This window comes from Solanum dulcamara, chromosome 7 (assembly GCF_947179165.1).
Source record: "Solanum dulcamara chromosome 7, daSolDulc1.2, whole genome shotgun sequence".
NCBI lineage: Eukaryota > Viridiplantae > Streptophyta > Magnoliopsida > Solanales > Solanaceae > Solanum > Solanum dulcamara.
The window spans coordinates 51,764,631-51,836,719 of NC_077243.1; the positions used below are offsets into that span (position 1 = coordinate 51,764,631).

At 37.8% G+C, this 72,089-nt stretch overlaps 1 protein-coding gene across 1 annotated transcript; it reads right to left on the reverse strand.

The window, feature by feature from the left end:
- Positions 1–6,113: 6,113 nt before the first annotated feature.
- LOC129894214 (mediator of RNA polymerase II transcription subunit 25) lies at positions 6,114–47,776 on the reverse strand. Its single transcript, XM_055969782.1, has 15 exons — positions 47,570–47,776; positions 44,401–44,431; positions 44,078–44,141; positions 43,102–43,232; positions 38,190–38,396; positions 38,029–38,094; positions 36,524–36,734; positions 28,930–28,997; positions 28,028–28,849; positions 26,025–26,078; positions 25,772–25,800; positions 14,579–14,647; positions 14,367–14,451; positions 6,771–6,857; positions 6,114–6,653 (listed from the first exon to the last, which is right to left on the reverse strand). The coding sequence occupies exons 1-15, from the start codon at positions 47,662–47,664 to the stop codon at positions 6,228–6,230; spliced, it is 2,445 nt and encodes an 814-aa protein (XP_055825757.1). The 5' UTR covers positions 47,665–47,776; the 3' UTR covers positions 6,114–6,227.
- Positions 47,777–72,089: the final 24,313 nt, after the last annotated feature.

Here is a 72,089-nt window from a genome sequence, read left to right on the forward strand (position 1 = left end):
GGTCATGGTTCATCCGGTGTTCCATGTGTCTATGTTGAGAAAATGTATGGGCTATCCTAGTTCCATTGTTCCTTTGAGAGTAGTGAATGTTGAAGAAAACTTGACCTATGAAGAAGTTCTGATTGAAATTTTGGACCGGCAAGTTAAGTGATTGAGGAACAAAGAAATTGCATATGCTAAAGTCCTATGGAGGAATCAGCAAATTGAAAGTGCTACATGGGAAGCCGAAGCGGATATGGTTAAGTGATACCCTCATCTTTTTCCCTCTACCCAAATCTAAGGTATTAAGTTGTCTTTGCTTTTCATTTCAACTTTTCTTGACATATGCTTGCAAAATTATGAAATATGTTTCGAACGATGTTTTAAATTGCATTATCACTTTAGTGATCGATTGTTGGTTTACACTCTACTCTACTAAAGCTAAGTCTTTCCTCATTCTAGGATGAATATTCCCAAGGGGGATATAATGTAACACCCCCTAAAAATATTGTATATGATATTCCAATTCTCAATAAAAATGATATCGCTTTTATATTTTGGGCATAACTTTTAATAGGATATTTCAAATTAGGTGATTCAAATTTTTGAATAACCCGAACATCATTACCTACAACTTTTGTGAATACCATATTTTAAGTTTTGGAGGTTAAGTAGGTTAAATAAATTAATTGTTGCAAGACATGGTGCTGTGATAAAATGGAGTATTTGTAGAAGAAAAATCATATCTCACTATAGAATGCTCCAAATCAGTTGATTCTTGAACGACATGAAATTAGACTTCTAGAGAAATAATTCATATGTAGACACCAAATTCTAATGAGGAATTTATCTTTTTCAAACGCATCTCCAAAGAAGGGTATTTCGTTAAAAGAAGGTTTATCTCACCAACCATGGAAAGATTTAGATCTATTTGACATCACCCATGACATCAATAGTCCTCCATTTGACATCACCCATGACATCACATGTATTCCATTAAATTTTCAGATTTTTCTTTATAATTATTTTAATTATTGTTAGGTCCCTCCTTCACACCTATAAATACCCACCTTATTTCATCATTTTGTTTATCAAGTTTTCTCAAGCAACTCTTCTCTCTATACACTCCTTTACTCATTCTCAAAATATAGTTTTAGTTCTTAGTAGTGTAGAAATAATATTTCGGCGATTCATATACTTCGAGCAGTACACAAAACGCTCTGGCGAGGAGAAAATGCTAGGATTCAAGAGTGTTTATTAAGTCCTCCGACTTTGAGTAACGCTTCAGATTCCAGGTATGTAAGGCTTTAATGAGAGTATTTCTTCCACTCTCATGCCTAAAGTATTTTGATTATATGATAAATTATGTGTATTTTCTTTAAGATTTACTCTAAGTTATGTGGGTGTTTATCCGTGGGTTCTTCCACCCATGTAGTCCAAAAACCTTTCAACTAAATCTCTTGATTTCAAATAAGATTTTCTTATGGATAATTCTTATTTCTACTTAATAGCATGAATCATGGTTAAATAAATTATTATTGATCTATTTTGATACAAAATAATTTTATATGTATGAATTGAAGGTTTGCAAGTAATTTCTCTATTTATCTCTTTAAAGGTTCTTGAAATTCACGGTTGGTTGTTTAAAGCATGATTTTTAATTAATGGATTTCAAAGTATTTATGCATAATTTCAGTTACATACATGCTTGAAAGTTGAAGTGATTTGAACCCACTTAGTTTTACTATATTTTTCAATAAAGTTTGACTCAAAAGTTTTGACTCCAAATGAATATTTATGAAAGCAATGTCTATAATCAAAAGGGAGTCTTATGAAATAAAAGAATGATGAAATGATATGAATGATGGATTCTTTATGCAATAAGGACAATTCTTGCATATTTGAATAATCAAATATTTTAATGAGTTATTCCACCGAATATGATGTTTTGAATTCTCAAGCTATATGCTATGAATATTTTGAAGTATTAAACTATTCCATGGGATTGACTTAGCACCGAATGGGGCATTAAGGTGGGATTCGGTGAGGGAATCCTAATAGCAACCCCTTGTCTCATTAATTATGTGCCAATATAGGAACCCTTGTAAACTTAGGCTAATGGATCCATGAAAGCCCTTAAAGTTAAAGTTAAATAAATGAATGAAGTTGACGGAGTTCTACTCGGCAAGTAGTCTCCCCGACCAACATAGGGGGTTATGTTGGATTTCATGTAATAGCTCGCATAGTCTTAAATGTCGATTATGATCATTTTCCCACAAAATAAATATTTTAAAGGATATATATATGATTGATTATGCATGCATTGCATTATGTTTCATATTACATAAAGGCGGAACCCATTGGTGGCCCCTCAAAGTTGGCACCAACTTTCACTTAGACACTTCAACTAAGATTTGTTCATTTTAGACACCTCAAGTAAGGTTCCGATGTGTCATTTTGATACTTTTTTTTACAATCACCCAAATATCTAAAGTATGTGTAATACACTTGCCGCTGATGTGTCAAAGTGATCAATTAAATGAAGTTAATGACCACTTTTTTCTAATCAAAAGTCATTATTTTAAAATTATTTTTGATATATCAGTCACGTTTCTTCATTTAATTGATCACTTTGACACATCAGCATCAAGTATATTACACACACTTTAGATATTTGGGTGATTGTAAAAAAAAGTACCAAAATGACACATCAGAACCTTACTTGAGGTGTCTAAAATGATAAAAGCTTAGTTGAGGTGTTTAAGTGAAAGTTGGTGCCAACTTTGAGGGGCCACCGATGGCTTAGGCCTTACATAAATGTTTTAATGTTTCCTCAATGTTCATGCATGCTTACATACTTAGTACATTCAAAGTACTAACGCATACTCTTTTGCGTACATGATATCATCATGTAGGGACCAGTGCTCCTCCTCGTTCTCCTCCACGTGGATAGTTGAGATTTCTTTTGAAGACTACTTTTGGTGAGTTCCCATGTTCCGAGAATAATACTCCTTTATCTTTCTAGCTTATGATATGTTGACATCTTTAGGCACTTACTATGATAATTCTTTCTATTATGATTGAGGGTGAGCTAGGAACTTGTCTTAGCCCCGTTAAATCTAAAAGTTAGAGGTATTGTTGGATATATGTAAGTTGAAGATTTACTATTATGATTTCTTCTTATTTATTTATTGTCATTACCTATGAAAGTCTAAAAGAATGTTTAGATATTCATGGAGTCTATGTCATCTTTTTCTTTGCAGGTTGAGTTTGATCCTCATTTATCGAGAAATTCATGTTTAGACCTTTATTCCACATTTATGATTTAGTCTTCTTTTCTTATTTACCTTATGTATGTTTATGTATGATATGCTAAGAGGCTTGGTTGGAGTCCTTCGGGATTCAATTATCGTGTAACACCTAGTGCCTAGCTTGGATCGTGACAAATTGATATTAGAGCACAAGGTTTAAGGTTTCCTAGGGAGTCTCACATGTCGCATCAAGTAGAGTCTTGTTCATGGGTCTGAAGCGCTCCACATCTATGAATAGGAGGCTATGAGGTAGAGATGATGGTCCCGTTGATAGGGAAGAGTTCAAAATTACTTTCCTTGACCAGTTCTTTTAATTTTGGAGTTGAGGGAAGCTAAGATGCAAAATTCATCAACTTGCATCAAGGTAATATGAGTGTGAGGAAGTATGCCCTCAATTTCAGTAAATTGTCAAAATATGCTCGTTCCATGGTTGTAGATCCAAGAGCTCGTATGAGCAAGTTTGTTTTGGGTGTGTTGGACTTGGTGGTCAAGAAATCAAGGATATGGACATTTCAAGGATCATGACACATGCCGAGCAAATCGAGGAGGAGAAGTTGAAACAGATGTCTAGAAGAGAGTCAAAGAGGGTTCGTACCGATAGTGGAGATTTCTCCTATGGAAAGTCGAGTAATGGTGGTAGTCCTTAATTTCACCAAAGGTACTCCGGCTAACATTCTTCAAACACTCTGGCTCCAAAGTTCAACAAAGATAGGGTGTCTAACCCTAAGCCTCAAGGAGGAGCTTCGAGTGGTCAACCCATTCCCCCCATGCAAGAAGTATGGGAAGAAGCATGGAGAATGTCTAGCGGGTTAGGGTGCTTGCTCTCATTGTTGTAAGACGAGTGTAATATCCCAATCATTTGAAGGATGAAATATGACATAATAAGGTTAAACATTGCAAAATTGGCCTCGGTAGATTTTTTGGTCAAGTATCTCAGAAAAATAAAATTTTCAAGAAATTGCATCTCTAGTTGGGTGTGCGATAGGTCCGCGATGCGGATCTTCTCCCCCACAGTGAAATTTTTTCTTCAAGTCAAAATTTGGCCAAAATCTCATTTGCTCAAAATTAGCTTAATTGGGAACAAGTCCGCGTCGCGGACTTAGGTTAATTTTTTCGTATAATTTCAGTTTTTAAGTAAGAGCACATCAGACTTTTCTTTACTATTAGTTAACGAATTTGGACATATGTAGGACTTAATTCAACCCTATAAATTACCCTAAACCCCTATTCTCCATCATTGTTTCACAATTCATCTATTTCAAATAATTCTCTCTACAAAAGCTCTCAAATCACCATTGAAGACATTCTAGAAATTCCCTCAACCATCAAAAGTCCAAATTTCTTCAAGTTTCTTTCATCTTGTCATTCAAGGCATGTGGGCATTCGTCTTAGGGTACCTTTCACCCATGGAGACCAACAAATTCTATATTTTTCAATCAAATCAAGCATGTATTTTTAAGGAATTTGTGATCTCAATTCCAGTAACATGAATTATGATTTAAATTATGATTATGAATTTATTTTAATATGAATTGAGGATTATTGCATGGAATTGAAGAGTTTTCTGTGAAATTCCTACATTACTCTCTTTAGGGTTCATAGCATGCATGATGGGTATTTGCAATTATACTTCAAATTGCTATTATTTTCATGAATTATGTATGGGTTGATATAAAGTATATGATTGTGCATGTTTTCAATCCAATTTCATGATTCTAAGTCAATTAATTATGAACCTATGTTTTCTCTTAAATTTCAAGTATGAATCACGGTCATGAAATTTAAAGTGTTCAAGCAAGTTGTATGAAGAAGGGTGACTTAAGACTCTAATGATACTTTTTATGAAAAAGGATTCATAATGATGGAAGACCTATACCCACATTACATGAATCACATACTTATGAGTTATTCCTATAAACAAGTTTTATGAATTGGATTGGTTAGTTTGATTACCTTTCCCGTGATAAGTTAATGTTTCAATACAAGTATGAATTATGATTTATGACAAGTATGATTTATGATAATAATATGTATTCCATGGGATGTTGACTTTGTACCGAGAGGACTTTGAGGTTAAGGCTCGACCTAAGGGGTCCTTAGTAGCAATCTCTAGTCCTATAACTCGTTGCCACCATAGGTTGCTTTTATAGCCTAGCCAATGGATCCATATATAGAACATGATGATGATACAGAGTCTACCTTTGCAAGTAACCTCTCTCTTCTCAATGTGGGAGTTACATCAGATTCCATGTTATAGCTCGCATATTCTTAAATGTCGGTTATGGTTATCTCCCACATATTTATGATCTTTATGATGCTTCAAATAACTAATTCTATCCTTTACTTTTACATGATCCTCTTATGATTTATTGTGCAATGACTCTTCTCATGTCTACTTATGATTTTACTATCTCTATATCATGCAATTTGAAATGGTCATTTGCACAACATTGTTTTATTATGCATTACATTGCCTACATACTTAGTACATTCAAACGTACTAATGCATCCTCCATTGCCTTCATTATATCACAACGTAGGAACGGATGCTCCATCCTCTTCTCGTGGCTAGTTGGTGATCTATTGAAGATTGTGGTGAGTCCTCATGCTTCGAGGGCAAACCGAGTCTATCTTTCCTCTTATTATCATTTTTAGACTATGATTCTGTTTTGAGACTATTTCATGTCGTTTCATTACTCTCTGTGAGGGTGAGTTAGGAACATGTCCTAGTTCCCGACTTTGTAGTCATGTAGAGGCATATTGGATATGTGTATGGAGTTTCTATGTTGCACATGTACTTTCTATGCTAGAGCCTACCACGAATTTGAATACTTAAAATTTCATTTGCAAGATATGCACCAAATGCTTGGTTACAATTTAGGAATCAACTGCCTGGTCTCACAGTTTGTACAACGGCTGTCTAGTTCAATGACATTTTCAATTCATAAAGCCACCTCCTGGTATGGTTGGCAGTCCTTGTGATGAAACTTGACCCTGAGTCATTAGTTGTGACCTTGCAGGACCTTGCATGTAGGCTTGGTTCATCCCTGTCCCAACCATTGGTTGCTGCTGCTGTGGCTGCTGCATTTGCGGAATCTGCTGCTGCTGCATTTGGTGAATCTGTTGTTGCGGCATTTGGGGAACCTGTGATTGTTGCAGTGGAATCTGCTGTTGTTGCTGCAGCTGCATGAGAGGTGGTTGTTGCTGTTGCTGTTGCTGCAGCTGCTGAAGGGGCTGCTGTTGTAGCTGTGTAAGATGCTGCTGTTGCTGCTGCAGCTGTGGATGTTGTGCTTGAAGCTGCTGCTGCTGCTGCTGTTGTTGTTGCTGCTGACTTGGTATCTGTGGCTTAAACACTACCATATCCTGAAGACACAAAAGTGGCATTACACTGAAGGTTCATGTGCAGTGAAATCATTGCTAAAACATCTTATTAAATTGATCATCAATGAAGTGATGTTAACAGTGCAAAACATTTCTTACCCCAGGAAAAAGCATTCCAATCAAGCGGCAGGCTTTATCAGAAACAGAGAGAAGCAGTGTCTGTGATGGAAGTTGTATTACTGCACACTTGACAATTTATAGAAAACCACAAGTTTAGTTCATCAGACCAGTTATAGAAAGAGAGGATTTTGGAACAATTAACAAAAAAAAGAAGAAGATTGATGTAGATCTACAGAGCTATATTCCTAGATATAGCCTGCTCCCCTACAGATATACACAACAACAACAACAACAAAAAACCCAGTATAGTCCCACCATGTGAGGTCTGGGGAGGGTAGAATGTACGCAGACCTAACCCCCACCTTAAAAGGTAGGGCAGCTGTTTCCAAAAGACCCTCGGCTTAAGAGAGAAGAACAAGGGAGGAGAAACAAGGAAAACAAGGCATAGGTCAGTAGAGCCAGGCATATAACAAACGATATAAAAATATGAATAATGAGAGCGATAAAGTCAGGGTAGAAAAGATCGGGGATAAAGGAGCATTAACTACTATAGATAAAATAGGATACCCAAAGTAAACTGGGCCAACTAATATAAGCAGTAATCCCATGCAAAAATCATATGTTAATAAACAAATGAGCGCGACTACGACTACTATGGAGAAAAGATAGGCCACCTAGCCCACTATCTTAGTCTGAGTCCTCCGTAGCCTCCTATCTAAGGTCATGTCCTCAGTGAGCTGTAACTGTGTCATATCATGTCTAATCACCTCTTCCCAATACTTCTTTGGCCTCCCTTTGCCCCTCCTGAAACCGTCCATAGCCAACCTCTCGCACCTCCGCACTGGAGCATCTGTGTCTCTCCTCTTCACATGCCAAAACCATCTAAGTCTCGCTTCCCGCATCTTGTCCTCCACCGATGTCACTCTCACCTTGTCTCGGATATCTTCATTCCTAATTCTATCCATCCTAGTGTGCCCACACATCCACCGCAGCATTCGCATTTCCGCGACTTTCATCTTCTGAACATGAAGTTTCTTGATTGGCCAACACTCCACCCCGTACAATAGAGTCGGTCTAACCACCACTTTGTAGAACTAGCCTTTGAGCTTTGGTGGCACTTTCTTGTCACACAGCACTCCGGAGGTGAGCCTCCATTTCATCCACCCTGCACCGATACGATGAGAAACATCGTCGTCGATATCCTCATCTTCCTGTATAATAGACCCAAGGTACTTGAAGCTTCTTTTCTTTTGAATGGCCTGGGTACCAAGCCTCACTTCCCCGTCAGCCTCACGCGGCAGGCCACTGAAACTGCACTCCAAGTATTCTGTCTTGGTCCTACTCAATTTAAATCCTTTAGACTCCAACGTCTGTCTCCATCCCTCCAGCTTGTCGTTAACTGCGTTGTAAGTCTCGTAAATTAGGACTATGTCATCCGCGAACAACATACACCAAGGCACCTCACCTTGTATTTGTCTTGTCAATTGATCCATCACCAGGGCGAATAGAAACGGGCTAAGAGTCGATCCCTGGTGCAACCCCATGTAACAGGAAAGTGCTCTGAGTCCCCTCCTACCGTCCTTACCCTGGTCTTAGATCCATCATATATGTCTTTAATCGCTCTAATGTACGCCACAGGTATACATTTCGCCTCCAAGCATCTCCATAGGACCTCTCTTGGAACTTTGTCATAGGCCTTTTCTAGGTCAATGAATATCATGTGTAAGTCCCTTTTTCGCTCCCTATACTGCTCCACCAACCTCCTTAAAATATGAATGGCTTCTGTAGTCGAGCGCCCCGGCATGAATCCAAACTGGTTCTCTGAAATAGACACACTACTCCTCACCCTCATTTCTATCACCCTTTCCCACAATTTCATAGTGTGACTTAGCAGCTTGATACCTCTATAGTTGGTGCAGCTTTGAATGTCTCCCTTGTTCTTGTACACGGGAATGATTGTACTCCACCTCCATTTTTCTGGCATCTTCGATGTCCTGAAAATGACATTAAACAGCGCAGTCAGCCACACCAATCCTACCCTACCTGCATTCTTCCAAAATTCCCCAGGGATCTCGTCAGGTTCGATCGCTTTTCCCCTGCTTATCCTACGAACAGCTCCCTTAACCTCCTCAACCTTTATTCTCCTACAATACCCAAAGTCGCGATGCCTATCCAAGTGCTCCAAGTCTCCCAACACAAAGTCTCTGTCCCCTCCTTCGTTCAAGAGTTCGTGAAAGTATGACTGCCATCTCTGTCTAATGCGGGATTCCTGTACCAGTACTTGACCATCCTTGTCCTTGATGTACTTCACTTGATCCAAGTCGCGTGCCTTCCTCTCTCTCGCCTTGGCAAGCTTAAATAGCTTCTTATCCCTGCCTTTTTCCTCTAGTTCTGCATAAAGGCATTCAAAGGCTGCCGTTTTAGCCGCCGAAACTGCCATCTTTGCCTCCTTATTCGCCATCTTATACTTTTTCCTGTTCCTTCGCTTCTCTTCATCATCCTTGCTATCTACCAACTTTACATATGCCTGCTTCTTTGCTTCTACCTTTCCCTGGACTTCTCCATTCCACCACCAATCCCCTCGGTGCCCACCATGGCGGCCTCGTGAGACCCCCAGCACCTCTCTAGCTGTTTCCCTAATGCAGCTGGCCGTCCTATCCCAAATACTGCTCGCCTCCCCCCTACTATCCCAAATACACACAAAGAAAGTAAATAAATAAATCAAGAAACTGGGGAGTGAAATTGCACAATGCATTTTTGTCAACAGAAGGGTCAGAAAAGAACATGCAAGCTTCCTGTGTAGATAGGTCTTCATGAGAACAATACAATTTCACTAAAAAAATTCCTGAGATGCATGTTAGTTCTGGTACAGATTTCAATAGTAAAATGAATTCAGTTCACATAGTGAATCTTCAATAAATTTGAAGTTGCAGAGATAGATGTTTTAAGCCTCTAAATCTGTATGTTTAGCTTAAAGATGCGGAATTACCAACAGATAGGAATGTCAGATTTTTTCCCCAAATAAAAAAGAGATTAAGTGGGCATAGGAATGTCATCTGAATCATCATTACTCATAATGATGCAAAAACAAGACTGACTTGGCAAGATCTTCAGCAAGGTTATCACGTGTTCAGCAAAAAAAATTCAACCATCAACCAAGCAGAAAGGGAAAAGTAGTTTTAACTTGTGTTGTAACTTGAGTTCATCTAACGTTTGCAGTAGACTCTCAAATTCTGTAGACAATACAAAATACCCGCATGACACTCTAATCATCTGCTGCTTGCTGAATGCTGATGCATCAAAACTCAAACAGTTCGCTATTGATGCACTAGAATAAGCCTCATTCTTAAGTCCACAGGAAAGGAAAAAAGAAAAACTGTGATTCATATACTCCAAATAATGATTAATAACAGCACAGTCGATGACAGACCTAAACATAATTCACATTCAAATGCCAACTTCCACATGATTTAATACCACAAGGTTACCCTATTTCAGTGTCTGAAAGACCAATTAGTCAAAACAGCTACATTTACCTCAAAGAGCTATTCAAAATATCATATTGTTACTTCATATGCCTCAAACGGCAACTTTTAACTTGAGAACTCTCATACATTGGTCGAGAGAATGGCATGGTGTCTCCTTACATGGTTGTTAATGTATGTGATCATCTCATGCTCACTTTTTTTGCTTAATTTTCTCTTCGACCCCTCCTCACATGCAGGAGTGATCATTTTCATGGGCCAAATACGTGAAAATTCTTATTGGCAGTGGGTGGCAGTGAGACTCTATTCAAGAACCTCTGCCTTCTCATATAATATGTTGAAATGTGTTTTTATGAGGTAAAATATTTAGGGGGGGGGGGTTGCTAGCTAGTTAGAGTTATGCAGGGATTATTAGTTTATGTTTAAAATTTTACTTGATACTTCTTACTTAGTACTTAATGGAATAACTTATAAATAATGACTGTCGACATAACACTTTTTACAGTTGAATGGTGGAATTTATATGGTAATTCAGCTCCTCATCTCAAAAAATTAGCCATTAGAATTTTGGGTTTAACGCCTAGTTCTGCTGGATGTGAGTGTAACTAGTGTGTGTTTGAGCATATAAGTACTCATAGTGGTATACATCATATTTACTCATTTTTCTTTGCATAGTTAATCAATTAGACTAATTTACTGACATTAAAATTGAATGATCTAGTGTATTTTAAGAACAATAGTTCTATAAAAGTTCGTTATGACTTGCGGAGTGTCATTGATCCAATCTTATTGGGTAACACTGATCATAGTAATGAGTGGTTGGTTGGGAAGATGGGTGTTAATGTGGAAGCAGAAGATGAATTGGTGTTTGGAGATAACTTGATTTGGGTCATGTTTCAAGAGCGTCGGACACTGAGGACGTGTTCACACACACACACACACAATATATATCAAAAGAATCTCCAGAGTGCGCTTTTATTTAGTGAAGCCCACATTTTTAGTGCGCTTTATACTGCAACGTGTTCTCACTCACACACACATATATATATCAAAAAGAATCTCCATAGTGCGCTTTTATTTAGTGAAGCCCACATTTTTAGTGTGCTTTATACTGCAACATGGCTTTAGCGCTTTTGACAATACTGCCGAGGACATGAGAAAATTATTGGATATTCAGGGCAGTGAAACCCTCTGACAGACAATCTAAATCTGGATATTATGTTCAAGTTGGGGGAAATTTGGTGTCTTGGAAAAGTAAAAAACAAAAATGTGGTTAGTAGATCTAGTGTAGAAACATAATATCAGGCTCGGGCAGTGACAACGTGTTAACTCATCTGGATCAAGCAACTACTGAAGGAATTGAAATTTGGAGATACTAAAGGAATGGAATTTGTGTGCAATAATGAAGCTACAGTTCACATTGTATCGAATTTAGTGTTTCACAAGAGGGCCAAACACACAGAGATTGATTGTCATTTTGTCTGAGAAAAAGTACCCTCAGGAACACATCGTCACAAGGTTTGTGCGATCAAATGATCAGCTTGCAGATATATTCACCAAGTCCATAGCTGGTCCCAGAACGAGTTATATATCTAACAAGTTTGGTACATATAATTTGTATGCACCAGCTTGAGGGGGAGTGATAGAATCCAGGGAATATTCTATAGCATGTGTAAATATAGTAGGTAGCTTGATTTACTCCTATTATAATTAGGTATTAATTTGTACTGATTAGGTATTGATTTTCTTTCCTTTTTTGGACGCATAAACTTAGCTATTTAAACCCCAATAGCTTGTGGGAATAATCAAGTTGAGTTCTCTCTCAAACTCTTGTTTTCTCACAACATTCTATGATACTTTGCTAGCTCATGAAAAAATCATGTTTCTATCCAAGTTTCAGCCACATGCACCTTGATTTTTGTCTCTAAAACATCTCTTCAAGATTAACAATCTCCTTCAAGCCCTTCATAAGTATTGAGTTTTCTACATTTAAGTCGGCACTGGTAGAGAGAAGATACAATCTGTGACTATATGTCCCATTCTGGTCAAAATTTATTATTCTCATCTTACAATCCACCAAAGACCTCTTTTGCACTTTTAATATATTCCTTAAACCTTTTTAATATGATACCATGTCGAAGTGTGTGACTATCTCATTTAAAAGCTTAAGCTTGTAGAGAGAGCACATTTTTTATTTGCTTAATTATGTCTTCAGCAATGGTCTTGGACAAGCTTCACCTCATGAGTTGAGCACTGGGAATGACTTAGGTCCAAAATCCACAATTTTAATGGTATCAGAGACAAAGCCAATCCTATTCTTGGTTACCTAATGTTAAATCCCCACTGTATATTGTCCACACTTTAAATGTTCAATCCTAGGTACACGGGATGTTAGGTCTCGATTTCTTAAGAAGATTATTGTCTCTTTTATGGTGGTCTTGACAAGCCTTACCTCATGAGTTAGGTTTAAGCAGGGGCAGATTAAAGAAGGCTCAAGGGGTGTCACGTGACACTGCTTCGTCAGAAAAATTTACTAATTATGTATACAACAACAACCCAGTGAAATCCTACAACGTGGGGTCTGGGGAGGGTAAAGTGTACGCAGACCTTACTCCTACCAAGGTAGAACGGCTATTTCTGAGAGACTCTCGGCTCAATAGAAGCATAAAAAGAGGTTGGATACTGCTAAGAAGTACAAGAAGTTCAAAGCGTTATGTGAAAGCAAATAACGAAAGCGACACAGATAAAATAGAGTAATCAAAGTACAGAGAGTAGTATATACTAACAAAAAACAGAGCACAAGAAATTATAGTGCGCTAATGCGCCTGCTAATAAGGAGAAATAACGAGACTTTGTACTAGCCTTCTACCCTAATATGGGTCCTCCACACCCTTCTATCTAAGGTCATGTCCTCGGTAAGCTGTAACTGCGCCATGTCCTGCCTAATCACCTCTCCCCAATATTTCTTCGGCCTACCCCTACCTCTTCTGAAACCATCTATGGCCAACCTCTCACACCTCCGTACTGGGGCATCTGTGTCTCTCCTCTTCAATGCCCAAACCATCTCAGTCGCACTTCCCACATCTTGTCTTCCACCGAGGATTTACTAAATATATATATATATAGTGAAAAGGGAAAAAATAAGATATAAAGGATATATAATGTAGGATGACACTCCTTAAATCAAAGTTGTGCGCAGTTCAATTGGTTTGGTGCTGAAATTCCACAGGTCGGGTTGTGTGTTAAAACCTACCTAGCCTCATTTTGATACATTTTTTATGTTTTTTTCATTGACCTTCTTTGTCACCAATCTTATTGATTAAGAATAATTTATGAAATTCAATGAATAAAAGTTGTTTAGTGATCATTTGGTGCTTTATATAAGAAAATATTTGGTACTATTTTTAATGAGGTTATTTTGAATACATTTCAGAAACAAAAAAAATTGAGAAAAAGTTGTAAAAAAAAATTAATTTAATTTTTTTAAAAGGTATAGTACTATACGTGAATTATATTTTATTTATATTTTGTTCTTTTTTTTAGTATGGTGTTACATTATTTTTTCATGTTTCTCATTTTAAAAGGTGACATCGCTGAAAAATCCTGCGTACGACACTGGGTTTTAGGATGAGTTAGGTCAAGTCCATTGTCTCTATGGAATCAATTATTCAAATTTGGAATTACTTGAAGTGGCTATTTAATCTATTATATTGTTATTTCAAGATACACGCCCATACACGGTGGAGATACATATGTGTATGAGAGTAAGAGTATCCACCTCAAATCATTGACCATAATCAAGAACAATAAACTATTGTCAACTTACATGTGTGCAGTTGACATTTCTGCAAGATCGATGCAGTAAACCAATAAAAGAACTATGATGAAATCTGGTTTTCCTCTAGCTGCAGAAACTCAGTCTTTTAACTAGAGAACACTACCATAAACGAGAATAGGGCAGTTCAAATGGATGCAAAAAAGATGCAGGCAACCTATAAGCACTAGTTTGAGGTGAACTAGCACTAGCTTGATGTCAACCTTTAGGAGTAATTCATCAAATTGGTTAAATCTAAAATAATTACATACTCTTTATTTAATATGATTATTCTCTAGCTGTAGAAACTCAATCTTTAAAGGTAAGAACACTTACAAGCTTCTTTTCTTGCAGCTGACTAAGGAATCCATGCTGGTTCATTGCCCGAAAAACTAGAAAATCCGCCTTCCCAACATATTGTCTGATCCAAAACAAAGATGTAATTTTCAGAAAGGTGTAAATTGCACTGTGTACGACTTAAGAAGAATCAGTTTCTAACGTGAAAAAGATCCACCAAGCAAAACTTTAATTGATCTAAAATGAATTACTTGTTATTCATATGATCCTGGGAAATAAGGCGAACAATTTGCATTGTTGGAGGCCAATTTGCAGCAAGCCTGACAAAAACACAAAGGACAAATCAATTCTAGATGTTAATACAGTTAAATAAACACTGCATTATGAAAGTGAAAAGAAGACTATAGATGCATAGCAGAAGAACTAAAAGATGACTTTCCAGAGTTGACATCATCTGCTTCAAATACATAAAAGTGCATCCTGGATATCACTCCTAAGTAGCTTCCACAAATCAAAAGCGGAAATTACATTTTCTTTAGGAACTTTTACATCAACTAAAGCCTCTTATACTGAAAACTAATATAATGAGTTAGATTCCTTCCACATTTATAGGCTACATAATGCGGAATTAGTAACCGTGGAGAATCAGATTCCTTCCACACATTAATCCAACATAATGCAATCTGGAGAACAGTGTTCGGGAAAGCGAGTGCTTCATCGCTTTAAGCGGTGAAGCGAAGCGAGGGTTCAGCGCTTCAGCTAGAGGCACATGAAAAGAAGCAGCTGCTTCTGGGCTTGAAGCGCAATGCAATCAGAAGCAGCGAAGAGAGAAGAGCAGCGCTTTTATTTTTTTTAATTAATAAGTGATCGATTTTAAAGAATAAAAAGAGTCGCGACTCACCTTGTCCTTAAGAAATCAAAATAGTAAGGTTTCAGTGTTTTTTCTTTTCTTTCTTCTTCTTTGTGGTGCAGTGGCACTGCTAACCTAGGATTTTTCTTCTTTTTTCTACTCTGTTTGTTACTTTGTTTTCATTTGCCCTGTTTAGCTTTGATTATTTAAATTATATATTTCTGATTTTTTTTCCTCACGGTGATCAAAATATATATTGCTGAATTGTTTTGTTTCTTAGCAATGACCAAAATGTTGTTGAATTTTTTCTTAATAATAGTCATAAAAATATAATGTTGATTATTTTTCCTAAATCTTATCCGCGATTAAAAATGGCTGACCCGGCATGAAAATACGGAAAAAAAAGTTAGTGAGACCAATATGACAACAATTGTACGTCTGTTTTGTGACAAGACAACTAAAGGGGACCCTTTTTTTAGTTTTTAATATGAATTTTTGCTTATATCTTTTGTCTCTATTTATTTTGGTCTTTTTTCTTTTAAATTGGGCTTCACTTAAACGAAGCGAGCGCTTCGCTTAAAGCGTGAAGCGACCTTGTAGCTTTTTTCCGCTTTGCGCTCCCCTAAACACTGCTGGAGAAAGTACAGCTTTCATCAAAGGAGTCACAAGCATCTAACTAATGCTGTCAGCACACCCCAAAAGTTTGCAATCTAGCTTAATCCTATTTTTCAAACACTTAAAGATAGGCTAGATCTCATGTGTCTATCCAATACTAGAGTACATCTGGAAAGGAACTCTATTTCTCTGCTACTTACATTCTTAAGTCTACCGATGAAGCAATTTCTCATATGGGATGGTTGCACGCAATGATTGACGAGATGTCCACTTTACATACAAGTAGTATTTGGGAACTTGCCCCTCTTTCTTCAGGAAATCTATTGTTGGTTATCGTTGGGTTTATGTAGTCAAAGTTGGTCCAGACAGCTAAATTGATCAGCTTAAGTCCCGCTTTTTTGCCAAAGGATATCATCAGATATTTGGCTTTATTGCAGTGATACTTTCTCTCATGTGGCTAAAATAGCATATGTCCGCCTCTTTCTATCCATGGTTGTTGTTCGCCATTGGCCTATTTATCAATTGGACATTAAGAATGTTTTTCTCTATGGCGACATTGATGATGAGGTTTATATAGAGCAAACTCTTGGTTTTGTTATTGAGGGGATGTCTAGTGGTAGTGTATGTCGATTGCACTAGTCACTATATGGTTCGAAAAAATATCCTCAAGCCTAATTTGGTAAGTACAACACAGTTATGTAGGAATTAAGCGTGACTCGTAGTGAAGATGATTATTGTGTTTTATCAACATTCAACTTCAAGCTTGTGTATTTATTTAGTGGTTTATGGATTGGCAATGATTGTCATGGTAACACTAGTCTAAACATCTCTTTCAGCACTTCCAGACAAATAATTTGGGTAGATTGAAGTTATTTTCTAGGCATTGAGGTCGCTCAGTCTAGATTACGTATTGTTATTTCACAACAAAAATATGCTTTAGACAATCTTGAGGAGACAGAAATGATGGGTTGTATACCCATTGACAATCCTATGGATCTGAATGTTAAGCTTATGCTAGGACCCATTGACACTCGAGGCTCGAGGCCATAAGCAGATCATTGGATACACAAACGTTGATTGGTGGATCACCTTCTGATAGACATTCTATGTTTGGTTATTGTATTTTAGTAGCAAGTAATTTAGTGCCTTGTTAAGACAAGAAATAGAGTGTGGTTTCTCAATCTAGTCTGGAAACATAATATCGAGCAATGGCTATGGCAACATGTGAGATAGATTGTCACTTCATCGGAGAAAAAAACTCTCAGGAGATACTGTTACAAAGTTTGTAAAGTCAAATGATCAGCTTGCATATATTTTCACCAAGTCCCTGGCCCTCGTATTAGTTAAATCTGTAACAAGATCGGTGTACATAACTTATATGCACCAACTTGAGGAGGGTGTTACACAATCACTGTATAAAATAGTGTGTTGTGTCTCACATTTATAGGGATATGGATTGTGTAAAGTATGCATATAAGTGGGCTCTGTGTAAGACAATTAATTACAAGAACAACAACATACCAAGTGAAATCCCACCCAGTGGGGTCTAAGGAGGGTAGAGTGTATGCAAACCTTACCACTACCTCAAGGAGGAAGAGAGGTTGTTCCGAAAGACCCTCGGCTCAAGTGCTTCAAACCCAAGTAAAAAAGAAGAAGAAACAATGAAGAAAGCATAGCAGTAAATAAGAAAGGCAAATGTAAAGTCTAAAAGAAAGAAACAATACAACTGGAGGGCAGATGTGTATTGTTTACAAGAATCAAAGATTAATGGAGATATAAGAGGGGTTATTAAAGAGAGATGGGCAAATAGAAGGGTCAGACATGCACAATTAGAGGCTGGTGGAACAAAAGGGGGTAATCATTATTCTATGGGATAGCAGTATTTGGGAGGGAGAAGTTTGTGAATTAGGGGCTTACTATATCACATGTAAGTTCACTGGGAAAGTGCAAGTTTTTGAATGGCATCTATCTAGTGTATATGCTCTTAATGATAGAGATGAAAGGGAGGAAGTGTGGGGTGAACTGGGGGCAGTAAGGAGTCTGTTTAGTGGACCTTGGGTGGTGGTTGGGGATTTCAATGTAGTAAAGTACCCAACAGAAAAGAAGAACTGCAAAAGATTCAATAAGGCGATGGAAGATTTCTCTGATTTTATAAAAGATATAGAATTACAAGATTTACCAATGACAGGTGGTAGATTCACATGGAGGAAAGGGGACAGACATGATATTGCAGCAAGACTAGACAGATTTTTGATATCTGAGGAATGGGAAGTTTCCTTTAGGAAGATTAAGCAATCAATCTTACCTAGAGTAACATCTGACCAAAATCCTTTGTTATTGGAATATGGCAACTGGAAGAAACCAACCTCTTACTTCAAGTTTGAGAACTGGTGGCTACAGACTCAAGATTTCAAGGAAAGAATTAAAGAAGGGTGGCGTTTTGTAACTTATGTTGGAAGACCAGATTATATACTAGGTTGCAAGCTGAAACTACTAAAAGTCAAGCTGATAGAATGGAGAAAAACACTTCATGGCAACCTTGGTTTGCAAAAACAGTGTACTCTCAACCAACTAGTTGACTAGATTTGATTCAAGATCACAGAGCACTTTCTGATGATGAGTCCTACTTGAGAGCAGTACTGACAGTGGAGTTGGAGGAAATTGCCAAGAGGGAGGAAGTGGCTTGGAGGCAAAGATCTAGGTCCCTTTGGCTCAAGGGGACAGGAATTCAAAATATTTCCACAGGATTGCTAACTGTCACAAGAGGTACAACAACATTGACAAAGTAATCATAAATGGAGCCAATGTTACTGAACCAGATGGGATCCACGATGAAATAATTAGTTTCTACCTGAAACTATAGACTGAAACAGAAGTATGGAGACCTCAGTTCAATTCTAGATTCCAACTTATGGTCAGTGAAGAGGATAATATAGCTTTGCAATGTCAATTTGAAGAACAGGAAATCAAAGACAGTGTGTTCTCATATGCACGGGACAAGGCCCCAGGCCTTGATGGTTTCTCAATGGCCTTTTACATACAGTGCTGGGATGTGATTAAGGAGGAAGCGGTAGCTGCCATCCAGAATTTCCATGATCAGGGCTATTTTGGAAAAAGTTTCAATGCTACTTTCATAGCTCTGATCCCCAAGAAGGTGAGATGCAGTGAAAGATTTCAGGCCAGTTAGCCTGATTGGGAGCTTCTACAAAATCATATCAAAGATCCTAACAGAAAGACTCAAGAGGGTTATGCCAAAGTTAGTTGATGACCAACAAATGGCCTTCATAAAGTGTAGGCAAATTATGGATGCCATTCTGGTGGCCAATGAATGTGTAGATGTGAGAAACAGATCCAATGTTCCAGGAATTCTTTGTAAGTTAGACATAAAGAAAGCTTATGATCATTTGAACTAGGAATATTTGTGGAGTACACTCCGGAGGATGGGGTTTGGAAATACCTGGATAAAATGGATGAGGTTTTGCATGACCACAGTGAAGTTTTCTGTTTTGATCAATGGTACACCATCTGGTTTCTTTTCCTCGGAGAGAGGATTGAGACAAGGAGATCCCCTTTCTCCTCTTCTGTTTATCCTAGCTATGGGAGGTCTAAGTGATATGTTGAAGACTGCTCAAACAAACAACAGAATTAGGGGCTTCAAGGTGCGTGAGGGGGATGCATTGGGAGTGTCTATATCCCATTTACAATATGTTGATGACTCATTAGTGCTCTGTAATGCAGAGAGTGAACAACTGACACCTAAGGGTTATTTTTATTTTGTTTGAAGCAATATTTGAACTTCATATAAATTGGGGAAAGAGTTTTATTTACCCTGTGAATGAAGCCCCAGAGATCAGTTCACTGGCAAACATTCTAGGTGGCAAGATAGGTGAGCTTCCCACCACCTATCTTGGCATGCCTTTGGGAGCAAAGAGTAAATCTTTGAGCATCTGGAACTCAGTGGTGGAAAAGTGTGAAAAGAAATTGGTTAATTGGAAAAGTCAATACTTATCCTTGGGTGGTAGAGTCACACTGATCAACAGTGTTCTTGAGGCCATGCCAACTTATATGATGTCCCTTTTCCCTATGCCTAGGAAGATCATTGAAAAGTTGGATGCCATGAGAAGGAATTTTCTATGGCAAGGTAATGGAGAAGGGGGAAAGAAATTTCACTTGGTCAAATGGGATGCTTGCATAACAAACCAAAAATAGGGAGGTTTAGGAATTAAGAACCTAAAAGCTCACAATAAGAGCCTTCTGTTAAAATGGTTTTGGAGACTAGCAACATATGAACATGGCTTGTGGAAGGAAATCATCATTGCAAGATATGGTAAGGAAGGATTTTGGACTACTGAGGAGGTCAATATTCCTTATGGTGTGGGTTTATGGAGAACTATCAGAAATCAGTGGCCAAGAATGTGGAGTAATTCTACTATCAGTGTGGGAAATGGGTTGAAAACCTTGTTCTGGAATGATATATGGGTGGGACAAACACCTCTGAGACAACACTTTCCAGACATCTACATTCCCAATCAACAGAAAATGGCTACAATTCTAGAAGTCAGAAATGAACAAGGCTAGAACCTGACCTTTAGAAGGTTCCTCATTGACTGGGAAGTGGAGAGAATGATTCAATTCTACATCATCTTGGAACAAACCAAGAACCTCACAGATGAGGAAGACAAATTGAAATGGAAGCTGGATAAAGATGGCAGGTTCAAGGTGAAATCAGCCTACAAACTACTAGGCATTTCAACCAAAACCAAGGAGATGTGGCCTTGGAAGATGATCTGGAAAGGGAAGATACCACATAAGGTGGTCTGTTTCACATGGCTTGTTGCAAGACAAGCTGTTTTGACTCAGTACAACTTAATGAAAAGGGGAAGACAGTTATGCTCCAAACGTTCTTTTTGTGAATCTGAGACAGAGACAATAAACCATCTTTTTTTGCACTGTAGAGTGACTGAGAAACAATGGAATCTTTTCATTAACCTGAGGGGTATTAGATGGACCATGCCTAGGAATACTGCAGAAGTTCTAGCATGTTGGAATAGAGATGGAAATTAGTCAGGAAAGGAGAGATGGAAGATTGTCCCTGCCTGCATCTGGTGGACTATATGGAAGGAAAGAAATCAGAGGTTGTACGAGAACAAGAGCATCCCATTCCAAAGCATTAAATTGAACTGCCTAGTGACCTTTTATTTTTGGTGTATCCACAATGTACCTAAGGATCCGGGGGACATCACTCTATTTTTTTAGATAGTTTATGAGGGAGACAGGTGTTTAAATTCTTTTGACTTTCCCTTTATACTTATGATGTAATTACTACAGGAGTTCACTATTGGTGTACTTCTTTGTTTATAATACTAGTTAACTTCATCAAAAAAAAAACAATAATAGCAGCAAAATAGTGTGCTAATAGAAACATGATACACAACATAATACGCTAAGCCTCCACTAACCTTCACCCCTATTAACCTTTAACCCTAATACGCATCCTCCACTCCTTCCTATTCAGGGTCATGTCTTCGGTAATATCCAGTTGCGTCAAATCCTGTCTAATCACCTCTCTCCAATATTTCTTCGGCCTACCTCTACCCCTCCAATTATCCCCTACAACCAGCCTCTCGCACCATCTCACTAGGGCATCAACACACCTCCTTTGCACATGTCCAAACCATCTCAGCCCCGCTTCCCTCATCTTGTCCGCCACGAAGGGTACTCCTACCTTTCTCCCTAATAAACTCATTCCTAATCTTGTCACTCCTAATATGTCCACACATCCATCTCTACATCCTTATTTCCGCAACATTCATCTTCTGAACATGAGAGTTCTTGACTAGCCAACACTCCATACAACAAGGACGGTCAAACCACCACTCTATAAAACTTCCCTATAAGTTTGGGTGGTACCTTCTTATCACACAATACTTTAGAAGCAAGCCTCCATTACATCCATGCCGCCCCAATGCGATGTGTGACATCATTGTCGATGTCCCCACTATCCTGGAGTACGGACCCAAAATACTTAAAAACTCTCTCTTGAGAATAGGTTGTGTGGCAAGCCTCACTTCCACCTCCGATTCATCTAACACAACACCAAATTTGCACTTCAAATACTCTGCCCTGCTCAACCTGAACCCTTTGGACTCTAGAGTCTGTCTCCAAACCTTCAACCAAGCATTAACTTTGTCTCGTGTCTCATCAACCAATACTATGCAGTCTGCAAATAACATACACCAAGGAACCTCCTCCTGAATAGTCCGCGTCAACTTATTCATCACCAAGGCGAACAGGAAAGGACTAAGAACTGATCCCTGATGTAACCCCATACTGGAAAGTGTTCCGAGCCTCCACCTACCATTCTAACCCGAGTCTTAACTCCATCATACATGTCATCTATCGCTTTAATATACACCATTGGGACACCTTTAGCCTCCAAAAACCTCCAGAGAACATCCTCGGGACTTTTTTATAAGTCTTTTCAAGGTCAATGAACACCATATGAAGGACACTCTTCCTTTCCCTATACTTCTCCATCAGTGCATAAGATTGATGGCTCCAGTAGTCGAACGTCCTGGCATGAATCCAAATTGATTCTCAAAAATTGACACCCCTTTCCTCACCCTCATCTCCACCACTCTTTCTCAAACCTTCATAGTATGGCTTAGCAATTTGATACCCCTGTAATTATTATAGTTTTGGATATTACCCTTGTTCCTGTACAATGGAACCATTGTACTCCACCTCCATTCGTCAGGCATTCTTGCCGTCTTAAGAATGGCATTGAATAACCTAGTCGACCACTCCACGCCTGCCTTGTCTGTGCTCTTCCAAAATTCCACCGGAATCTCATCGGATCGGATCGCTCTTCCCTTTCTCATCCTGCTAATAGCGCGTCTAACCTCTTCAACCCTAACACACCTACAATACCCAAAGTCTCGTAGTCTATCAGAGTGCACCAAATTACCCAACACAATGTTTCTGTCCCCTTCTTCGTTTAAGAGTTTGTGCAAGTATGTTTGCCATCTTTGCTTAATAGAGGTCTCTTTCACCAACACCTTGCCTTCCTCATCCTTGATGCACTTCACTTGATCCAAATCGCGAGCCTTTCTCTTTCTCTCGCTTTTGTGAGCCTATACAATTTCTTATCCCCACCTTTGTCTTCTAGATAGACATACAAGCGTTCAAAATTGTCGTCTTAACAGCCGTGACAACTACCTTAGCTTCTGTCTTTGTCGTCTTATATACTTCCTTAAGCATCCGCTTTCTTCCTCGTCCACGCACTCCGCTAACTTTGTATATGCAACCTTCTTTGCTTCCACTTTGCCTTGAACTTCTTCATTCCACCACCAAAATTACCCCTCGATATCCCTAGCACCTCTGTAGCTGCTTCCCTAATGCAATTAGCTATAAGACAATTAGTTAGCACGTCTTAATTGTATTTTTCTCATGTCTTCACTTCTCGCACTCCATTCTTAAGATCATGTCCAATAATTCATTTTCTAAGCCTATTGCATTAACCTCAAAGGTTTTGCATGCCTTCACCATAAACAGCTTTCTTCATTTTGATATGGAAATTCCAGATAGAGTTTGAACAATTTGTTAATTAACAGAATTGTCACCATGCCATAGAAGAGAGTGTCATTGTAAGATTGAGATGAATAATAAAATCTTGAGCCATGTGTTGGTACTAAATCCATGATTTGTGGTGAAATTGAAGAAAAATTCAATTCATGAGGCAATTCTCCTTCTTCATCAACATTGCAGCTTCTTGGGCAAATGCTCCCCTCTAAGTCAGACATCATCCGTGTAAGCTCCAATGCTGGAGCTTAATGGATAGAGGGTCGAGTATAACCGTTGGGGAAAGGGTGTCAGGTTTAGGAAGGCATGGGGCTTGGGCTATCAATTTAGCCTTCTAGATCTACATTTCCTTTTTTTCTTCTTTTTAGACCTGTATTATAGTATAGTATACCTGGTCCATTTTCTTTGAAGTATTAGGCCAGTTCTCTATTTAATTCGTCCTGAAATATTATTTGTGAATTGACGCCCCACCTCTTTGGCATGTGGCTTTTTAAAATCAAAGGCTAGAGGCACGTGTGTTGTATATGTGGCCAGAACTCTCTAGGGATTTGACGAGTGCAAGGCTTAATAGACAAACCCCTTCGCTAATGGCGATACCTTTGTCGCTGCAATCTGCCTTCCAGACGTGACTTTGTGTGACCATCTGAAATTTCATAACTCCATTCTCCGTCAATCAATGCTAGCTTAAACAGAAGACTTTCAATTGATTTGTTGATACAAATTCTAAGTCAGTGAAGGTGAGTCTTCTTTTTGGTATCTTCATCAAACAAAGTTGCACTGCACAGATCACCTATAAATTTAAAGGCGCTTTCTGATCAAGCATGGACTAGAATTCCGAATACTTTTATCCATCTATAGTCAGATTTTGAATCCTTCATTGTCAACCCTGTAACCAGCAAACACAATTCCAGAGATAACCTTCTGGCTTTCCAATATAAATTTTGCACCTTGATTCTAAATGCTTCTTGACGAGAAGGCATTTTGAAAAAGAAATGATTATGCGCAATTGGCGTCACCTACAGGCCGACAGTCACCTTCTATCTGTTTAGAAACCATTTGTGAACAACTTTTTGATTTGGAGATACGTTGAAAGGATCATTAAATCTCCCAAATAGTCATTTGTTAAGAAAATGGGCGCTATTTGCTTCAGCCTCTAAAACTGATTTTGATTTTGTTGTGGACAGCTAAAGCACCATTTGTTTCCATTGAAGGCCTAAGTCTGGATTTGCTACTTCAAAATAAGTTATTGCCTGATTCTGGGGTTTCCATTATGTCGCCGGTTGTTGTGGTCTCCATAGAAATCTCAGGATTTTGTATTTAATGTCACCATCCTCCATTGTCAATAATTTCTAGAATGATCACCAATGATTTCCAGTCACCCAACCAAACTTCAATTTGAACAAACCTACCATAGCTGTTAAGCTCTGTATAGGTAGGCCTCTATCTTCATACCCCATCTAAAGCAAAGATTACCCTTTCCCTGTGAAGCCTCTTTCAAAACACCACACACCCACCTCAAGTTGCTTTCGTAGATTCTGATCTTGCTAATGAACCTTCTGCTGCACTTCTAAAGTAAAAATTATCTGACCTGATCTTCAATAATGTCGATTAATTCAAATGACTTATCTCCAGCTGAGAAATAGGCTCTCCCCTCCTTCAAGGAGAAAAGAAGCTCATCAAAAAAGGAATGAATCCAATTAGAAAAGGTGTTTTTTGAAAATTAGCTCATTTCCAAGATGAGAAAATTTTGAAAAGGTAAATGTGTTGTAGAATAATGTCTCAGTTTTAGATAAAGGAATTTTATAAAAGATAAATCTCTCACAAAACAACAAGTTTCTAAAACTTAATCAGGAATTCCTTGGTGTCTACCATTTATTGATCTTGCTAAATTTGAGAGATCAAGTATATCATGACACTAGAGTTCTTTAGGTGTAAAATAAAAGATCTTGCAATTTGAAGATGGAAAAGACAATAGCATAGCTAAACTTAATAAAATACAACTACCAAATCTCCTTACAACTTATGAAAGACAAAATATAGTCCAATACAACAAGGAATGACACCGTTGCAACAACGAGAACAACATACCTTGTGAAATTCCACAAGTGGGGTCTAGGGTAGGTAGAACACACGCAAACCGTACTACTATCTCGAGGAAGTAGAGAGGTTATTTCTGAAAGACCCTCGGCTCAAGTGCAGAAAATCCAAGCACAAATAAGGAGACAGTGAAGAAAATATAGCAAGTAACAAGAAAACAGTGCAAAGCCTACCAGAAGGGAGCAAAACAACAAAAAGACAGTACGATAATCGAAACACAATAAACAACATACTAGGATTGTTTATTGTAAGAGGGATTGTGAAATCATTAAATCAAGCATTTATGAAAATGAAAACTTACGATTCAGAAGCTGTGGCGCTCCTATACCCCTGCCACAAGAAATTAGATCACAAGATTTTGTACAATCAGTAGAGATCCACCAAACCATTTTACAACATGAAGAGATAATTACACAATACTTATCTCTTAACACAAAAGCTGGAGTGCCTTCTTTAAGACACTATCACTTAATGATAACCACTAGAAAAAGATCAAAAAACACAAAAGAACTTGTAATAACTAGAAATTCCGATAAGATTAATTATAAGCATACCTCTAATCTGGTAATAAATACAGGTTGGCCCTGTCTCTGACCAGATAAGTTCCCCTGCAACATTTTCATTAAAAATTATCAGGAGTACTTCATTTACATCATACAGAAATCTAGCTTCCTGTAGGTAGTTTCTAAAAGAAAACAAGATAAGGGAAAACATGAACACGATCGGGATGACGAAAAATATATACCAAAATAATCAGAGTTCTTGAAAAGAACAGGCAGTAAAAAAAATTGAATAGATACCAACCCAATTTCTCATCATTGTATACAACTTGCATATCATTACACTATTCAAGGGTATAGACATATCCTAAGTAAAAACTATAAGTTCAAAATTGTGTTCTTACAACCTCAAAGCATGATGCTGCTGGTTCTGCGCGAAGTCTCAAACTATCGTTTCTTTCAAAAGTTATAGTATTTGGTTATGTATCAGAATAAGTTCTCTCCTCAGCCCGAAACATCGGAGCGACAGTTAGTAATTCAGCAATATTATGTTATGGTCCAAGCAAATCAAACTGTAAGGTGCCTTAGGAAAACAGTGCAAGTTGCCTTTTTTCAAAGAAGACTTACGAAGCATTATAGGCCTCAGCTATCTTTTACCTCATCGAAATAACTATACCAGAGTAAAGAAAGCATTAGAGGAACAAACAAGTAAAAGAGCCAGCTGAATTCAAAATTATTACCCCTCTCAACTATATGCATATCACTGAATTCAACAAAAGCAAAAACTACATTGCTTATCTGGTAGAACATTTGCTGAAGTTCAAACCCACATGGTTAGTTTTAGCTTACAATTTTGGTCTAACCCTTAGCATCACAAGATGGCATGTTTAGAACTTCACTTTGGCTGCCATACTATTCTAAAAGAGTACTCATATGGCAAGCGTTAAGTGTAAGCATTGTGCAACATTTACCCATCAATGTGGAAGCTTAATCAGACTACATTTTGCATGGAAACACTTTTGTTTCAGTTGCCCAAAAACGTAATTTGGAAACACCAGCATGAACTACACTAATTTAAATCATCCTCATACTTACCCACCAGTCCACCCACAAAATCAAACTCCATCTTACCTCTTAGTATTGTTCCTTCATTATCTCTGTAATAATTACATCTGGCACATCAGGTTCATCTTCTAAGATAAACATCTCAATTGAATCACAAAGAAGGAACCCAGCAACTAAACACGAGGTAGCAGCTAGGGCTGAAAAGACAACTAAGATCGGAGATAGCTGGTTTTCCACAAAATCTATTTATAATAGAGCATATATTCATTTCCAAATCCACTTTAAAGTTTTCTTTGCCAATTTACAGAATTCTCAGGAAACTACTCATATTTCCCTCTTAAATATAAAGGCATTTTAATAATCAAATAATATAGGCAACTGGATATCAAACACCCCAAAAAACATCAATTTAGACATTTACAATTGCGAATCCAACAACAAATGAAAGGATGAGACTGGCTGTGATACTTTATAGCTGGTACCAAGAGAAATGGTGCAAATGTCGTAGTCAATGGCAACCCACTAGAGCCTATGGAGAGCCCGCCCATTAAAGCCACCCTTAAATCATAATCACCATATATATGCAATAAACACCTAACAGTTACTACTATCATAAAATAATCTTTGGCATTGTGACGCTGAATTGTTATATTGAAATGACTACATTGTTACACCACATAACAGAAGAGAGATTGACAGAAAGAAAACATAAATCCCATTTTTGCAGTGTCAGATATAGAAATCTCAGCAGATACTTTATGGCCAAATGGTTTCAGAATTAGACTGATTGATTTCAAGCAAAATAAGAAGTGCCAGCAGAGAACATCAAGAAAATATAACCTATGACATTCTTAAAGAACATATATATATGATTCCTATTTTATATGTAGTCCAGACAATGAAAATTTAAAAGGATGAGTTAGTTTCTATACGAAGTTAGGAACAGAGTCCACAGTCCAACTTCAGCCTTTCTACTGATTAATCGGTCTTACCTCCCAAACTTTCACATATTTTGATTGAGCTGATGGCAATGTAGCAGATGTTTGCTGTTGAGATAGAGGCATGTTAGCTGATGTGCTGTTCACACCAACAGGTTGCATGCCTGGTTGTCCTTGTTGAGACATCCCTGGAGTAGGCATCATTGTGCCAGTTCCGGAAGGCAAACCAGTTGCACCCAGCCCAGTCAGCATATTCTGGTTCATCCCTGTCCCACTTGCCATCATTTGTGTGCCTGGTAGATTACCTTGACTCATTCCAGGAACTGTTTGACCAGTCATACTAACACCTCCTTGGTTATTACTCAAAGGCTGTGACATGCTAATGTTTGAATTCCCAGACATACTGGGAGCAGTTGAAGTGAATGAAGAAGGAGCTGAGTTTTGCGTATTCTGTCCACTTCCTGCTAGTGGAACAGACCCAGTTATTGTTGTCACGCCTGATTGCCCAGATGATAATACAGTTTGAGAAGCAGGGACGGAAGACGCCATTCCACTAGATATCATACTTGAAAGCATAGGGGTGCCGCCCATAGATTGCAGTCCTATAGAAGTTCCCCCGGCTAGTGCTTGGCGTGCCTGAGCAACATCGTTCAAGATTTTGACATTTGCTGCTGCTGCAGCAACCGGACGTAACGACTGAGTTATGCCACTGACTATGGGTTTCATCTCCTGAACATTCTCAGTATGTGATGCCATCTCCTGGGAAACAGAAAGAGGAGAAGAAGTTTGCAAGCTTGGAACAGGTTGAAGAGCAGGACGAACAGATGGAATATGTGAAAATGCAGGTCCAGTCATGGAGGTCACAGTGTTGGGCTCCTGAAAAAGAATGTTATAATATCATAGCATCTATGAAAATGTCTGTGTAGCAAGCAGGAGTACAAGTTGTTGAATCTTACAATTTTTACAGTTGCAGGAGGAATATTTCCAGCGGAAATTGATGGTCGACTCATAACAGACACATTTGCTGAGAGGTAAATAGAAAAGAAAATCAGTATCCCTCCAAAAATATAATTGCAGAGTAATCTATATATCCCAGGATACTCTATATTAGAATACAGTAATACTAAGAGTATCTTTTAAAACATTGATCCAGTCTGCATCCTGTACCAAAGGAAATTGATTCTTTTTGGACTTGTATTAACTAAAAATGTAATTTTAGAGAGTTCTCAACATTACGTAACATAACTAATCCTCAGATAAGATAAAAAGATGTAGAAATGTAAAAAAAGCCAAAAGTATCATCACCACGTGTCCACATTTACATCTCAACCAAATTAAGGAAAGACTAGATGAGGGATAAATTGCAAATTTTAGCAATAGACAGTAGACACCTAAGTTGTTCGGACTCGGGTGCGGGTGTCCGATACGGGTGCGGATCTAGAGGTCGGATCCTCTATGATCTAAATTTTAAGATTTGGGGATACGGACCCATGTATGGATACGGGTGCGGGGATTCGGCTAAAAATAATTCAAATATCTAAAAATAGAGTAATTAAACCTAAATTATGAGATTTTATGTGGAAAACTTAAGGAGAATATTGATCAAGAGGAGAATCTTGGAAGGATAAAAGGGAAGGGAGTGACAATAGAAATTTATATATACAAGGTATTCCATGTTCTTCAATTTCACCTTAGTTTTTGTTTTGATTATAGAAATCATTGAATCTTTCCAGAATTTCTCCCTCGAATTTGGTCAAAGTACCCAAATCGGTTGACCAGATCAGGTATGGATCCCACAACACGCCGTGTCGACACGGGTGCGGCACTGAAAGTGAAGAGTCCGAGCAACTTAGGTAGACACTACAGCTGTATTAAGAGTTGAACAGTTCAGCAATCAGCCGTCAATCCAACATATCTTGCTTGAACTCCCAAAATTGAAACAAATTATACATCAGCAAGATTAAACAGAAGAAAAAGGTACAGTAGAGTGAAACCATTCCCAACAATATATCAGGATGAATAAAGTTTAACTAGTGGTTTTACTTGTTTTTTCTATGGGTTAAATGTTTTGTCTTTTCAACAGCTTGACCCTGCCAAATTCCAAATAAAGTGGGGGATATAATTATTAATTGTTCATTTTCCTCTTTTGCACATTTGGACTTTGTTAGTTTTTAGGTATACTTTCATAGTATTGTTAAGTGTTCCACACTGGACAAGTATAAATATCGTCATTGTAAAGTCTGCGTATAAAGGAATAGAAGTGTGAGAAACTAAAGTCACGCGTTCCCATAAACTTTTCCCCCGTGTTCTTTGGTATTAGCAAGAAAAATATCCACTGTGCAACATACAGCGACTTCAGCGAGAGAGAAACCGTTGCCCTGCAGTTATTTCTGCTGACAGTAAGGTTGTCTGCGTCAAACTATTTTTCATCGGTATTGTGCACAGTGCAATACCAACACCACCACAAGTCCATCGGCGTCTGGTGACCTAGTCCTAGCAAAGACCATTACACACGCGGGTAACAGACCAGAGAATTCCAGCGAGATCAAGCCACATGCCGGCGCCTGAGAGGTTTTCTGGCCATCTTCCAGCGACACACTTTCTTCTGTCATGTTCGTCAGGTCATTCTGGCCAGCAGAACACCACCTTCAAGCGAACAGCTTGAATTACCGGCGACTCCCAGACTTCCATCTTTTATCCTTGAGGTCACCTAGCCTGTCTGAGTCCATCTTGCAGTGTTTTCGAAAGCAGGAAGCAAAAAAAGCGAGACAAAACACTAGTGGTCAATGAAGTGGGTTGAGAACCATGAGGTCTCGGGTTCAAATCCAGCAGAGATAAAAATACTAGGTGATTTCTTCCCATCTGTCTTAGCCTTGGTGGACAGAGTTACTTGGTACCTGATGGTGGTGAGAGGTGACAGTTATCCCGTGGAATTAGTTGTGGGGCGCGCAAGCTGGCTCAAACACCACGGTTATCAAAAAAAAAGAGAGAAGAGAAGTGCGTTTTTATACAATTATAATAATTGATTATACAAACTGAAAAATAATCTTTAATACTATTAAAATTGAAGGAAATTATATAGACTAATCAACTATATAAACTGAATTTATAACTATTTAATACTATTAAAAAAAGAGAGAAAGAAACAGAAAAGTTATATAAACAAAAAAAATTGCAGCAACTTTCCTCTTCATCGACAGATTCAGAGAAGAAGAAAAAATCAATTTCTTCCCCACCAGTGAAATTCAAACATTTTCAAATAAGGAAAAAAACCAGCTTCCAACACCAATCATTGAAATTCGCGGGTCGAAGAGAAGGGAAAAAACAGCTTCTTGCCCAATAAAATTCGATTTTTTTCAAAGAAGAAGAAGCACCAGGTTCCTAACCTAACCCATTGAAATTCAAAGGAGAAGAGAAGATGTAAAATTACCTCTTTTTTTGTCAAGATTCTTGATAAGAAACCCAGGAACTTCCAGAAAGAGCAGTGTGTATGCAGCAAGAACAGCCAAAAATTTCATTTTTGCTAAATTTGAAGCCCTCCTCTCTTTCTTCTTCAAATTTGCGCACAAAGAAGTGATTGTTTCATCGCTTTGCACTTCACAGACTAAGTGTTCGCTTCTTCGATGTTGTCTCACCTCACCGACAAGAGGATGTACCTGCGCAGTTCGCTTCTTCGATGTTGTCTCACCTCACCGACAAGAAGGATGTACCTGCGCTTCTCGTCGCTTTAAGCAATGAAGCGCACACTTCTGATAACACTAATCCCAAGTACTTTCTATATCTTGCGATCAACAGATCTACCTTTTCCAGCAATTCCAATCACTAATCCAGCTAGATCTAGCTTTTCCAGCGACATCTCTAATATTCTCTAGCACTTTGGGGTTCAATTGAAGTCTCTAATTTGCCAAAGTCACTGTTCAGATTTTTCGACCACCTTCCAACTATTTTTTCGGTAAATCTAATTTTATTTTCCAAAGTATACACTAAAGCCGCTTTCTTGGGTATCCATTGTGGATATTTACTAATCCTTTGTTAGAACTCTCTTCAATCCAATATTATGACGCTTGGTTTTGGATGTTTTTAGTTCCAAAAACAAGGATACGGAAACTAAACCCCATTATTACTCCGTAACCTTTCATTAGAGGTTCTAACTATTTAGCATGGGCCTCTTCTGAAGGGAGGAATAGTATTTCAGTGAAATAGCTTTCACCCTACTCCAACAGTCACTTGTTTGGTCGCAATTTTGGGAGGATACAATTTCACTGCTTGTGATGTGAATTGTGATCAATCCTACACCTTCCTTGCCATCCCATATCGTGTTCCACAATCTCCCTCTTCCACCTCGTGTCCATGGTAGACCTTGGTTTAATCATAACCTAACTACTAGACGTGATGGGCTGGCTCTTTGAGCCATAAAATGTTTGTTTAGCTTTAGCTCTATCCTTGCTTTTTGATCAGGAAAGGAGGGATGCAACACGAGGACTTCTCAGGAGGGTCACCCATTGTAGTACTATTCTTGCCCAAGCAAGCTTATCTTCGGAGTTCTGATGGGATTCGATGCTCAAGGGCAATCATTGCTATTCTCCCGACTTCCATTGGTACCTGTTATATGCAGTTTAGACTCAAACTTATTTCACTTCCTTCTCTTCGGACCCATCTGACGTCTTTGTTGTCTTGCTCGCGATCTGGCCAACACCAATAAAGCTTATCTTACCAATTACCCGGAAACTCCAACTCCCTCTCCTCCTACAACACAGCTAGCATTGCCACTACTCACATAATCATCACCAACATCCTCTACCGAGAAAGATTGATTCACCTCCTTTAACTGAGGATCCACTTCCACCTTTTAGTCCACTACTGTTGTTCGAAAAGGTATACGCTCTAATTGTATCATGCTCACTTATACCAGTTTGAGTTATCATCATATATCCCCATCACATCATGCTTTCACTTCATATTTATCCTATGTTTCAATTCCTAAATCAACTAGCAAAGCTTTATCATGCAGGTCGGAGACGAGTAATGATTTAGGAGATTTTTGTTTCACACTCTAGAGTTACTTGAGAACTTATTCCTCTTCTTCCAGGTAAATATATTGTCGATTCTTTGTGGTGCATACAGTAACAGATTTTTTTGATAACTGTGGTGTTCGGGCTAATTCCACAGGATATATGTCACCTCCCACCAGTAACAAGTATCAGGTAACTATGTCCACCAAGGCTAGATGGAAGAAATCTAGATTTTTATAACAATGGTGTTCGGGCTAGTTGCGCGCACCTCGACTAATTCCATGGGATACCTGCCACATCCCACTAGCAACAGGCTTCAGGTAACTATGTCTACCAAGGCTAGAACATATGCAAAAAAAAAAATCTAGATGGTCAAATTGATCGACTTAAGGAGGTTAACTGCAGATAAATGTTCTCGACTACTGTGCTATTTTATTGCTAAAATTGCATCTCCCCTTTTTTTGTCTCTGGTAGTTGTTTGCTATTGAATCCTTCATCAGTTAGACATCAAGAATGTCTTTCTTTATGGTGATCTAGAAGATGTGGTATGAATTAACCGCCAGGCTTTATTGCTAAAAGGGGTCTACTGGACTTGTATGTTGATTGCACCTATCTTTACAACAACAACAACAACCCAGTGAAATCCCACAACATGGGGTCTGGGGAGGGTAGAATGTACCCAGACCTTACTCCTACCAAGGTAGGACGGCTGTTTCCTGGAGACCCTCGGCTCAGTAAAAGCATAAATGCATAAAAAAAATGTTAGATAAGAATAGAAAATTAAAAGCTTTATGAGAAAAACAACAAACAAATAACGAATAGATAACAAATAATTACAAATAAATAAATACAAATAACAAATAACGATTAAATAAATAAATGAAAGCGTCACAGGTAAAATTGAGTAATCAAAGCATAGAAGTAATAAATAATAACAGAAATCAGAAGTCAAAGCGCAAGAGATCGTAATGCACTACTACGCCTATGAATAGAGAAGAATAACGAGACTATAAACTAGCCTTCTACCTTAATGTGGGTCCTCCACACCCTCCTATCTAAGGTCATGTTCTCCGTAAGCTGTAACTGCGTCATGTCCTGTCTAATCACCTCTCCCCAATACTTCTTCGGCCTACCCCTACCTCTTCTGTAACCATCCATGGCCAGCCTCTCACACCTCCGCACTGGGGCATCTGTGTTTCTCCTCTTCACATGTCCATACCATCTCAGTCGCATTTCCCGCATCTTGTCTTCCACCGAGGCCACTCCTACCTTGTCCCGAATAGCCTCATTTCTAATCCTGTCGCTCCTGGTGTGCCCACACATCCATCTCAGCATTCTCATCTCAGCAACTTTCATCTTTTGAATGTCAGAAGTCTTAACTGGCCAACACTCCGCCCCATACAGCATAGCCGGTCTAACCACCACTTTGTAGATAGTCTAAATCTATCTCCTCGTACATAGTTTAGCAAGTTCAACAAATATATACAAGAGATTAGCATGATTCAGAGCGAAGCTGATAAGTTTGTATTTTATCGGCACTAGGCCTTTAATCTATGTTCTAACCAAAGCTATTCACTTTGTTTATGTTGATGATATAGTTATCACTTGCAGTGATCAAGAGGGCATTAAATGCTTGGAACAACATCTCTTTCAGCAATTCCATACAAAGGACCTAGGTAAATTCCACTATTTCCATGTTTTGAGGTAGAGGTAAATTCCACTATTTCCATGTTTTGAGGTAGATTAGTCCAGATCAAGTATTGTCATTTCACAACTGCAGTGGTTTGGAAAACGAAAAGTGAGAAAAAGCAACAACGGCTTGCTTCGCCGAAGTGAGAAGCGAAGCGCATGCTCTTTTCAACTAAAGCGCAATTTAATGCAATAATCAAAAATATTAAATTTGTATAGAAAAATAACCAAGACTTGATAGAAACAATACATTAAGAACATCTTTCAATTTTTAAATTAAAAAGTAATCAATAGAAACTAGAACTAGAATAAAAAGCTACAGGTTTACCCTACAATCACAAACACAAAAAATAAATAGAATATTTGTAAGCTACAACAAACAGGAAAAACTAAAAAAAAATACGAATAGAAAACAGAGGACAAAAGAAGAGAGAGAAAATCGAAAAGAGAGGAGAAGAGAAAAGGAATAGAAAAAATAGGAGAAAAGAAAAGAAGAAAAAAATCGAAAAAAAAAGGAGAAGAGAAGAAGAGAAGAGCTTACCTTGAAACCCTGGAATTGGGGAAGAACAGCAGCAAGAAGAACCGATAAAATGCGCAAGATTGTTGCAATCTTTTTAAAAAAAGGACCTAAACTCTCAGTTTTTCCATAAAAGAGATGCTTCACGCTCCTCACTTCTTCTACTGAAGCGAGCACTTTTTTCATCTCGACTCACTTTAACGCCCAAAGTGCTTGATATGTATGAGATTGACATAAGCCCTCCCTCTTGAAAGATGGCTAATCAAAATGGGGTAACCCATTTTACTTTTTTGAAATTTCCGCTTTCTTGCCTTATTATATTATGGTAGTACAATGTTTTGCATGAAAATATAATAGATGAATAGTCATTCTCTATAAAATTATTTATTTGAATATATTATTTCCTATCAGACTAAGCATAAATGTTTCTTTCCATGTGTCAGAATACGACTAACCAACATGTTAACTAATTGATTACAACAAATTGGATCAGATTTTGCTCTTTTTCTAATGACAATTGCGACTTATAAACATACATGGATCAAACAACTACTAAAAGATGGAGTTTGGAGAAGCTACTCATGGAGATTGTTTGTGAGAATCATGCACTCTATATCGCCTCAAATCTCATTTTCCATGAGACGACCAAACACAAAGAGATGGTCGCAAAATTTGTAAAGCCTCGTCTCACATACATACTTACCAAGCCTTTCCCAGGCCCTCGAGTCTCGAATTAGTTATGTATGTACAAGCTCGGTATGTATGACCGGCTTAGAAAAGTATAAATATCCTCATTATAAAGTCTACCTATAAATAGATAGAAGCATTAGACATTGACGTCACACATTCCTATAAACATTTTCTCTCATGTTTTGTTTTTTTTAAAATGAAGTAAGAATTAGTATTAAAAGCATCAAGAAGATGCACAAAAGCACTGTGCATGTGGTGATCACAAAAGAGAGATTGTTAGCCCTATTCAAAAGTCCTATGCTAGGGATAGGGAGCTAACAAAATCCAAAAGAAACTCAGGGAGCTAACAGGGGATAGACTGCTCCAACTACTTATAGCAATTAAACATTGAACTTTTAGGGAGCGCAAGGAGTTGCTAAATCATCAAAACACCTTCGGTTCCTTTTCCTCTCGTGTTCTATATCTCACTAACTTATCTATTGGTGTGCACTCCTATATTTCTATTCACAAAATTACACTTCCAAAATGGAAGTGCAAAGAAAGAGCACGCAAATGAATAAAGGTAATATTAGGCTGAGCAATTGCTCCTACAGAGTCGGTATATGAAAAAGGTTGAAAATAAGTTCAAAAAAATTCACAAACCTGTTGAATTAGAAATTGATTGTGGCCCAGAAACTGGTAGAACACAAGACACATCCATCTTGACAGGGCTGTGATTTGACGCCAAATTGGTCATTCCAGAGCGACTGAAAGCAGCACGTGCCTCGATGAAATTTTCAGATATTAAAACAAGAAAGTTTGGATTCTTAGCTGTAGTAATGGGCGGGTCAGCTGCTCGTGGATTGTGTTTTCCCTGTATCCGTACAAAGTTCACACTTAGTATAAAATTAAAATGAGAAGTTGGAAAATGGGCTCTTCCATTTTTCACATCTCTTGCACTAAGACTAGCAGGATAGCAGTGTGTGCAACGTGAGGAAGATTATAAGGTCCTCTTCCTTTCATGGAAGACAGAACCTACTGTCAAGAATCATGAAATACTAGCATGAAGATAAGTATCACGGAGGATTCCAAGGCAATTTTAAATGATAAATACTTCTTTTTTGAGAACTGGTAATTTTTTTTAAAAAATGATAAATACTTTATCCACGATGCCTTAAAAGGTTGATCATGTTTAAGCACTTATGAAGGCTAAATGTTTCTGCACCACTATAGGATGCTGCATGTTTTCAAATTTGGACTCCTAAAATGAAAAAGAGATAAGTTAATGGAGGATGTCACTGTGGAGCTCATGGATATTCTTACTTCTGATGAACAAGCAAGCGTTTGAAACAAATGGAACTATAAAGTCCACTTGCATCACCTTTCTCTATTTAAGACTAAGTGATAATGTCATGCGGTTCCATCATAAATTCATAGTTTTTAACTAGTGCAATACTCTCCAAGACATAAGTATCGAGAGAGTGAGAAGTGCTCCAAAGATTGCTCCATTAATGACATTCCAAGAATATATAATATGCTGTACACAAATCATTTATAATCATGTTGTAAATATATGGCACCTGGGCCTAAGTCAACCTCAAAAGCTAGCTCATGAGGGGAGGATTGCACAAATCCATATAAGCAGACCATCAGTCTATTCCCCAACCATTGTGGGACTCTAACCAACTCTAACACTCCCCTTCGTCCCTAGACCCAACTGGAGTGTGGACTCGAAGCCCAAATGGGGATGGACCTAGCTTTGATACCATGTGAAAAATAGAGAAATATTATTGAATTGTGTATCTACATTATTACACTGAACCCTATTTATAGACAATACATTACAATACTTAGCCAAGTAGGATTCTATATACTATTCTTATTCCTATTCTAATTCTAACACATGTAACTTTCCCCAATCCTCAGCATAGAATCATGGTAAATGAGTCACAAAGTTAGCAACTTTCCTTTTCAAGAGAGAGTAATAATATTGTTCTTATAGAGGTCAGACAGAGCAGGTATGAAGTCAATCAGCAACTAGGAGAAGTTGAAGAGAGTAAATATTGTACGTCTTAGGAACAAAGAAGAGTCAAGTTTCAACACACTACAAACGGCTTTGAACCTAATAAACAAAAAGGAAAAAAATCAATGAAGTTGGCCACAGTTACCGCATCATATATTGCTCTTAGTTTTGGAAGCTTTTTTGGGCATAGAACTGACAGGGAAATGGAACACTGCAAGGGAAAGAGAAACTTGTCAGCAAAGGATGAAGCAGAATATGTGAGGGGAAGGCCAGGATTTTAAAAAGTAAAAGGCTTTAGATCAGTACCTGAGGGAATGCCTTTGCAACTGTCTCAGCATCAGATAGTCGACTATCTGTTTGTGCTTCAATATTTTCGTTCTGCTCCAGTTTCTGCATCTGTGGTCGATAAACTGGTGTAGGCAATGGATAAGGGTTGCTTCCAGAAATAAGTATGCAATGTTTTTTCCCTTCCATGCTTTGTGGACTTTGGTTACCATTTAGTGCAGAAAACATCTGAATGAAGCATCAGTTTAGTTACATATATATGTTAATAAGTAAAAGAGAAACAGAGTACATATTCTGTAGGCAAGTTATTAAAGCAAACCAGGAGCAACTCATTTTTTATTGTGATTCAACACACCCCAATACTATTGTGTGCACTATATGATCAAGATCTTGCAGAACAGCTTAAGAGCAGTCTAGAGGAACTTCAAGTACAATTTAACATCAGGAAAGGAGATATAAAATACTAATCAAGGCCTACGTGTAAATCAAGAGAGAGATTTCCCTCACATTACCATTCATGCAGGACTCAAGGTTAATCCAATCAAACTAAGTTGTGAGACAATCACTCTTGGGAAATGATTGGATCAAACTGAGTCAACATCAACAACATCATACCCAATGTAATCCCATAAAAGTTGGGTCTGGGGAAGGTAAAAGTGTAAGCAGACTTTACCACTACCTTGGAGGAAGAGAGGTTGTTTCCGATAGACCCTCGGCTCAAAGAAAATACAAACCAAAGCAGTATAGAGAAAGAAATACGGAAATGGCGAAAGTCCTATGAAAATATTACAGATAACCTATCAAATCATCCTAAACAATAGTCATAATAGGATAAAACAATAATAGAAGTGGAAAAAGTCATAGATAATAACCAAACTCAAAGGACAAGAAATCACAAGAGTAATACCACGACTAATAGTACAGCTAATATTATAGAAGAATAAACAAGACAATGCTCAACTATCTAACTAATCTCCTACCATAATTTGTGTTCTCCATAACATCCTATCTAAGGTCATGTCCTCGGTAAGGTGAATTCATGCATCTTCTCAGCCTCGTTTTTTGCATCTTATCTTCTATTGATGCTACTCTTACCTTGTTTGGATATCTCCATTCCTCATCTTATCTCTCCTAGTGTGCCCACAAATCCATCTCAACATCCTCATCTTCACAATTTTCACCTTCTGAACGTGGGAGTTTTTGATTGGGAACAAGTCATTTGACATAATAGAAACACTAAGTGATTCGGAAAGTCGACATAAATGGGCAGAGAGGAGAAGAAACTTCATCAGGAAATTGACAATCAGCGGATAGGTATTACTACTGGTATGGAAGCTAATGATAGTGGCATCGGACAGCAAATGGAAGAGAGAGAAGCTCTCTCCTAGGAATTGTGCAGACCGTCAAACTTTTTCCGATGTCGTCTTTTCCGGCTTCTTTCTAGTTCCAAGAGAAAAGAGAACCTTTTTCACATAATGTGAAAAATTATTCAAACTAATCGTAGACAATGAAACCCACAGCTGATGTTTCACAATCATAGAACATGGTCGCAGATTCACTAGCAGCATTAAAATAGATGATCAAAATCTCAGATTGGTACACAGGGCACTAAGGCAATATCAAGGTTCATGGGGGATGCATGTAGAAGATGGGGCAGGAAAATACAGGGTACACATTCAGTGTTTATCATAACTTCAAATACAGGATAACCTTTTGCTTTCTAAGATTTTTCACCATCAATGTTACCCATCTAATAGCTAGCCAAGGGAAAAAACACACCTTCCACGGCACCTTGGATATCCAAACTGCATTACAATGGATAACTACATCATTCCTAACCAAAATTTTCTCATAATAAGACTCATCAGAGAACATTCCATTCTTCCTGATGCCCCATCGCAAAGTATCTGGAATATCAACCGCCATTACTTGCTTATGGAGTAGAGCCAACAATATTTGCAACTCGATCATCTCCCAGTCATGGAAATCCCTCCTAAATCTCAAGTCCCAAAAAAATCTCTCCACCTAGTAACCCCCTAATTTGTTGTATCATCAAATCTCTTTGGCAAGATATTCTGAGTAATCTTGGGAAGTCCCCTATCAGTAAAATATTCCCACACCACTTACATCCCCAAAAGTCAATCCTCCTACCTTGAATGAGATGTTTACTTGAAAATCACATCCCTTCGTGATATTTCTCCACAACCCACACCCAAAAGGAATAGTCATATCTCTAGTTTTCCAATCGCCTACCATTGCCCCCTATTTGTCAAATATCACCCCTCTCCAAAAAGCATTAACCTCCACATGCATCTCCAAAGCCATACCAAGCAACGCATATTTAACACCTTAAGTCTTCAATACCAAGCCCTCCCCAATATTTTTTGAGATGTGACATTCTTAAAATGAACCAAGTAGAACTTTCTTGTCTCATCTGTTATGTCCCAAAGAAAATTTCTTCGGATCTTCCACAATTTTCCTAAGGCTGAAGTTGGACCGAGAAACAAAGACAAGAAGTGGGAATGCTCGTTAACATGCTCTTAATAAGCACTTCCTTCCCGCCTGCTAATCTTTTTTTGACCCTCGCAAGAATTAAATTTCACACAATTTGATCCTTTTTTAAAGCCTCTAAGGGCAACCTCTTCATTGGATTGATGTTCGATAAGTTTTCCTTCACACTATTGTTGTCATGTCCTGCTACGCTAGTTCTACTCTGCTTTCCTTCCTTGGCCTAAGAAAGAAGGTTAGTCACTTCCCTTATTCATAGGGGCAGACCCTTTTTTATCGAGTAGTCACTCTTGGCCTCGTTCTGTCCCGACTCGAAAATGAACCTGATGGTCAATCTGTCACTGACTTGAGAGGTTTCATTTCAGGATTAAGAGGGGTTATGTCGGGACTGATAAGGACACTAAAAAGAAATCCCACATTCTATGGACTCACATTTGTACCCATTACAACGACAATGAACTTCCAAGTAAAGTGGATTTAATGGTAGGGGAATGGAAATTTGAAATCTTTTATGCTCATACAGTCGCCAGAAAAGCATCATCAGTGAAAGTCTTTGCGCTACGATCCATGGGAAGTTCTCCAACAACTTTGAGCCTTGTAGCTACTCTTGTTATGTTCGGATCTCCCAGGGAAGGTACACCTGAATGCCCACATTGGTCAACAAAGGCCTAATTTTTTAAATAAACTGATTGGACTAGAAGTCGGGAGAAGCGTCTGATAGCTATAACTGCAAAGCAGGCTTATTATGATTTGGGCCAAAAACTTTAGAAAAGAAAAGGGATGTGGAGGGCAAAACTAATTAGATACAGAAAGCTATTGGGTTAGCCCAAAATATTAATATTACAACGACTTCTAATATTGAAGACATGATACAATTCAGACTGCATCAAGGAAGTGAAGTCGATTGACTCATTCTTATTGGAAGAAATTTTTTTTGACAAGAGGGAACAACAATAATGCAACATCTAGAATTGACAGGCTCCTACAATCCATGTAGTTAGATGAAGAGCTTAAATACATAAAGTTATCTTTCGGAAGATTCAAAAACAGAAAGTCAACACTGATAGGGAAACAACATGAATTGGATAGAATCATAGAGGAAAGAGAATTGGGAAAGGAAGATAATTGAAGAGCCTAGTATTACAATGGAGCTAGAGGAACTAGCAAGATATGAGGAAATCTCATGGACAAAAGTCCAGGTAACTCTGATTGAAACACGGTTAAAGCAACAGCAAGTTCGTTTAAAAGATGGTCAATGCACATAGAAGATATGACCTATTGAAAGACTCAAAGTGGAATGAACAATGAAGAAAGAGCCCAAAGAGATAAATCAAAGTCAACCTAGCAAGGGATGGTGAAAAGAGGTTGATGTTGGAAGAGACAATATCTATCCTTAGGGATCCTCTGATACTAATTGAAAGTGTTTAAACCACAATCTTGCATATGTTATTTTTGTATTCCTCATGCCAATCAAAGTGAGAAAAAATGATAAAATTTGATGAGACTTCTTGTGGAAAGGAATAAGAAAAAGGGGGAATAAGGGGATTTGTGTGGGGGGTAAGTGGATGTCCACTGTAGCATGAATGATATAACCAGAGTGAGTTTTTGTAAATAAAGGGAGCAAAATCCCCCTATTTGTGGTGGTGGAGACTAGGGAATTTTGTTAAAAATTATGAATTACTCTAGAATTTTAATCGGAGGCGTATATTACTAGTGGAGATTAGGGAAGGAAGGAGTGTAGGAGGAAAAGGAAGGCAATGGGGAAAGTAAAGTGTGAGTTAAGAAGTTTTGAAGGAAAAAATTCTTGACCAGATAAAATGGTGTCGAAGTCGATAACAAATTGGGTGAAGAGAAATCAAAATGGTGAAAACAAAAATAAGATGAAACAGATGAAAAGATGATAATAACCATGGACTAGTGAACCAATTTGGGAGCAAAATTTGAATCGGCTCACTAGTAAGTTTGGGTTGAATCGGTGAGGAACCATCTGGATCAAAGGTCCAAAGCATTTTCTCCAAGCTATGAATACTCTAGACCAATGAACTTTGTCTAATGGAGCTCTGAGAAGTACTTTGATGGAGGAAAATTAAGGGGAAAGGGAAAGGGAAAGGGGAGTGACATGAGACCCAAGAGAGTGTCAAAACTCGATAGACTTGCTTCCTCTAGAAGCGAAAAAGTCAGACAACTTTCGTAAGGCAACTGGAGAAGGTTGCCTACATTATTATTTCAAAATGGGCTTTCAGCGTAACTTAGTGAGCTATCTACATGAATTAGTGGTTATTCACCAAAACGTTAGTTGTATTATTCTCTGTCCAACACATATCACATGCATAAAGGTCATTTCGATTAGTGATATTATCACAATTTGACAACAATAGAGATGCAAAGTTAGTTTTTTAAACATCTTAGAATCAATTAAACGCACCACTAATGCTTCAGCAAGTCCTTCTGCAACTGCAGCGTCATTGAAACCACCTCCGGAGAAAGGTATAGACGAAAGCCACTGCAAAAAGGTATCCATGTCTCTTGTCCAGCCACTCCGCTGAACCAGGCAAGCTGCATAAAAGATAGTAAAATGGAAGAAGGAAATAAAAATGTCAAGCAAAAGAAAAAGGGAAAATAAGTATCTTGACAAAGAAAGAGATGTGAGAGACAGCCTTGAAGAACAAGAATTATTTTTGATACAAGATCAAGATTGAATAATCCCCTTCAAAGTTTTATGTTGTTGTGGCCACAATTTCTTTTATCATTTTTTCTTTTTTCTTTATTTGGGGAAGAGAGTAGGGAGGGGAATATCACTGAAATTACAACAGACCATCAAATCCACTGGAATATCACTGAAATAAATCAATTTGAAAGTCAAGAAATTGAAATTGACTGTAAGTTGTCGTCAAAGAGGATTTCCAATCCTATGCGTATTGATGGACTCATGAAAGTTAGAACAACAATAACAACAACAACATACCCAGTGAAATCCCTCTAAGTGGGCACTGGGGAGGGTAGAGTGTATGCAGATCTTACCACTACCTCAAGGAGGTAGAACTCATGAAAGTCAGAGACTAAAATAAGTCATTAATCATGGATCAAGAGAGTCACAATTAACTTATCTAAACTCTATGCTGAATAGATAGATTTGGCATGTAAGAATCACATTATTAGATAATTTTCACATCAAGGATATTGTATACATCACGTAGAAAACAGTCCTAAAATCATGGAATGATGCAGATTTCATCTGGACGTAACAGAAAATCAGTACCGAAAATTTTGTTACCCCTGGTTGAGATTTCAGACTGGAATAGAAAATGGTTTTAAGTGCATGACTCAACAAGCCCTCATGCTTGAAATTGCAATTAAACCAGCTAACAGAACTAGGAATTAAGAACAAGAAAAATACAAACCACTATAAGAACCATGTGTGTTAAACATGACCAAGGAGACCTCCACATCGGCTGCAGATGATTTCTGGAATTTCGAAATGGAAGGTAAAATTAGCCTAGCTAGTAGTAGATCGTACAATTAATTGCTTTCAACTCAGATAGTATGGAATACTGTTTTTTTTTATCAGTAATATGGAATGTAATGGTACATGCTTATTTGAATTATAAATTACGTTGGTCATGATGAATATTGAGATATTAAATTACTCATACAAAATTGGCATCACATAAATACTAGAGAAGAATAACCAGTATACAAAATGAGCCATTTAGAATATGCAAACCTGTGAAGTTGACTCGGCTCCAAAAAAGCACCTGCACAAATTACCAAAAGGCTATTACTCAGTAAACTTTATCTTGAATACTACGTGCAGGGTCTAATACGACCAACTTACAGAACATGAGATCCATAAATTAACAACAGCTTTGATACATATTAGGTTACATATATAGCTGCAATATACCAACCCAAATATTAGGGGAAACAGAAAGCGCTTTAATATTCTTTGTTTGGTGGCTGCAGGAGTGATGCTATCGATTAGGGAATTAAAGTTCCATAAGCAGGTATCAGAGGGATCTAAACCAAAAACTCTTCAAGGAAAAACATTGAAAATAAGAATATCAAAGGAGAAGGAAATGGATGACCAGTTAAAAGCGTCCAATGATCACATAAAGTTTTAAGACAATTCATTCATTCCGTTGAAAGGATGGAACAACCATGAACAAGCTCTATAACAACACATTGGCAAATGAAAAAAATTCATCATTTGTTCATTCAAATACCAAGCAAACATCAAATTTTAGAAGAAGCACATGGCAGAGGTATATGCATCAGCCATTCAAGTTAAAAAAAAACTGTTAAGTGTTTCAGCTAAATGCTCAGAAAGCCAAAAAAATAAATAGCCACGGTAAAGCTAGATAAAAGGAAGAACTGAGTAGGTGGAGGAGGATGGATTCTCAGCCATTTGCTCAACAACACATGTGTTTTTGCTTGCATGTGTACGACTCGGTATATTTGAGAAGAAACCCAAACTGATATCAATTCAAAATTGGACGATCTCACCTTTCAGAAATACCAGTACAAGAAAGAACTAAGAAGCATCTCAAATGAAGAAATGTGACTGCAAATTGATAGAAATCTGTAATTAAGTAGACCAGCGATAGAAGGTCAGAAAGCATGTCTATTTATCCCTCTCAGTAGTCGACAAGAATTGTTAGCCAAAAGAAACCTGACTCATGTACCTTCCATGACTACAATAAGTTTTTTTCCTTGAACATATTTTTCTCATTAGCACCCTGAGCATGCTCAGAGAGGAGAAACATAGACATGACCTCAAGTGGCATATATCAACTTTTTCATGGACAAGGTTATATAGTTAATAACCAAAACAATGAGTTGCATCCACACCATAGGGCTAGAGGATTTTCCCTGGTAATCTTGGAAAGATGATACTCCCATTTAAACATGGCAGTATATTGAAAACATCTTAATAGATCCTTCATTCGAATTGTGCCAAATTTTCAAATTTAGATATGCATTTAAGATTTCTCAGTAGTTAATCTTAAGTTCTAAAATTAAAAATCTGCATTTAATACTTCTCCAAAGTTTATATATCTCACTAAGCATGGAATGTAGTGAGCCGGCAAGTCAACTAACAGGAGACTACAAGTCTAAGAAATTGTGGGTCTCAATAAGTTTATTGGATTGAGATAAATATGCCAAAAAGCCAACTCTAATGCATGCATAAATAGTTGACAAAGCAATAATGTCTTAAACAACATAATTCAATTAACATGGCTTCTTTTAGTTTCCTTCAACCCAAGAACGAAAGTAATATAATTGGAAGCCGTTTATCCAGTTTGTACTCCAAAAAGCCTACTTATATCGCTGAAATGCCTCTTCTGAAAGAGCATTAACCTTGTTTACTTATCTTTTCATAGAAATCGCTCCATCCATGCAGAAGATTAAAATACACAGTTGGTTCCAAGCTCCGCAAACTTCATTAACACGCGACTAAAAAGTTAGACAAAAAGGTGAGCAACATTTTCTTATTATATGATCATATTTCCCTTATTCATGCTTCTCTGTATACCTAAGGGCTTGGTCTATTTAATTTTTACTGGGATAAGAGGGGAAATCTTTCAGTCTAAATAATTTCACCATCATCGAATTTGTGTTGCCTAAAGGTTTCACTTTGACTATCTTCTCCTACATTTTGACTTTGAGGGGATAGAATGTATATATTTTGTTATCTTGATGTGTTACATTTAGGTTGTCTAACATCCTCATTGTCTATTGTTGCAGTATTACGTCTCTTTTAAAGAATGCAGATGAGCAAGACAATGGTGCCACTATAAATTCAAACTAAACACAATAAATACAAATCAGTTAAGTAGTTAAAGTAGAAAGATAGAAGAGAGTAACCAAATTACTGAAAAACAAAGATCACGGTAGTTGAAACTTGAATAGTGGAATCACTGATTGAGAGCCTCAAAAATTGAAAGATGAGAGAGATACGAGATGGTGAAACTTGCAAGAGAATTCATGGAGAAATAGTAATTGTGTGTAACCAGAAATGGTAAGTAGAGTTTACATTACATAGTCTTAGGCTATGTTGCTCGGACTCTTCAAATATATCATCGGGTGGGTATCGGATCCTTCAAAAGTAGTGCATTTTTGGAGGATCCGACATGGGTGTGGCAACATTTTTGGAGATTCCGGACAACTTAGGTTTTAGGGTTTGAGAGAACCATGTAAACAAAAGATGTTATAAGAAGGGAGGGGTGGGTATAGTGCAACGGTTGGAATTCCAATTGTTGCAAACAAATACGAGTTCTTTAACCCCCGCCTCCCTTTTGGAGTTAGAATTTTTATAATCCATTCATTCTTATGTTCTTTTTTCAAAGTTGAACTTTGGTATCAAGGCTTCAAAGTTTCTCAAATTAGTTCAGAGAAACTCAAATGCTATGCGCACATGATTATCACATAGAGAAGTGGTATTTCCCGAGAATAGCATTGATGCAGTAGCATTGGAATGCAGGATTTTTCATAAGTGATATTTACAAAATTGAATAAATAAACAACTCATTCTGATGGTATCATATTTTCAAAAAATCAGATCATAATAATAAAACATAATTCAAGTATATTATTACAACTCAACTTTCTGAAATGTATTCATAATAAAGTAGTCTCCGGTCAGCTGTTTAGTTCAAGGTCAGGAGTTAGATCCCCTTATGACATATATTTTGTTAACCAAAATTATAAAATTCTTGCAAAGGTTGAGGTTTTAATTCCCATCCTAAAATAGGGAAAGATAACCGGGCATACTACTATTTATCCAAATAACGAAAAATTAATGGCTCAATTCTAGATGAAATACGAAAACAAAAGTAGAAAAAATAAAACTGAATTTAAGTTGTTAAATGATCGAAATAGATGAAAATGAGTACCGGATAATTTTATCAAGGTAATCGGAAAGGATGGTTTTCCAGTAAGGGCCCAACGCAGCAGTGCCTTCAACGGCGACGATCAGTTTGTCCACCATCTCTGCTGTCTTCTGTTTCCACGTCCAACGTTCTTTCGTTTATTGCTTTGTTTTCTTTAAAAAATAAAACTCTTTAACTATAATAATGATGTACAGCAGCCAAAAACTATCTCTAGGGTTTGTTATTTATTTCCGTTGGATTTGTCATTTATGTGGGAAAAAAGTACTACAATACTGATTTTGAATAAAAATGAATACACAAACAAAATTATCATAAATATTGTAGTGTGGTAAGTCACTATCTTAAAAGCAATTTTAATTTTATAGGAATGCAAATTATTGTGGTCATCGCTCTCCAAAGTTACATAATTACTTCCAAACACAAACACTCTTGATTGAAAGTTAAAAATTTATATTAAAATAATGCCCAAAAATAAAAATAAATAATAATAGAAAAGGATTCTCAGTGTCTTCTATTCACAAATGAAGTTGTTTAAATAGATGAAAAAATAAAAAGTTGTTGCAGAAAAACGTAATGACCCTCCAGGTCATTTGTGTCTTAATGACTCCTTTTCATCGTTTAGAGTATTCCTATAAGCGACCCCAAATCATTTGTGACTTGTTGGCACTGACTGCTCAGTCGCACAATCGGTAGTTTGGGTTTTATCCCCGTTTTCCTATTTTGGAGCTTTTGAAACTTGAAAAGTTGACTTTAATCAAAATATCAGGTTAACAATCTCAAAATGAAATTTTGATGGTTTCATCGACTCTGGCATGGCCAAATTAGGTTAGCAGCATGGTTGTTCGAGTAGGGAGGCATTCGGTATGAGTTTAGGATCATTTGGTGTTTTAGCCTTTGAAATTTAGCCTAAGGTTGACTTGGTCAACATTTTTGAAAAATATGCTCGGATGAAATTTCGTTAGTGTGGTTAGTTTCAGAATGTCGAGTTTGGTCTAGAACGACCCTTAATTCGCTTTTCGAGGCTTCCGGTCTAATCTCAAGCCCCGTTGTGGAAGTTGGCTAAATATGACACTTGGGTGTGGGACCCACTTTCAGTCAAAATGACCTCGTATGGAAATTCTGACTGCACCATTGAGTCCGGAATGTCGAATTTCGTAGGGTAGCATATCTATTATATTTTTATTGGATTTTGAACGAATCCTGACACCCCGCCGGAGACTTTAAAAGTGGAAATAATCTACTGATATGCTAGAGCACTGTATCTGGTGCACCCTCGCCTATAAGACAACCATTTTCAACTTTTCTATATTTCAAAGTTGAACATCTTGAACTATAGATCTTTAAATTGGGTGATTCAAGAGGCTAGGTTATGAGATTTTTCGAGGAGAACGCGTTGGTGAGCTCGAAAAATACTTTGGAACCTTTGTTTGAGGTAAATTCTCATTTTCACCAACTATCATGACTATTTTGTGAACTCAATTTGTGGGGTATTTTGGGACTTGATTTCTCCCTCATTCTAGTCTGAATTTGATAATTTCAGTGGCTATTTTGATTGGTTTCTCAAAGAGAACATCGTGGCACTGTCATAATTCATTGTAAACCTCCCGTTTTTGGTGAATTTACTGATTTCAGTTGTTGTCTCATTTCTAACTCTTGAGAAAATCTAGGTTTTGGTTGCGTGTTGATATTGTGATATTTTCGAGCCCTGAATTGTGTCCCATTTTAGGACATGAGCTCGGAGAACTTATTAGGACCTATTTTTGGGGTTAATTCCAAAATTTCTAGTGCGGTCCCACATTTTCATTTTTTACTCCAAAATTGGTTCATCTCCGTTTTATATGTTTTTAGTGTCTAAATGATCGTAATGATGTTGTGATTCCATTTTTGACGGTATGATAACGATCTGAGGCCGTTCTGAAAGAAAAAGCTTTGGCGGAGTAGTTTGGAGCACGCGTGTTCGGCCTACCGGTAGGCTACAGCTTTACTTCCTTTAGATTGAGCTTGAAAATATGATAGCATGTTGATTAGTTGGAATTGGGTAGCTATTGATTCACTCATAGGTGTTTAGAATTCATGGTTTAGGCCGATTTCGAAGATTATCAGGTAACTGTGAGCATGCCTTGTACTATTATTTGGTCATCTATGTTATGTGGAGTGTTTGTATACTTATTTACTATTTATTGGAAGTATTTTGGCCTTATCCAAGGTTTGACTAGTGCTTGCCTTAGAACTACATGATTCGGATCCAATAGGTCTTAGTTTTGTCCAAATGTCATTTCGGACTGCTTAGATCCCTGTAAACTAGTATAACAGACTTGAGTCTAATAGTTTGAGCCTTAGATAGGCAATGTGCTTGCTCAAACGATAGTTTGACCTTATTTCTTTAATTCTACGGTTTTACGAGTTACATCGGCAACATTGGTTTCATTCCGCGATTAACGGTTAGTTGTGGATTCAGCCTCAAGAATTACATTGATTGGCTAAGTATGGATGGCGTTCCACAAATGTTATGATTATGGATCGATTGGTACTCCTTCAGCAGCTATATTAGCACTTTTTTCAAGTAGCCGAATTCATGCTTCGGCCCCGATCACTCGGATAATCATATAGAGTATCCAATTGGAGGTCCGGCCTCAATTGCTTGGTACTTGCAGTTGGTTACTTAGATACTTTTGGGGAACATCTAGTGTTGTCACGACCTGGACTAGGACCTAGATGTGACACGACGATCAGGAATCTGAAGGATCTCAACCAAGCCTCTTAGCATATATTGCATTCATAAGGTCAAGTAAAACAACAATAGAAAGTAACGTGATAGGTAAGTCTCAAAATAAAATCTAAATATAAAGGTGAAACTTAGGCCCGATTAAACGGACTTACACATTTTTCTTTGTCTAAACATGCCTCTACTATACTAACATAGGTGGGGGCATAGAACAAGTCACTAGCTCACCCAAACAAGAAAAGAAATGTTCTCAAAATAACAACATAATCTAGAGGTAGTAAGAAAATATAAGCTCGATAGGTAGTCCCCGAAGCATGAGGACTTAGCAAATCAAGTGAACAAGTCCTCTATCTAGTCAAGAGAGTGTGTAGGGTTATCGCCAAGCCCTACATTATAAGATAATGTAGGAAAACAAAAGAAGTATGTGGTAGTGTTTTGAATGTTCTAAGTATGTAAAGATGCAATGCAATATGCCATGATACAAAAAAGTGATACAATAGACCATGCTAAGACCATGAAATAATTTGAATTACTCTTTGAAAGTATGAAACTTGGCCAAGGAAATATAGGAACAATCATGAAACATAAAAGAACTTAAACACTAAAATGGTAATCATGAGTCATTTTAGGAAACCATATACTTTGAAAACACCATGAATCATAATGAAGTATACCATAAATCTTTTGAGCGAAACCTCTAACCTTGTGAGAGCACACGCTTTACTTTGTGAGAGACACCGCTAACCGACATAAACTATGTAAACTATAACATGGAGTCCCAATGTTTACTCATACATCGGAGGAAAAGGAGAGGCTACTTGCCAAGGTAAACTCCTATATGCCTATGTGGATCCACTAGGCTACATGAAGGATCGAGCCTCAACCACGGGTGACCCTCAAAGAGATCAAGCCTCTACTACAAGTGATCCTTTATCCTACGGTGGCACATAGTTATAAGACAATGGGATCTTACTATGGGTCTCTTGCCTCTACTACGGGAGAGAGAGCCTATCCCAAGGTCCACTCGGTGCTAGGTAAGCTCTCAATGGAATAGTTATAATCAAAAGTCATAAAGTCAACATCATGTGGGAGGGGCCATATCTACTACCCGTTACTATTCTTAAAATCATAATCATAGAATATCTCCTTAATCTTGGCTCAAATAGCCTCATAAAGCATGCTCAATCTTATCATGAAACTTGCTTGAACATCTTGTAAAATCATGATCATGTCTTGTAATGAAAAATTAGGGCAAGAGTATGAGTTCACATATACTTGACTTGAAACCATGTAATTAAAAGGAAATCATACTTAATCATATAGAACAATATCAATTGAATCATAATCAAGAGAACTCATTAAAGAATTAATGAACCCTAAATAGCTTTATAGAGAAATTACTTGAACATCATTGAAACATCATTTTATAATCTTCATCAATCACTCATAAGTCTCAAACATCATTTATAAAAACCTTAATTGGAAACCATTAAAATTGATCATAGTTCATGTAAATCATCATTGAAACTAAGTTTATGCATGGGCAATTGTAAAACAACTTAAAATCATGCAATTAATATAGAATTATGTTTATGATGATCATTGGAGACAATTAAAAACATAATTGAAAAAGCCCAACGCAATTCATCAATCTAGGATTAGAAAACGATTGAAATTGTAGAGATTTTTGAGAAAAAACTTTGGAACTCCATGGGTAAAAGGAACCCATGGATCAAATTCCACATACCTTACCTATCACGGCCCTAGCCATGAAGTTTGAATGATGAAACCCTTGGATCCCTAGATCAACTTGTAGGAGAAAACCTTTGAGAGGAATCGTTGATTGCCTTAGGAGAATTTTAGTGAATGATTTAGAATAGGAGGGGATTTTGAAGGGTTAGGTAGTTATAGGTTCAGAACATTGCCCTAAAGGTATCTAGATACATTGAACTGAAATTAAAAAAAGAACATATCCCCCTCATTAATTAATCTAGAAAGACCCTACAAATTGAGTTCTACAAGCCGTAACAAGGTCTATGAGTCATAGACTTGACTCATCCTATTGAGTCTGAAAATACCCTAAAAATTGAGCCTCAGAATCATTCCTATGACTTGTTCTTATGAGTCGTCAAAAGTCTTACGGGTCGTAGACCCAATTTGTCCTCTAGGGTTTGAGAAACCTGTAAATCCTGAGCTTCTGATCTTCTTCTATGAATCAATATTATGAATCGTCAAGGTGTCTACAAGTCATCAAATTGACTTGTAGACCCTCCTTCCACTTAACCCATTTTCTTTATTCAATCCCCTCCCTAAGAGTCACTCATATGACTCCTACGACACGTAGGTCGTGTAGTAGAAGCTGAGACAGTCCATTTTTTTAGAAATTTTTCCCTCGTTACAACTTTTTAACTTCTGGGGTCTTACAAGTGCGAGGTCTAGCCTCCGTTCAGTCATATTCTATTGGTGTTGGTCGAGGTTCTAGTTCGGTACACTCTGGTTTTGAGTCCTCATAATTAGTTCTCTTTAGTCATATCTATTATATGTACTCATCGGGCTTATGGGGGTTTGTTCGAGTTTTTATTTAAACTTGAGCAAGAGTGTACCTTCTGGGCTTATGAGGGCCCAGTTAGGTGTAGTTTAGTTTGTAGATTACTTTAGTTAGTCCTTTATACAGTCGTGTGTATCTTATTATTACATTATTTTTTTTTGCTCTTGACCTCTGTTCTGTTCTATTCCTTCTTTTCATATTGCCTTTACCTTTCAAGCTCAGTCAGCCTATGATGCCTACTGGGTACTTGTTATTTTAGTACTCATACTACACTTTGCATCTTCTTCGTGATGTAGGTCCAAGCACCAATAGCCAGCATTGATATCGAGCCTGCAGTAGTCTGATCCAGAGACAAGGTGAGCACATGATGTTTTGTACTATTTCAGTCTCCATTTGTATATGTTGACTAGTCTTTTGCATTTTGAGACAGTCCAATTTTTGTGGTCCACTTTTGGAACTCGTACTCTTTTGATTAGGCAGCTCTGTACTTGTGACTTTCAGGTTCTGGGAGAGTTATTTTAAGTATATATTTGTTTGGTTTTTGTCTTCTATTGAATTATCTTGCTTATGTTAGAATGGCTTATTCTATTTAGTTTTTACCCTTAAACCTATTATTAGCTGTTTTGTGTTACGGTTGGCTTACATACTGCATTATAGTAGGTGTCATCACGACCTCAGAAATTGAGTCATGATAAGTTGGTATCAGAGCCCCAGGTTCACCAATCTTACTTGTACAGAGCTAACGTCTAGTAGAGTCCTACGGATTAGTGTGGAGACGTCTGTGACTTATCTTCGAGAGGCTACAGGATGTTGTTAAGAAAAATTCCTTTTTTTCCTCATTTTTGTGCAACGTATGTCTTATTGGTTTCTTGGAATCTCAGTTATTTTACTCTTTCACAGGATTGTTCGCAGGCAAGGCACAGTAGCCGGGGGTGAGGCACCTGGGCTCGCAGATAGAGCCCCAGCTAGAGGAAGAAGCCGACCTAGAAGTTGTGCAAGAGCTGCAATATCGGTCCATTATAGAGATGAGGCTCCTGAGCCCGAGGAGGAGCCATAAGCAACTTGTTTACCTCAACAACTGATGGTGCCGGGACCAACCCCGCTACCACCTGCACCAGCTGCCGGACCGGAGATCTAGGCTATACTCACCTAGATCTTGGCAGCTATCGGTGAGATGAGATAGGCATTAGCTCTAGCTCCAGCCTCAGCACCGCAGGGTCATCCTACAGTAGTAGCCCAAAAAGCCAACCACTACCTACTCATGTGGCCGCACAGCCGGTTATAGATAAAGGGGTCATGCACTACGTGAGTAGAAAATGCTTGGAGTAATCGAAAAACTTTCACTACCTGTGTTCACTGGAGTGACTGGGAAGGACGCTCATGAGTTCTTGACTACCTTCCAAGAGTTGCTTCAATCCTTAGGCCTTGTAGATTCAAGAGGAGCCGACTCACAGCACATTAGTTCTGTAGGCCCACCAGATAGTGGTGGAGCTTGTACCTACCATATCTTGGGATTAGTTTTTAGGGGCTTTCTTGGCTCGATATATACCACAGAGCATTAAGTACAGGCTTCGTGACGATTGCTCTAGATTAGAACAGGGCTCCATGACCGTCTTAGAGTACGAGGCGAGGTTCTATGAGCTGTCCCGCTATGCTACCATGATTCTACCCACAAAGGAGGAGAGAGTTTGCTTTTTTATACCGGGGTTGAGGTACATATAGAGAGTTGATACAAAGAATCTTGCTTCAGTAGGTCATTCATTTCTTGATGTAGTTGACCACACTCGGTCCATAGAGCACATTCACCGTATGACCCAAGGGGGCAGTGGCAAGAGGTCCAGATGGGATGATAGCTACAGTAGGCCCATTTCAAGTCTAGAGACTCCTATGATAGGCCCTGCCAAAGGTTTTAGCAGGGTCAGTCTAATCGGCCTGTTCAAGCGGCATTACTTGCTTCTAAGGGCAGCCAGCATCAACAGGGTGGTCCTATCACTGGCCAGAGCTCGAGGGGACCATATTCCCTCCCTTCCTATAGCGGATGGGTTATTATGGGTCGTTCAGCTTTAGGGTATTATGATTGTAGGTCATTTAATCATTGGTCCAGAGAGTGGCCCCAATGTGGGTAAGGGGCGATTGTGCTAGCTCCTCTAATAGCTATACCAGTGACAACAATGCCTCCTCCAGTTAGAGGGGGAGCTCTAGATTAGGATCATCGGGGTAGATAAAAGGGTGCTGGAAGTGGAGCATGAAGAGGAATTTCAAGAAGTAGATCAGATGCACGACTATTGGGGCACAAGCTATTTCTATACAGCCCCAGCGATGGCGGCGACTGAGGCATCCGATGATGTTATCATATGGACACTCTTATTATGCCACTATCCTGTTACATGTTTATTTGATCTAGGATCCCCATATTCATATATATCTGTCTATTATGCTCTCCGATCTTGTATGGGGTTCGAATCCTTATCAGAGCCTATTCATATTTTGACCCCGGTGGGTGAGTCTTTAGTAGTTGATCAGGTGTTGTGGTCTTTCTTAGTGACCATCTAGGGTTATGATACTAGAGTTGATCTTATTCTACTAGATATGTCAGATTTTGATGTGATTTTGGGTATGGACTGGTTATCCCCTTACTATGTGGTCTTGGTTTGCTACGCCAAGACTGTTACCTTAGCCACGACTGGCATCCCTTTGGTGCTATGGCATGGTGCCTAGAGTCGCACACCGATAGGGATTATCTCTTTTATGCAGACTTGGCAGTTGGTTGCTTTGGGATGTCTAGCTTAGTTGGCCTATGTATGTGATGTTAGTAGAGATAGCCCTTCAGTTGACTCAGTTCTCGTAGTTAGAGATTTTGTGGATATGTTCCTTACGTACCTACCTAGCCTTTCCCAGACTGTGATATTAACTTTTTCATAGAGTTGGACCCATTCACCTGGCCTATTTCTATTCCACCTTATTGTATGGCACCTGTAGAGCTTAAGGAGCTCAGTGTTTAGCTTGAGGACCTCCTTGGTAAGAGGTTCATCTGTCCGAGTGTGTTGCCATTGGGTGCTCCTGTTCTATTTGTTAAGAAAGATGGGACTATGAGGATGTGCATTGACTATAGGCAGTTGAACAAGGTGACGGTGAAGAATCGTTACCCCATGCCTCGCATTGATGACCTATTTGATCAGATTCTGGGTGAATTAAGTGTTTTCTAAGATAGATTTGAGATCCAATTACCATCAGCTGAGGATTAGGGCAGCGGACATCCCTAAGAATGTATTTAGGACTCGTTATGTCCACTATAAGTTCCTTGTGACTAATGCCACAGCAGCCTTCATGGACTTGAGGACCCGAGTGTTCAGGCCATACCTTGATTCTTTCGTCATTATCTTTATTTATGACATATTAGTATACTCGCGGAGCCGGAGTGTTATACCCCATAATTTTGTACATCGAAACATTTTTGTAAGCTCCTCTAAAGTTGTCATATGATCCATGTTATCCATGACGTTACCAAATGATCCGAAGAAAAGGATGATATAATGCCTCATATTTTGCATAGACTAGTTCTATGTGAGTAGTGATGGTTTGAAATAGGTTTGGAAGGTTTGAAAGGAGTTTGAGGCCAAATAATGTGTCATGGTAATCGACCTACTTGCTTAAGCTATCAGTTTGTATGTCTTACATAATTAAGCTACTTGAGTACATATCGAGCTTAAGTAGCAAGGATCACATAAGTTCTTAAGGGAAGACTAGATTACAAACCTACTAAAAAGAGAAAGTAAGTGATGCACCTACTTAGAATGTATGGGTTGCATTTTATGAAAATGGCAAGTAGGTGATGCAACTACTTATAAACTTTTGGCATGAATTAAGTGGGGAAGTGCTCTGAGTCCCCAGCTACTGTCCTTACCCTGGCTTTGGCACCCTCATACATGTTTTTGATCACCCTAATGTACGCCGCAGGTACACCTTTAGCCTCCAAACATCTCCATAGTATCTCTCATGGAACTTTATCGTAAGCCTTTTCTAGATCGATGAATACTATATGCAAGTCCCTATTCCTTTCCCTATACTGCTCCACCAGTCTCCTCATAAGATGGATGGCTTCTATAGTTGAGCATCCAGGCATAAATCCAAACTGGTTTTCTGAAATAGACACGCCTTTCCTAACCCTCATCTCCACCACTCTTTCCCACACTTTCATAGTATGACTTAGAAGCTTGATACCTCTATAGTTGTTGAAGCTCTGGATATCCCCCTTGTTTTTATATAGAGGGATCATTACAGTCGACCTCTATTCTTTCGACATTATTATTGTCTTAAAGATGACATTAAATAACCTAATCAGCCACTCCAAACCTATCGAGCTCGCGCTTTTCCAAAATTCCCCAAGAATCTCATTAGGTCCGGTCGCTCTTCCCTAGCGCATCCCACGCACAACACCCTTAACCTCTTCGACTGTAATACTCCCACAACACCTAAAATCGTGAAGCCTCCTTGTATGTACCAAATCTCCCAACACAATCTCTCTGTCTCCTTTTTCATTCAAGAGTTTATGGAAGTATGACTGTCATTTCTGTTTAATGAGGGTCTCCTCTATCAATACATTTTCATGCTCGTCCTTAATGTACTTCACATGATCCACATCGCGTGCCCTTCTCTCCCGCGCCCTGGCTAGCTTGAAAAATTTCCTATCCCCGTCTTTCTCTTCTAGTTCAGCGTAAAGGTGTTCAAAAGCTGTCGTTTTTGCCGTCGAAACCGCCAATTTCGCCTCCTTCCTCGCTATCTTATAAAGTTCCCTATTCGTCCACTTCTCCACCTCATCCTTGCTTTCTATCATCTTTGCATACGCTATCGTCTTTGCTTCTACCTTTCCTTGCACTTCTCCATTCCACCACTAGTCCCCTCGATGCCGGCCACCACTACCTATCGAGACTTCTAATACTTCCCTTGATACAATCCTAATACAACTAGCTGTCCTATCCTATATAGTGTTCGCATCTCCACTACTATCCCAGCCCCCCATATCCTTCAATTTCTCTCCCATCTCTAGGGCGCTAGCCGTGGTCAAACTCTTCTATCTGATCCTAGGTCGGTCATCCTCGACCCTCTTCTTCCTCGTCATCTTGATCCCTAAATCCATCACCAAGAGCTTATGTTAGGTCATAAGGTTGTCGATCAGAATGACCTTACAGTCTTTGCACAGACCTTTATCATTCTTCCTAAGGAGTAAAACATCTATCTGATTCTTAGCCACCACACTCCGGAAGGTTACCAAGTGGTCCTCCTTCTTTGGAAAACTCGAATTGATTATCACCAATCCAAAAGTTCTTGCGAAATCCAAAAGTGAAACTCATCCTCCATTTCTGTTCCCGAAGCAAAAGCCTCCATGCACATCATCATACCCTCCTAAAATAGACCCGATGTGCCCATTGAAATCCCCTCCCACAAAAAGCTTCTCGGTAGGTGGTATGCCTCCCACTAACTCATTTAAATCCTCCTAAAAGAGCCTCTTATCCTCCTCGCCTAAGCCCGCTTGCGGAGCATAAACACTAATAATGTTCAACGTGATCCCTTTAACGACCACCTTAATTGACCTCATCCTATCAGTGACTCTCCTAACCTCCATCACCTGATCCCTTAAATTACTGTCTACTAAAATGCCTACCCCATTCCTACACTTCGATCTACTAGAGAACCAAAGCTTATACCCTTCTACCTCATTAGCTTTAGAACCTATCCATTTGATCTATTGTACACAAACTATATTAATCTTCCTCTTATTTAAAATCTTAACTAGCTTTATGAATTTTCCCGTCAACGTCCTAATGTTCCAAGAACCTACTCTTAGTCTAGACGTTCCTCTAACCCACTTACCCTTCCTTACCCTCATCCCCGTCTCCGTCCTTGAGTGAGAACATGATCCTAGTCTACCATCACTATCCAAAGTCACGAAAACATGTATGAACTAATAAATTATTCAAAGATTTAAAGTCAGCAAAATGTAACTACAATTGTATGAGTAAAGAATAAATATGGAAATCGGAGTTACCAACTCCAGTTAAAATGAACCTGATTGCCGCCGAAAAATACTGTTCACGTTGGAGTATTGTTTACTTTGGAGTTACTGTTCACGTCGAAGTTACTATCCGCAACGACCTTTGAGTAAAACCCAAAAATGATAGCATTTAATGAAGCAATATTTCGTTGAAGAATTTCGTCGAACACCTTCAAGGCACTATATACGGTGCTCTTTCAGCAAGAAGATCAAGGCGGATGCCAAAAGATACAAATGGATCAAGAGACTGCAATACTAGTCTTGCTAGATGCATATCAAGATACACTGGCTGCGCGAGCACTAAGAGAAGCTAACGCAGTATGCCTGCTGTGCCGAGCAGCCCACCACTGGAGTGCCACAGGATTGCAAGCGAATTGTCACCAGATTGTTGCTTGTAGGAGAAAATGGAGAATCGTTGCTTGTAGAGAAAGTGGATAAGTATAGAGATGAAAACAATGTCCCAATCAGTCGGTGGGGACATTGAATTCGACTTAGTACTAGAGGTTCCTTATGACCCTAATTCACCTCTAATAACTTAAAATACTTAGGAATTGATCCTAAAACATATATAAAATTAGAAGTCATCGAATTCGGGCCTATACGCATATAAAGAATGGTTCAGGTCTTAGCTTAAAATTTTTGGGGTATTACAATTGTTTTTTGTTGTAAATTTAATCTAATAAATTTGACAATTACAATACAATACTCTATAAATTAATTAGTTATTTATCCTAATTTTAATGTGTAATAAATTTAAAAGTTATAATACGCCATATTAATACAGTGATAATTATTTGGAATATCTATTATCTAGAATTGAGAGAGACATACACTTGCAGATTGCTAGTTAGATGTATTTCAATAATATTATTTAAGTTTAGTGAAATCTTAGCTCGATAGAAAAGTTATCTTAGGAAGTTTTTAAATTATTGACTTTTTAATTATGAAGTAGTCATGACTATTTCTATCTTACCTACATAATTCATAGTTAAAAACAAATGTGTTGGTGACATCTTGATTTTATGTTGAATTAGTATTTCAAAATTTATGTTTTACAAAGTACTTTTTGGGATTAATATAAAACTGAAATATAGACCTGATGACGTGACCTTCTCTAAAGTCTAGAACTTTATTTATTTTTTTTGTAAGTTTTTTGACCTTTTTTCTATCTTTAAATGTCTGAAAATTAAAGCAATACAAAAAATCAGAGAAATGGCATGATCAAGTGCCCATTAAAAGAACATTACTCTTCATTATTCTTGTAACTGCCACTTTTTTTCCTTTAAATTATTTATTTATGATGAGGCCTTTTCTTTCATTTTTAAGTATTAACTCTCATTATACACTCAAACAATTGTAACTTACATCTCATTCAAATCCATTAAACCTTTTAACTATCAATACTACATTTAATCCATTGTAACCCCTTTCGTCTCAAATGGCGTGACATGCTCGGCTAATAAAAAAAGGGGAACTTTTCACATTTCATCTTCTTTATAAATTTGTAACTTATTTCTTCATTATCCAACCTCTTATTTAATACAAAATAAAATTATAAAATTCAAGAGTCCATTAACTAACTAAATGTAGACAAATTTAATTAATACATGTAAGAGAAGCCCAAAGAACACCAATAGAAAAAATATATAGAGACGAAATATGATTTTCATTTCTTCAAGGATGTTTATATTGTCCAATTTTAGTAAATAAGAATGTAGCTTTAAAAAATTAATTACTTAATTTTATTTCCATGAATCTAGAAAACTTTTGTTATTTTTGTGTCATAACTTGAAAGTCTTATGCTTAATATGTACATAAAAGGAAAAATTTCACTTGAATGTTAAAAGAGAAATGTTAACCAAGACGATTCTAATGAAAAAATTTATATTGTAATTCATTAATTTAATATATATATTTTTCTTCTATTTTGATTAACTTTACAAGAAAAATATTTATGTACTATTAATTAATATATTTATAACTGCGCAAAGTGAGGCTATATTCACTAGTTTAGTAAAAACCTAATTATTGAACGTCCTTTTCGATTACTAGTTAAATATGTGTTGAATGCAAGTTAAATAAAGTAGAAAAGAATAATAAAAAAGAAATTGTCTTCTTCAATGACCGGATGAGTTGTCAAATTGAAAGTTTTCTATTTATAGTTTTGATTTAAGTTGTACATAACCCCTTAAAGTTATCCGCATATTTTAGTTTAACATTTTAACTTAGACTTATTCCTATTGAACACTTAAATCAATCATGGAAATGTATTTATTAGAAACTTTTTACACAACCAATCAAAAGTATAACATTTATGTAATACACTTGCATTGATAGAAATATATTGATGAATTAAATAAGGACATGTAGTATTTGGATATAAAATAATTATAAGAAAAACATATTTCAAAATTATTTAATTAAGCAAGACAAGTAATTCAATAATGATTTTTAAAAAAAAAACTATCTAAAGAAACCTAAATCCACCCACTCCCTTTGTTTTGGTGGCCGGTGTTGGCATTTCTATAAATTGGTGAGAATGCAAAGTAAAAATTTCTTTAAGCATATCCAAAAAAATATCCAAATAGATTGTTACAAGAGTATTTTCAAATACATTGGTGTCAAAATTCAAACAATTTAATATCTTACTTAATTCATGTAACTGTGTCTTTTCAATTCTCCTCTAACAGATGAATTAATCTTTTGAATTCCCACTCAAATCACCATTAATTTCCTATTTTGCAACAACTTTTTTTTTAAAACCTATTTAAATAACTTTATTTATGCACAAAAGACACTCTGATAATTCTCTCCTATTCTTATTTGAACCTTTAATTTTTCTTTTATCTTCTAGGAATTATTTTTGTGCAAACTCCTAACTTCCAACCACGGGCGCACATGTTTGAAAGTAATTGTGTAACTTTGGGGAGTGATTGGCCACAATGATTTGCATTTCTGTCGGGCTGAAATCGCTTTTAAAGTGGCTTGCCACAATATGGTATTTGTGATAATTTGTTTCTTATATTAATTCTCTTTGAGGATCAATATTTTAATATCTTTTTCAATAATTTAAAAGTGGATTTATATATAATATTGATGAATGATTGTTTCTATGAACAAAGTTTTTTCTGATATGTCATGTTTTAGCCTTTGGATGGAAATAATTTTAAATATTGATCACAAAAACTTCTATTTTTCTTTGAACAATTAGATATTGGTTATGTTTCGTATAAAAGATCAACTATTGATGGTTCTAACGCTATTGTTGATGTGGCTAATGCTATTACTGGGTCTAAATTGTTGTGATTTTTTATTTTATTTCTAAAAAAAAATTCAAAACAGATAATAAAATCACTACAAAAAGGGTGATTTATGGAGGTTGAAAGTGTTATTGGCAGATGTTTAAAATCTCTACTATTTGTTTTACATCGAATAATAGAGGTTTTTAACCTCTGCAAATTACACTTTCAATCTTTGGAAATTATTCATTTTTCTAAAGTGAACTGTTAGAGGATATTTATTAAATCACATGACTAATCATTTATTTGATTTATTTGTTAGTTATAAAAATCTGTTACAAAAATATGAGGCATTTTGAAAAAGAAATATGGTATTGATAAAAGAGAAAAAAAATTATGTTGTTGACATTGGCTTAAGCTTCATATGGTTGGTAATAAGCCAATCATGGAGCAAGTTCACTAGTAAGAGAATTTGGCTGTTGATGTTCTCAATGAGGCTATGAAGATGCATAGGATTTTTGGGGTCAATGTTCTACTTGAAAATTTTCACAACCTTAGAGTGATTACAAAAACCAATGGAGGCATAATAAAAGAATTTGACTCTCCAGGAACTTATCAGATGCATTAGGTTTAAGGGGACAAATCATGTAACACCTCAAAAATGCGTAGCTCAAATAAGACAGACAATTTAGGATTTACAGACACAATTTACAGGCCATAAATGGAACCATGAACCGTAGATGTGGTTCCATAGATCAATTTACAGTTAGTGATTTTCAGGAGTTGAGTTTACAGTTAGTAAACCCTTTTATCGATCATAGACTTGAGTCGTAGATCAACTTCAAAAATTTGATTTTTTCATCTGAAAAAGATGGGCTAAGTTTAGATGTCGTAAACCCATTTGCAGACTATATATTGGATTCGTAGATCAAAGTCTTGAAACTCCAATCTATCTTGATTCTTATGAACTATGTTTACAACTCATAAATTGTAAAACCCAGAAGTTGGAAATCCAAGACAAGGAGAAAAGTTGCAAAAATTTATTGGTGCAGGCTCTTACTAGCCAACCTATAGACTACAGAAAGTTCTACGAACCGTTGAAAGGCATTTGTAGGGAGCCCAACAATGGGAAAGATTTTGGGTTCTGAGATGAGTCAAGTTGACAACTCGTAAGAACTTTAACGACCCATAGAAATGACCCGTAGGAAGGGTAATGAGGAATAAGAATTTTACTAAGTGTGAACCCACTCTACGAGGGGTTTCTAAGGACCGTAGGAGTTCCTACGACTCATTAGATGGACCCGTAGTGTAAGTTTAGAAACTCAGAAATTGGGATTTTGAAAAGTTGCCAGGACGAGGGGTCCTTATGACTCGTATGATATTTGATGGACCGTAGATAATGTTCGTAAGATGGGTCCTGAGATTAAGAAATTTGGCTAAGTATTGGCGTGTTCTAGGACCGTACCTATGAACCATAGAAGATTCGATGACCCATAGAACCTGTTCGTAGGGTCAACATGCAATTTCAGTAGCTTGAAATTTTGTACACTAATTCGATGACCCCGTTCCTATGATCTGTAGGTCTAGTCGTAGGTCAACTTCGGTAGATTTTAAGTGGTGGTATTTTTGACCTTTCCCACTTATTTAACTCTTAAACTACGTCGCTTTAGATCTATAACCACCCCCATAACGGTTTTTAGCCTTCAAATATACCATATTCCTTTATTCTCTCAAATTTTCCCAACTCTTCTTCTCCAAATTCTCTCAAGTTCAAGGAAGAAAAAGCTCTGCTTTCAATCCACAAGCTCTTCAAGCTATATTATTATAAGTCTTTGATCTTCATCAAGGTATGTGGGAATTCATCCATGGATCCTTTTCATCCATAAAGTCCCAAGGTTTTCTCCCAAATTCTATTTCAATTCAATTATTCTAGGGTTCTTATCAAATTACATTGAGTCAATTCAATAATACTTCTACTTAATTTCAATGGTCTACTCATGCATGATTTGAGTTAAATCGCATGTTATCAATGAATTTTACAAAGACCCAAGCATTATGCTATGAATTCCAAGTTTCAAGTTATGAATTTATGATCAAGGATTTATGTATAATTTATGAAAGTTATGTATGATGATTCAAGTATGTTTTCAAGTATAAAACCATGAATTTTGAAAGGTTTTCTCACAATATGCAACTTATGATGATTTGGATGCTTAGAAAGGTAAGTATCCACAATTTCAAGTTATGATCATGGTTTTCAAGGAGCTATTCTTATGTTATATTTTTCATGATATTGGATTTTTTGATTTACCTTTCCTAATTATTATATTTTATGTATTCCGTTGGGATTAACTTAGCACCAAGCAAACTTTATGGAGGGTATCCACGAGGGAACCCTTGTAGAAACCATTAGTTCCTAAACTACGTACCATCGTAGGATTGCCGTTATGGCTTAGCTAGTGGATCCACATATAACTCGTGTTTATGTTTATGATGCAGAGCCTACCTCGGTAAGTAACCTCTCTTTTTTGGTGTGAGAGTTACATCGGATTCCATGCTATTGCTCACATAGTATTAAATATGGGGAAGGTTAATATCCCACATATGTATATGTTATGTTCTATAAGCTCTTATGATGTTTTATGATGCATTGACCACATGATTATGATGTTTCAACTGTTTTCAAGTTTTACTTATATTTTCAAGATACTAGTTATGCATCACATGTTCATATTGACTATGTCCGATTATCATTGTTTATGCATGCTTCTCACATACTTAGTGCATATCATATACTAACACATATTTTTTACCTACATTGTATCATAATATAGGGTCGGACGATCATCACGCACACTCTACTCGTGGCTACAGATTGAGCTTATTTTCTATTTTTGGTGAGTCCTCATGTTTTCTGGATGCTATATTTATGATATTTTCTTATGTCTATGACTTTTCTTTCTTATGTTGGTGAGCTAGGAGCTTTTCCTGTTCCCTATGTAGATTAGTAGAGGCATGTTAGATTGTTATGGAATCTATGTTATCATGTTCTTTTAGAGTTGATTTCTTCTTTATCGAGATATTAATGTTGAGACTTTATTTCCACATTTATAATTTAGTATTATTGTCTTAATTACCTTATGTATGCTCATGTATGATATACTAAGAGACTTGGTTGGAGTACTTAAAGGATTCTAATCACCGTGTCACGCTTACGGCCTAACTTGGGTTGTGACAAACTTGGTATTAGAGAATAAGGTTTAAAGTGTTCGAGGAAGTCTAACATGTCGCATCAAGTAGAGTCTTATTTATTATTAGGAAGCGTGCCACACATATGAATATAAGGCTATGAAGCATTTAGGAAACATCACTTCTCTCATCATTCTTATGTCGTACAATAGAGTTGAACTCTATTGCTTTTCCTTCTAACGCTTTCTCTTTGCGATCACAAAATCATGCCTCCACAAAGAGTTTTCTTAAGGAGGAATGCTGAGGAGGAGAAAAAATCTCCAAATGACCCTTCGAATGAGCAAGTCTCTTATGAGGAGATTCCAGTCGCGTTTTAAGTACTTGTGTAATGACCCTCCAGGTAATTTCCTCCTTTTTGGGTATTTTCAGCGTTTAGAGCTTTCCTGTAGTGACCCCAAGTTATTTATAACTGGCTAACACTGACAGTTCGATCGCCTGATTGTTTATTTGGGTTTTATGCCTGTTTTCTATTTTGGAGCTCTTGGAGTTTGAACAATTGACTTCGATCAAAAATCTAAGAAAACTACCTCACAATGGAATTCTAATGGTTCCATCAGCTCTGAATGGACAAATTAGGCTAGTAGCTTGGGCGGCATGAGTATAGAGGCTTTTAGTGCAAATTTTGGGCCATTTGATGCTTTAGCCTTTGACTTTTGATGTATGGTTAACTTTGGTCAACATTCTTAGTAAATGCTATCAAATTAGAATTTTATCAGTGCGGTTAGCTCCAGAATATCAATTTTGGTCTAGATTGACTTTTTGTGTGGTTTCTGAGGCTTTTGATCTCATTCAGAGCCTCCTTGTGGATTTTGGCTTAAAAATGGCGCTTAAGTGTGGGAGCCACTTTTTGACGGGATGATCTTTGAGTGCGCCATTGAGTCTATCGAATTTAGTGGGATAGCATATCTCATTTGCATGCACGTGGTTCCGAATGAATCCCAAGTATCCCGTTGGAGTATTTTGAACTCTTAAAGTTCATCTGATGTAGTTCTTGCTGGTGCATCTTGATTTGGTCTCCGCGATCGTGGACCTAGTCCTGCGTTCATAGAGGAGGAGCTTGTTACTCTTCATGTTCGTAGACCAGTTCCCCGATTTGTGAAGAAGGGTAAGGTTTCCCTCCGCGTTCGAGAACTAAGTGCCCGCATTTATGGAGAAGGATCTTGCTTCCTTCCGCATTTGTGGACTAGGATCCGCATTCACAGAGAAGGTCACTTGGACCTTGTCAAGGTTGATCTCCGCGATCGCGGACTAGGTCCTGAGTTCGCGAAAAAGGTCCCTGACTGATATATTTATTTTTTTTATCCCATTTTTCAGTTCATACTCCAAATTTTAAAACCTCATATCTTGAGCTAGGAAGCTCTAAATTGAGTGGTTTTTGTTGCTACATATTGGAGTGCTCGGGGGACGTTGGGGACTTGTTATTTGAGGTAAATTCCTTCCTAAAGGGACTACTCTATCTCTTCTTTTTAGCTTTAATGGAGTTTTTTTTCATGGGATGCATTCTTCCTTTCTGAGCATCGAATTATGCCATATTTTGGAGCACAAGTTCAGTAAGCTCAAATGAACCTTTTCATGTAGTTGATTTTAGGATTTTCGATGCGGGTCCTACAATCCTGTTTTAGACCTAATTTTGGGTCTGTCTCCAAAAAATGTGAGTTTGGTATCAAAACATTCATATTTGCATCATGAGTGATATTTGGTTTGCATGGCAATAATTAGAGGTTATTCGGAGGTGAAGAGCATCAATTTGGTGGATTCGAAGCGTGAGTGATTGGCTTCGAGGAAGGCTACGGTCTTCCACTTTGATTGAGCTTTAGTAGATATTGTTTATTATATATTTTATGTGATTTAGGTTTGTATTTACCAATTTTAGGGCTTTCCTTCTTCTATTCCAATTTCTTGACTCCGAGTGAGCCTTAGACTAGCGTAGTCTCATGAAATCCTTTTCTTAGGATTATGGCTTTACTTGCATTTTAGATTGGTGAGATTATCCTTATTAGGATTTTTTTGATGGCCTTAGGATAGGTTAGAGCCGTAAATGCTTTAGCTCGTAATTCAGTGCCCTTATACCTAGGCGTAGCTTCTGGTAAGGCTTGTTATGGTTGGTGTGCCTTTATGATAGTTCCTGAGACTTTTGTGGCTTGTCGTAGCCATAGGTTTGGTTTAGCTATGCTCGTTGGGAGCTGAGATGACATATTTTGGGGTAAGGCATCGATCCTAGAGATATCTTTTTGCTCTATCAGATATTGAGTCAGTCTTTGAGTACTTCACCTTTTGTTTAGCGGTAGGCTTGTGATGCCATTATATCTATTATCTATTGTTGGGCTCGAGGCCATATTCGAGGAGCGATTAGACCCTAGGTTAGTTTTTTTGCCTTGTTTATATGGTATGACTTGATGTACTGTTCAGATTATGTATGTGTCTTGTTTGAATGCTGGTGTTGGCATGCTTGCATTTATTGAGCATTTTCACATGTTTTATGGTACGATCCTGGATTCTTTATGGGTTTTTCACTACTATTTTTGAGAAGTCATTCTCATACTTTTACTACTTTTAAAACTTATTTTAACAGGAGTCGTACTACCCAGATTATTTGGGCACTGGTTTGGAGATTTACGAGGCATTGAGGATGTACTCCTTTTATACTGATAGTTTTAGAGGGATCAATGATGTGCTCAATTTTATCAATATCCGGTGCGATGTCGCCTTTTTTTTTATTTTGGCTGCATCTAGAATGCCTTTAGCCTATACTTGATTATCTGGTGCGGCGTCGCCCTTTTCTATATCGGCTTGGCTAGTCACTCTCCGGTTCCACTATGGGGATGCTATTTGTTTATGTAAGACTTGGTTTGGTCCTAGGTAGTATGTACAGATTTCCTGCATCCCTTATAGGCCCCTTTGGCCAATGCACCACTAAACTGGATGAGGGAGCTGCATGAGTTCAACCTGGCAAGACAAGGGCAGGGGTGGGTCTATACACTTGTTTTTGATCCTGAGAGCCACCGATGATATCTCTGGTTTTTACTACAAACTTGCATTCCTTAGAATCACCTATCACTAGTATACTTATATGATGTGGTCCCAGAGTTTGTGGGGGCTAGGGGTATGTTTGTTATTATTTGTAACTTCTAGGGGTATGGGCGTCCAGTGGGTTATTATTTGATTATACTTGTTCTTACCTTTTGTTGTGTTGTAGTTAGTCTGTAGGGTGTTCTTATTTGGACTTGTGGTTGGTATTTTTCTGCTAGGTTCAGTTGGATTAGTCCGTAGGTGGCTATGTATTTTAGCGGTGATAGTTAATATTCAATTCTTGAATAGTTGACTTCTATGGTGCCTTCTTATCGTAAATAGGTTGTTAATTGGCGCTTTCAAGTGCATTGTTTGACTATGCTCTTTTCTCTCTATATATTTTTCCATGCTTCTAGTCTATATTGTTTTAGTTTCTGATTAGTTACTTGTGTTGTATTTATCTTGTTATATGTTATCTATACTTTTTTTAACTGTGGAGCTTAGTCGGCCTATGCCTACCGAGTAGCATTCGTTGGTAGTCATACTATACTTCTGCCCCCAATAGATCATAGTATGGGTTTTCACCGTTGATTTGGACTAGTGCGGAGCAACTTTTGATTCTGAGATTTGGTGAGCTCCTGGCATCCGAAGTTGCCAATTTCCATTTATGCTGGATTGGGACTAGTCTTTACTTACTTTAAAAGACTGTCTGTACATATATTTGTATTTTAAAATCCTTGTACTCATATTTTAATTTAAATGCTCAATTACTGACTGATGCCAGGTCTTAGGTGTTTTCTTGTGTTTTATTTAAGTTGTTCTCGTTCTTCTCATTGTTATTTGCCTTCCACTTTATTCATTTATCTTCTTGATAGCCCGTTGCTTCTGGTTCCTAGCTAAGGGTTAAGGGTTAGGCTTACATGCTGGTGGGTGTTAGCAAATGCCATCATGACTTGAGAAATCGAGTCGTGACAACTTGTCCAAGTCATACCCGCACAAGCTAATAGAGAAGTGATTGCTCCCGTGAAACCAAATATAGGTATGATGGCTAGTGGAGTTCGCGACTTCATGCGGATGAACCCTCTCGAGTTTTATGGATCTAAAGTGGATGAGGATCCACAAAAATTTATCGAGGGTATTAGCAAGATTGTGGATATCATGGGTATTGGTCTAGTGGAGAAGGCATTCTTAGTGGCGTATCAACTTAAGAAAGTGGCTCAAGTGTGGTTTGAACAATGGAAGGGAGAAAGGGGTATAGATGATGGTCCCATTTATTGGGAAGAGTTTAAGGGTGATTTCCTTGACCATTTCTTTCCATTGGAGTTGAGGGAAGCTAAGGTGAAAGAATTCATCAATTTGCGATAAGGGATTTTGAGAGTGAGGAGCCCTAAATTTCACTATGTTGTCAAAATAGGCTCCTTTTATGATTGTCGATCTAAGAGATCATATGATAAAGTTTGTCTCGGGTTTGTCAGACTTGGTGGTCATGGAAGTTAGAACCACCATGCTAATCAAGGAGATAAACATCTCAAGGTTGATAACACTTGTCGAGCAAATAGAGTAGAAGTTAAAAGAGAGGTCTGAAAGGGATTCCAAAAGGGCTGGAACCGATGGTGGTGAGTAGTTACATGGTAAGCCCAGAATTGGTGTCCGTTCACAATTTTATCAAAAGTTCTTTGGCTAAAATTCTTCAAAAACTCTGGCTCCAAAGTTCAACAAAGATAGGGTATCTAACCCTAAGCGTCAAGGAGGAGCTCCGAGTGGTCAACCCATTCCTCAGGTAAAAAGTATGGGAAAAAGCATCTAGAAGAATGTCTAGCAGATTTCAGTGCTTGCTTTCATTGTGGAAAGATGGGTCACCAAGTAAAGGATTATCCTTAGAGTGCTACCAGAGGTAGAGTTGATCGACCCCAGACTCAGACTACTACCGGTAGATTATCTCAACATGGTACTACTTTGGGTGGCAGTCAACGCCAAAACTAGTTTTATGCTTTGTAGACTCGTTAGGAATTAGAGGATTTTCCTAATGTTGTGACTGGTATATGGAAAGTCTTTGAGTTTGATGTATATGCGTTGTTAGATCTGGGTGCTACTCTATTATTTGTTACTTTCTATCTTGTTATGTAATTTGTTGTTAGTCTCAAGATCTTGTTAGAGCCCTTTTTCGGTCTATGCTCCTATTGGTTATTCAGTTTTGGCTAAGACAGTCTAGAAATTTTCCAGTTTCAGTCTTCATTGACCTTGTAGAGCTTGATATGACCAATTTTGATGTTATTCTCGGTATGGATTAGTGTCATTCATGTTATGCTTCCATATATTGTAGAACTCGTGTGGTCAAGTTTCAGTTTCCTAATGAGCTAGTCCTAGAATGAAAATGTAGTAATTTTGTGTTTAAAGGTTAATTAATTTCGTGCGTTACAGCTCAAAAAATGATTTCCAAATGTTGCATTTATCATTTAGTACGGGTTCGAGATACATATTCCAAAGCTTCTACTCTTGAGTCAATTTCAGTTGGTAAGAAGTTTCCATAAGTATTTCCTGATGTTCTCCCAGGTATCCCACCCGAAAGGGAGATAGACTTCGGTATTGATCTTTCCCCCGATACCCAACCTATATCTACTCCTCTGTAGTGTATGGCCCCGACGAAACTGAAGGAGTTAAAGAATCAATTAAAAGACTTGTTGGATAAGGGTTTTATTAGACCGAGTATCTCTCTATAGGGTACCTTGGTTCTCTTTGTTAGAAAGAAGGATGGTTCTCATCATATGTGTATTGACTATTGGAAATTGAACAAGGTCAGAACAAAGAAAAAGTATCCCATTCCAAGGATTGATGACTTGTTCGCTCAACTTCAAGGTGCAATTTACTTTTCAAAGATTGTTCTTCGATTGGGTTATCATCAACTTTGAGTGAGAGAATGCGACATTCTGAAGATGGCCTTTAGAACTCAGTATTGCGACATTCCAAGGATTGATGACTTGTTCGTTCAACTTCAAGGTGCAATTTACTTTTCAAAGATTGTTCTTCGATTGGGTTATCATCAACTTTGAGTGAGAGAATGCGACATTCCGAAGATGGCCTTTAGAACTCAGTATGGTCACCTTGAATTTTTGGTTGTCTTTTGGACTAATTGTAAGACACCGGAATTTAGAAAGTTGGAAAATGAGGATTAAAAGATAAAATTACTGAAACCTGCAATTTTTGGCACCAGATAATGACCATGAAAGGCCATTACGGGTGGTGGTAGGCACCATGAAGCGTAGTCAGCAACCATGGTTGTAACCCTGATGCTCAGTCCAGCAGAGTGAGGTCAAAGATAAGGCACCACAGATCATGGTGAGCACCACGAGCCATGAAGCCCTCCGTGGTGACCCCTCTCATGAGACCATAGAAAAAGATCCCAAGGATAGGACCCGCCTCACCACCACGGGCCGTGTATCCCTTCACGGACCATGGTGGGTTCTGTGGTAGTCACTCATGTAGACCACCCTGCAGGACCTGCACTACACCTATGTTTCACGGGCCGTAATGCACTCCACAGATCATGAAGGGTTCTCTGTATAAAGTTCTGAATCTATTCTCTGCAACTCTCAAAATTCAAGTTTAAGTCAATCATCACGGACACCACCACGGGTAGTGATGAGCATCACTGACCGTGATGGGTCCTCCGAGGTGAGTCCCAGTTCCAATTAAATGAGAGG

Bases quoted from the DNA above. Each gene is read 5' to 3' on its own strand.
- LOC129894214 (XM_055969782.1), bottom strand. From the start codon at position 47,664: ATGGTGGACAAACTGATCGTCGCCGTTGAAGGCACTGCTGCGTTGGGC. The intron at 36,735-38,028 runs GTAACTGTGGCC...GTACGGATACAG, and splicing joins TAAGAGCAATATATGATGCG to GGAAAACACAATCCACGAGC. The intron at 6,654-6,770 runs GTAAGAAATGTT...TTGTGTCTTCAG, and splicing joins TTGGAATGCTTTTTCCTGGG to GATATGGTAGTGTTTAAGCC.